Below are 72,089 nucleotides of genomic sequence, written 5' to 3'. Positions count from 1 at the left end.
TTGAATTGGTTTTGATTTGGCAGAAGTGCATCGCTGAGCTCACATCTGCTGGCAATGCTCCTGTATTTGCTGTGGAAGTCTGGCCCTGTATAACGTCCCTTCCCATCTGCCTCTACACTACCTCGGACGCCTGCCCCAGAATGACTGAAGCAGTGGAGAGCATGCTCACCTGCGGGTCCACCTGGCCCACCACGGGCCACCGACCCAGAAGGTGCGGACCTCACCGCTGCACCACCGGCCGGCCCCTTTCATGTTCCATTGGCAACCTGCAGTTGAGGGCAATGGGACTTGAATATGCTACTTGAGCCCAACTCTGGCACTGTATAGATGAGGCCAGGTTGTTGTTCGGGTCCACTGTAATGTCAGAGGATTTGTCATAATCGTGTCTCTGCTGTCCCGGCAAGCTTCATGGACACATGGTTTCATGGCCCGCTAGGAGCAGCCTCATAACTCACCCTTCCCACTTAGCCCAGGCTTGACCTTCGCTGCCGTCTTTTGGCTTGTGAATTTCTCTGCCTTTTAAACCTTCCAGCAGAGTCTGTCTAAAGACTGACATCATCTTTCATTGTGGATTATCCAGGTGTGATTTCTGTTTGCCTTCCATTTTCTGGGGCCTTTTTTTCTTTTCCATAGTATAATCGTCATGGTATTTCTCAGCTATCTCCCTTAGACATGCTTATCAGTCCCTTCTCCTACATTCCAGGTGATTAATTTTCCATTTCTTGAATCACCGTATGTTCTCTAGGCCGAGGTGTGAGTGCTTTCATGACTCTTGGTTGTTGTCTTTGAATTTGCACTGGTCACTTGAAGGAGTCTTTGATGTCCTAGCCTAGGTCAAACTAAGCACTGAGAACACATGGTCATCTGGGTTGGTTTTACATCCTAATCAGAAACTCCAAATTCTAGTTGGTCCTGGCAACCCCCTTCACGGACACAATGTTCCCGAGACAAATTAGAGAAATCTGATGAATTCCTCTCTCCAGGAAAGATATTTTTCTGTCTCTTTTCTGGATTTGGGAAGTTTCAAACTTGACCCCTTATCCTAGAACGTTCCCCTAGATTTCCTCTCGATACAGGCTTACTTTATTTCTATAGGCTGTGCCATTTGTTTGCCTTACATCCTCAGTCCTGGCCTGTTTATTTTTCTTGAAACAGAATTGTAATGTTCTACTTTTCAGCCAATTCCCTTACATATGGTGTCAAAACACACACTCTATAATTCTTCCACGGCACGAAGTAGGGGTAGAGAATTTCATTGGTGCAAAACTGAGCACTCTAGCCTGGGAGGGCAACCTTCACAAAGGAACGAAGCTCTCTGGAAAAGGGTGATTTTCAGCACACTTGTAGAGCCCTTCCACTCAAAGAGACATACCCCAAGCGTGACAGGCCTCCATTCCTTCAAGGCTTCCATGACATCTCTTCGGACACATTAGCATGTGCCCAGTGGGCCCCCATGTCACCTGAGCTATGGAAAGTGAGATTGATCTTTAAAGCATGGTAGGGGCCTAGGAAAGGAGGCATCGATATTTCTCTTCAACGTCCTCAAGAGGTCATTGTTGACTTTGCATTATGCTTAAGGCAGAAGCACACTGTAGTTCTGATGAGCCTCAAGTCCGGCCTCTTGCTTCCAATCAAGTTGCAAGCTTGAGTCAGCATGGCCTGCCCATAGACTTGAATAGATGACCATGTTCTCCTGTCAGTGCTTGTCCCTCTATTCTCGCTTCTGGCCAAGGATTCCTCTCTTATCCCTTGATTCAGACTCTGTTTTATCTCTTCCAGTTTCTCAGCCCGCTTTCTGTTTGTCAAAGCTGTTTCTGGGTATCTCTCCCTTTAATAGCCTAGCCTAGGCTAATCCTCAGACTGTAACCATGCAGACATCTTGGGGGACAGGTTCACCTTGATGTCATAAACAACCTCAAAATACTAAGTTGTCCTGACAACCTCCGTGCACACAGATCTTCAGAGCCATCTCAGACCAGTCTGACTCGTCACCCTTTCCAGGTAGGATAGTTGTCCTTTTTCTGGATTTCTTGTCGTTTTCTAACATTCTCCTCGAACTTCGAAAAGGCTGCTACATTCTCTCTAGACACTGTTTTCTTTCCTGTAAGATTATCCTGGATTGTATCTCTTATATCTTTTGTAGATGGCCAAGTGTGTGGACCTTCCCCAGAGAAAGTCCTGGACTCCCTCCCAAGTTGAAGTTGCCCAGGCTATCTGATGCGCAATGATCGTGTCATCTCCTAGCACTCTGCCAATTCCACCTTCTCAGGTCACATGTTTTCCTTCCCACTTCCTTTGGGGAATTGTACCAGATGCCTTCATCGATTGTAATATTCTCATCATTCTTTTTCTGGTGCATATTATTAACGTATCCTCACAATTGCTACTTATTTATCATCCCTGTCCGCACCGTACTATGAAATCTATATTTCCTAACACTGCTAATGTGATCTACACCCGTGATGTGAAACAGTGAGACTCGGGCCGCCCAAGCAGAACGTGGGCACCTACGCGCTCCACCAACAACCGGCCCTTAATTACACTTTTGGATCAACCGTTTGCCTGATCTTGGGAAGACGTGGGCCTGTTTGTATTATTCTTGAAGGTGATTAGTAGTAACATCATGGACGGTAACATTTTCCCTTGGTTCATGGGTTTAGCATGGATGATGGTTTCAGGGTAGTATTTGTCTTCATCTATTTTGAAAGGTCTACCTTTCCGTAGCATCATTAAGCATTTTGGGGTGATTTTCCATCCTTGGAAGTTCACCTTCTCTAATCTCTTTCAACCCCCAAAGCTTTATACTGTCATTCTGGACCCCTTTTTGGATTTTTGATTTTTGGTGAATTTATTGCCATACCCTGCATTAGAACATCCTATAACTTTCAGATTTGCATCCTCGTGGATTTAACCATCTGTGTAGGTTACATCATCTTCACCAGCGTAAGCTGAATCACAGGCCCTCATCACACACTTGTGCCTCATCATCTCTTTCACCCTTCCCCACCCCTGTGCTTTGCCTCTGGGAACCAATAATCAAATGACTCGTGCCAACTTTTGGTTAGTGCTCGTTTTTTCTTCTCCTTGTAAGTGAGATCCGACGGTATTTGACTTTCTCCCTGGGGCTTGTTTCACTTACCCTAAAACCCTCACAGCCATTCTGGTGGTCACAAATGGCTGGATTTCCTCCTTTGTTCCGGCTGAGTGGTATGACATTGAGTGAGTATAGCCCATCTTCCTTGTGCATTCGTCCCTTGATGGGCCCCAGGGCGGCTTCCAAGTCTTGGATAGCGGGAGTAAGGCTGTGTTGAACTCAGTGGTGCACATGTCTTTATGCAGTAGTGTTTCCGAGTTCTTTGGATCAACATGCTGCACAGGAATAGCTGGATCATATGGGACATGGATTCTTAAATTTCTGAGGCAGTTCCACACCGCTTGGAGTAGTGGCTGCACCGTTTCCACTCCCACCAGCACTGCAGGAGGCTTCCCTTCTCTTCACCTCCCCTGGCCACTTGATGTTTTTTTTCTGCTTCCATATAGCCATTCTGACCACAGTGAGCTGCTATGTCCTTGCAGTTTGGGTTTGCCATGGACTGAGATATAATGATGGTGAACAAGTTTTCATGCACCTGTTGGCCCTCTTTAGTTCTTCTTGGGAGAAATCTCTGTTTCCATCTTTTGCGCAAGTTTTCATTGGGTTCTTGTTTTTTTTCTTGTGGAGACGTGTATCTTTGGGCTTTTCACCCCGTGTCCGATGTGTGGTTTGCAAACATCCTTTCCCAGGTGTTTGGTGTCTTTGCATTGGGTCGATGCTTTCCTTCACTGGGCAGAAGCGTGTGCACTTGATGTGGTCCCGTTTGTTTCTTGTTTACTTTGTTGCCCTTTCACAGTCAGACATGCTTCTTCCAAATAGGCGGCTCAGATGGCAAAGAGCACTCTGCCTATGTCTTCTCCTACAAGGTTCACGGTTTCAAGTCTGCCATTCAAGGCTCTTATCCATTTCGGGGTGGTGTGAGTGCCAGGTGTAACATCATGGTCTTTTCTCGATGTGTCCCATGTGGCTGTGCAGGTTTCCCAGCACCGCTTATTGCAGACACTCTCCTTTCTCCACTGTCTCCTCTTGGCTCCTTGCTCGAAAAAGGGGCTGTCCATGTACTTTTGATTTGGGCTCTGGGCTCTCGAATCTTTTGCATGGGTTTGTGTGCCTGTTTCTGTGCCAAGACTGTGCCGTTGCGGTACCTAGCGCTACCTCCTCTATTTGAAATCAGAAAGTGTGACACGTGCTGCTTTGTTCGTTTCCCTGAGGATTCCCTTGCCTATTCAGGGTCTCTTGTTGCTGCCTAGAAACTTTAGGATTCTCTCTTCGATCTCTGTCGCAAATACTGCTGCAACTTTGACTGGGATTGCATGGAATCCAGAGATTCCTTTCTCTGGTATGGACGTTTCAAGTGTGTTAATTCTTCCATTCCTAGAACCTGGAATATCCTTCTTTCTCCTTGTGTCTTCTTGAATTTCTTTCCCGAAACGTTTGCTAGTTTTTGATTGACATAGCTAACACCTGTTTTGCTACGATTCTTCATAGAGATCTTATTCTTCTAACTGGCAAGCTGTTTTTTTTTTTTCAGAGTCAGTTTTTCTATTCTGTGCAACTTTTAATTGGTTTTATTTTGGCAGAAGTGCATCGCTGTGCACACATCCTCTGGCAATGCTCTTGTATTTGCTGTGGAAGTCTGGCCCTGTCTAACGTCCCTTCCCATGTGACTCTACACTACCTTGGACGCCTGCCCCCCACTGACTGAAGCAGTGGTGAGCAGGCTCACGCCCAGGATTCCACCTCGCCCACCCCAGGCAACCGTCGCAGTAGGTGCAAGCCTCACTTCTGCATCTCTGGCCATCCGCTTTCCTGTTCCATTGGCCACCTGCAGTTGACTGCAATGGGACTTGAATATGCTACTTGAGCCCAACTCCGGCACTGTGTAGATGAGGCCAGGTTGATTTTCACGTACATTGTGATGTCAGAGGATTTGTCATAATTGTGTGTCTTCTGTCCCACCAAGCTTCATGGACACAGGGTTTCAGAGCCCACTTATAGCAGTCTCATAACTCACCCTTCCCAGTTAGCACAGGTTTGACCTTCGCTGCTGTTTTTTGGCTAGTAAATTTCTCTGACTTTCAAAGGTTCAAGCCGAGTCTGTCTAAAGAGTGACATCTTTCATTGTGGATTATTCAGGTGTGATTTCTGTTCGCCTTCCATTTTATGGGAGCATTTTTTCTTTTCTATAGTATACTTGTCATGGTCATTCTCAGCTATCTCCCTTAGACATGCTTATCAGTCCGTTCTCCTTCAGTCCAAGTGATTAGTTTTGTATTTCTTTAATCACTGTATGTTCTCTAGGCCGAGGTATGACTGCTTTCATGATTCTTGGTGGTTCTCTTTGAATTTTCACCAGTCACTAGTAGTAATCTTTGCTACCCTAGCATAGGTCAAACAAAGCACTGAGAACATGTGGTCATCTGGTTTGGTTAGACATCCTGAGATCAGAAACTCCAAATTCGCGGGGGTCCTAGCAAACCCTTCATGGACACAATGTTTCCGAGACAAATTAGACAAATCTGATTAATTCCTCTCTCTAAGAAAGATATTTTTCTGTCTTTTTCCGGATTTGGAAAGTTTCGAACTTGACACCTGATCCTTGAATGTTCCCCTATATTTCCTCTAGATATGGGCTTACGTCATTCCTATAGGCTCTGCCATTTGTTTGCCTTACATCCTCAGCCCTGGCTTCTTTATTTTTCTTGAAACAGAATTGTAAGGTTCAAATTTTCAGCCAACTTCCTTACATATGGTGTCCAAACACATAATCAATAATCCTTCTACAGCAAGAAGTAGGGGGAGAGAATTTGATTGGAGCGAAACTGAGCACACTAGACTGGCAGGGCAGCTTTCACAAAGGAACGAAGCCCTCTGGAAAAGGGTGCTTCTCAGCACACTTGTAGAGCCCTTCCAAACAAAGAGTCATACCCCAAGCATGACAAGGCTCCATTCCTTCAAGGCTTCCAAGACATCTCTTGGGACACATTAGCATGTACCCAGTGGTCTGCCATGACGCCAGAGCTATGGAAAGTGAGACAGATCTTCAAAGAATGCTACAGGGCTGGGAAAGGAGGCATCGATACTTCTCTTCAATGTCCTCAAGACATTCAGTCATTGTGGGGCCGGCATCCAAGGTAGTGCAGAGGCAGAAGGGAAGGGACGTTAGACAGGTCGAGACATCTTGCCAGTGAGAAGAAGAAGATATCTATAAAGAACCTTAGCAAAACAGGTGAGAGCCATGTCAATCGAAAACTAGCAAACGTTTTGGGAAAGAAATTCAAGAGGACACAAGGAAACAGAAGGATATTCCGGGATCTAGGAATGGAAGAATGAACACACTTGAAAGGTCCATACTGCAGAAAAGAATCTCTGGATTCCATGCAATCCCAGTCAAAGTTGCAGCAATATTTCCAAAGAGACAGAAGAGAGAATCCTAAAGTTTCTAGGCAGCAACAAGAGACCCTGAATAGGAAACGGAATCCTCAGGAAAATGAGCAAAGCAGGACGTGTTACACTTTCTGATTTCAACATAGAGGACGAAGCGCTAGGTACCAAAAGGGCACAGTTTGCACCCAAAAACAGGCACACAGACCCATGCAACAGAATCGAGAGCCCAGAGAACAACTCAAACGTACATGGACAGCCCCTTTCCGATGAGGGAGGCAATAGGAGACAGTGGAGAAAGGAGAGTCTCTACAATAAATGGTGCTGGGAAGCCTGCACAGCCACATGGAACACAACGAGAGTACACCATGATGTTACACCTGGCACACACACCACCTCGAAATGGATTAAAGCCTTGAATGGCATACTTGAAACCGTGAACCTTGTAGGAGAAGACCTACACAGAGTTCTCTTTGCCGTCTGTCTGAGCTGTCTATTTTGAAGAAGCATGTCTGACTGGGCAAGGGCAACAAAGGAAACAAGAAACAAACGGGACCACATCAAATGCACAAGCTTCTGCACAGTGAAGGAAACCATTGACTCAATGCCAAGACAGCACAACTGGGAGATGATGTTTGCAAACCACACATCGGACAAGGGGTGAAAAACCCAAAGATACAATCAACTCGCACAGCTCCACGAGAAAAACAACAAGAAGCCAATGAAAACCTGGGCAAAAGATGGAAACAGAGATTTCTCCCAAGAAGATTGAAAGAGGGCCAAAAGGTGCCTGAAAACTTGTTCCCATCATTAAGTCTCAGGCCAATGCAAATCCAAACTGCAAGGACACAGCAGCTCACTGTGGTCAGAATGGCTAGAAGGAAGCAGACAGGAAACAACAAGTGTCAGAGAGGAGGTGGAGAGAAGGGAAATCTCCAGCACTGCAAGTGGGAGTGGAAACCGGTGCAGCCACTATGGCAAGCGGTGTGGGACTGCCTCAGAAATTCAAGAATCCATGTCCCATATGATCCAGCTGTTCCTCTGAGGCGTGTTTGTCCAAAGAGCTCAGAAACACTACCTCATAATGAGACGTGCACCACTGATTTCACTACAGCCTTACTCCCGTTATCCAAGACTTGAAATCCGCCCTGGTGCCCAGCTGGGAAGAATGCATAAGGAAGCTGGGCTATACCCACACAATGGCATACCACTCAGCTGGAACAAAGGTTGAATTCCAGCCATTTGTGACACCCAGAATGGCTGTGAGGGTTTTAGGGGAAGTGAAACAAGCCCCAGGGAGAACGTCAAATACTGTAGGATCTCTCTTACAAGGAGAAGAAAAAGCAAGCACTAACCAACAGGTGGCACGGGACATTTTATTGGGAGTTCCCAGATGCAGAGCGGGGTGGTGGGGGAGGGTAAAAGAGATGATGAGGCACCAGTGTGCGGTGAGGGGTTGAGATTCAGCTTTAGCTGGTGAAGATGATGTAACCTACACAGAAGTCTAAACCAATGAGGATGCAAATCTGAAAGATATAGGATGTTCTAATGCAGGGTTATGGCAATAAATTCACCTAAAATCAAAAATCCAAAATGGGGTCCAGAATGACGGCATAATGCTTTTGGGTCTGAAAGCGTTTAGAGAAGGTGAACTTCCAAGGATGGAAAATCACCTCAAAATTCTTACTGATTCTACAGAAAGGTAGACCATTCCAAATAGATGAAGAGGAATACTACCCACAGAACATGATGCGTGCTAAACCCATGAATCAAGGGAAAATGTTACCGTCCATGATGTTAATAGAAATCACCTTCACGAATAATCCAAACAGGCCCACGTCTTCCCAAGTTCAGACAAAAGATTGGTCCAAAATAAGAATTCAGAGCCGGCTTTGTGGTGGAGTGAGTAAGTGCCCACCTTCCACTTGGGCGGCCCGGGCCTCTCTGTTTCACATTACCAGGGCAGATCACTTTAGCAGTGTTAGGAAATACAGATTTCATGGTACGGTGCGGACAGAGATCATAAATAAGTAGCAATTCTGAGGATACATTATCAATTCGCACCAGAAAAAGCTCCATGAGAATATTACAATCAATGAACGCATCTGGTACACTTCCCCAAAGTAGGAAGGAAGGAAGACATGTGACCTGCCAAGGTGGAATTGGCAGAGTGCTAGGAAATGATATGATCATTGCGCATGAGAGGATTGCCTGGGCAACTTCAACTTGGGAGGGAGTCCAGGACTTTCTCTGGGGATGGTCCACCCACTTGGCCATGTACACAAGATATAAGAGATATAACCAAGGATGATCTTATACTGGAAAGAAACCAGTGTCTAGAGAGAATGTAGCAGCCCTTTCAAAGTTCAAGGAGAAAGTTAGAAACCGACAACAAATCCAGAAAGAAAGGACGACTATCTTACCTGGAAACGGTGAGCAGTCAGACTGGTTGAGATGGCTCTGAAACTCTGTGTGCATGGAGGTTGTCAGGACAACATAGAATTTTGAGGTCGTTTATGACATCACGGTGAACATGTCCCCCAAGATGGCTGCATGGTTACAGTCTGAGGATTGGCCTAGGCTAGGCTATTAAAGGCAGAGACACCCAGAAACAGCTTTGACAAACAGAAAGCTGGCACAGAAACTGGAAGAGGTCAAACAGACTCTGATTCAAGGGATAAGAATGGAATCCTTGGCCAGAAGCGAGAATAGTGGGACAAGCACTGAGTGGAGAACGTTGTTATCTATTCAAGTCTATGGGGAGGCCATGCTGATTCAAGCTTGCAACTTGATTGGAAAAAAGAGGCCGGACTTGGGGCTTATCAGACCTACGTTGTCCTTCTGGCTGAAGCATAAGCCAAAGTCAAGAATGATGTCTTGAGGAGATTGAAGAGAAGAATCCAGGCCTCCTTTCCCAGGCCCCTAACATTCTTTGAAGAACAGTCTTACTTTCCATAGCTCTGGCGTCATGGGGGCCTACTGGGTACATGCTAATGTGTTCCTAGAGGTGTCTTGGAAACCTTGAAGGAATGGACCCCTGTCATGCTTGGGGTATGTCTCTTTGTTTGGAAGGGCTCTACAAGTGCCCTGAAAAGCACTCTTTTCCGGAGGGCTTCGTTTCTTTGTGAAGGCTGCCCTCCCAGACTACAGTGCTCAGTTTGGCTCCAACGAAATTTTCTCCCCCTACCTCTTGCCGTAGAAGGATTATTGATTATGTGTTTTGACTTCATATGTCAGGAATTTGGCTGGAAAGTAGAACTTTACAATTCTGTTTCAAGAAAAATAAATATGCCGGGGCTGAGGATGTAAGGCAAACAAATGGCACAGCCTATAGAAATAAAGTAAGCCCGTATGTAGACGGAATCTAGGGGAATGTTCAACGATCAGGGGTCAAGTTCGAAACTTCTCAAATCCAGAAAAGAGACAGAAAAATATCTTTCCTGGAGAGAGGAATTCATCAGATTTGTCTAATTTGTCTCAGAAACATTGTGTCCGTGAAGGGGGTTGCCAGGGCCCCCGCGAACTTGGAGTGTCTGATCTCAGGATGTCCAACCAACCCAGATTACCACCTGTTCTTAGTTTTTAGTTTGACCTAGGCTAGGATAGCAAAGATTCCCACAACTGGCCGGTGAAAATTCAAAGACAACAACCAAGAATCACGAAAGCACTCACACCTCTGCCTAGAGAACATACGGTGATTAAAGAAAAACAAAATTAATCACTTGGACTGAAGGAGAACGGACTGGCAAGCATATCTAAGGGAGATAGTTGAGAAGGCCCATGACGATTATACTATGGAAAAGAAAAAAAGTTCCCAGAAAATGGAAGGTGAACAGAAATCACACCTGAAGAATCCACAATTAAAGATGATCTCCATCTTTAGACAGACTCTGCTTGAACGTTTGAAAGTCAGAGAAATTCACATGCCAAAAAACGGCAGCGAAGGTCAAGCCTGGACTAACTGGGAAGGGTGAGTTATGAGACTGCTCCAAGCGGGCTCTGAAACCCTGTGTCCCTGAAGCTTGCCGGGACAGCAGAGACACGATTATGACAAATCCTCTGACATCACAGGGGACCCGAGACTCAACCTGGCCTCATCTACACAGTGCCAGAGTGCCGGAGTCCTGCCCCGGCTGAGTCCAGCTTCCTGAGGGATAGACGGCGTCGGCGCAATGAGGGAAAACTAAAGGTGACGCGAGACTTGGGTTGGTGTTAGCATGTCCGACTTTACTGTGCAGAAGTGTCGTTTATATATCTTTCACGAATAGTACAGAAATGGTTCTACATATATTCTCACAGAGATAAGGAAGTAAAAAAAACGAGCACAAGAATATTTATTAGCATTTCATTCTATATAGCATAAGGTTAATGATCGTCTTCTTCACAACTAACTAGTGTTTGTTGTCTCTAAGCTAAAAGAGATAGGTACCTAGACACCCGTTGTAATTCATGGTAAAGTTAAATCAAAGAGAGAAGGTCCAGACCTCTGGACAGGACAGCTGTTTACATCCTGGGGGAACCATCCCTGCATCCCTCAATCATTTATGCCATTAGTGTAGATGGTTAATGGGAACAAAAGGCGACTCCAGGGTATCTTATCCTCAGGGCTGTCTGCATTCTCAGTGGGCAGTTAAACATCCTTACATTTACCCTCCCTTTATGGGGTGAAAGCATTCCTTTGTCTTTTAAATTGTGGAGCTAACAGTCCCTTAAACACAGTGCCAGAGAAAGTAACATTTTGTTAGTAAAGTAAAGGGCTGAAAAGCTAAGCTAAACTATATATCTTCAAGAATAAAAAACAAAAATCAGTATAGACATAACCTTGATAGAAAGCATGCATATAATTCAGAAAACATCAGGGGTGTCGGCCGGCCATTCTTCACCTAGGGGCATCCCTGCACCCCTCGGCCCTTCTACTCATCAATTATTTATTATTTATTGCTTTTAGGAGAAAACCTCTATAACATTTTAACAGAAAGCAGAAAGTCAAGAATAATATATAGCTACTTCTTGATCATCCAATTAACCAACAAACTTTGAAGGACGATGCATATATATTTAGACAAAGAACTGGAGGGAGAAGGAAACATTAACCAGACAGAGGCCATAAACCTAATTAGGCATCGTATCTGGGCAGGGTTCCTTTCTGATTGTCTCAAATGGGACTGTGTGCTACTCCAATAATTAACTGAAAATATCTTGATAGCTACCTGCAGGTGGTCACATTCTCTTACTATATCTAAATTTCCCAGGAGGTAGTGCCTCCCAAGCAGCCACCCAAAGGAGTGAAAACTAGAGGATAAGAAAGCAAAAGGAATGAAGGTCAATTAGAAGCAGCAAAAGTTTCAGAACTATGTGAGGGGCTGGACGGTTATTCTTCACCAAGGGGCGACCCTGAAAACCTAGGCACTAATTGGCTGGACAGTGTCAAACAGCTGATGAAATGATGTAGCCACGGCCCCCACCACCTGAGTTGGGCTCAAGTAGTATATTCAAGGTCCATTGCACTCAACAGCAGGTTGCCAATGGAACATGAAAAGGGCAGGCCGGTTGTGCAGCGGTGAGATCTGCACCTTCTGGGTCAGTGGGCCAGGGTGGTCCGGGTGGAATCCTGGGGGTGAGCCTCCCCACCACTGTTTCAGTCATTCTGGGGCAGGCGTCCGAGGTAGTGTAGAGTCAGATGGGAAGGGACGTTAGACAGGGCCAGACTTCCACAGCAAATACAGGAGCATTGCCAGGAAATGTCAGCACAGCATTGCATTTCTGCCAAAACAAAACCAATTAAAAGATGCAAAGAATAGAAAAACTGAAGCTGAAAAAAATAAAAGCAGCTTGCCAGTGAGAAGAATAAGATCTCTATGAAGAATCTTAGCAAAACAGGTGAAAGCTATGGCAATCAAAAACTAGCAAACGTTTGGGGAAAGAAATTCAAGAAGACACAAGGAGAAAGAAGGATATTCCAGGATCTAGGAATAGAAGGAGTAACACACTTGAAACGTCCATACCGGAGAAAGGAATCTCTGGATTCCATTCAATCCCAGTCAAAGTTGCAGCAATATTTGTCACAGAGATAGAAGAGAGAATTTTAAAGTTTCTAGGCAGCAAAAAGAGACCATGAATAGGCAAAGGAATCCTCAGGAAAATGAACAAAGCAGGACGTGCCACACTTTCTGATTTCAACATAGAGGACAAAGCGCTAGGTACCAAAACAGCACAGTCTGGGCCCGGAAACAGGCACACAGACCCATGCAACAGAATCGAGAGCCCAGAGCCCAACTCAAACGTACATGGACAGCCTACTTTTGACCAGGGAGCCAAAAGGAGACAGTGGAGACAGGAGAGTCTCTACCATAAGCAGTGCTGGCAAGCCTGCACAGCCACATGGAACACAACGAGAGTACACCATGATGTTACACCTGGCATACACACCACCTTGAAATGGATTAAAGCCTTCAATGCCAGACTTGAAACCGTGAAACTAGTAGGAGAAGACCTAGGCAGAGTGCTCTCTGCCATCTGTCTGAGCCTCCTATTTGGAAGAAGCATGTCTGACTGGGAAAGGGCAACAAAGGAAACAAGAAACAAATGAGACCACGTCAAATGCAGATGCTTCTGCCCACTCAAGGAATCCATCGACTGAATGCAAAGATAGCACAAGAACTGGGAGAGGATGTTTGCAAACCACACATCGGACAAGGGGTGCAAAGCCCAAAGATACAATCCGTTCACACGTCTCCACAAGAAACAAAACAACAAGCCAATGAAAACCTGGGCAAAAGATGGAAACAGAGATTTCTCCCAAGAAGATCGAAAGTGGGCCAACACGTGTATGAAAACTTGTTCACCATCATTAAGTCTCCGGCCAATGCAAATCCAAATGCAAGGACACAGCAGGTCGCTGTGGTCAGAATGGGTAATAGGAAGCAGACAGGAAATAAGTGTCAGAGAGGAGGTGGAGAGAAGGGAAGCCTCCTGCACTGCTGGTGGGATTGGAAACCGGTACAGCCACTACGGCAAGCTGTGTGTAACTGCCTCAGAAACTTAAGAATCCATGTCCCATATGATCCAGCTATTCCTCTGCGGCGTGTTGATCCAAAGAACTCGGAAACACTATTGCATAAAGACATGTGCACCGCTCAGTTCACCACAGCCTTACTCCCGCTATCCAAGACTTGGATTCCACCCTGGTGCCCAGCAAGGGACGAATGCAGAAGGAAGGTGGGCTATAGCCACACAATGGCATACCACTCAGCCGGAGCAAAGGACGCAATCCAGCCATTTGTGACCACCAGAATGGCTGTGAGGGTTTTAGGGAAGTGAAACAAGCCCCAGGGAGAAAGTCAAATACCGTAGGATCTCACTTAAGAGTAGAAGAAAAAACAAGCACGAACCAACAGGTGGCACGGGACATTTGATGTTGGGTTCCAAGAGGCAAAGCGGTGAGGTGGGGCAGGGTGAAAGAGATGATGAGGCACAAGCGTGTGGTGAGGGCTTTTGATTAGGCTTACGCTGGTGAAGATGATGTAAGCTACACAGAAGTTGGAATCGATGAGGATGCAAATCGGAAAGATATAGGATGTTGTAATGCAGAGTTATGGCAATAAATTCACCAAAAATCAAAAATCCAAAAAGGGGTCCAGAATGACTGCATAAAGCTTTGGGGGCAGAAAGAGATTAGAGAAGGTGAACTTCCAAGCATGGAAAATCACCTCCAAATGCTTACTGATGCTACAGAAAGGTAGACCATTCCAAATAGATGAAGAGGAATACTACCCACAGAACATGCTGCCTGCTAAACCCATGCACCAACGGAAAAGGTTACAGTCCATGATCTTACTACTAATCACCTTCACGAATAATCCAAACAGGCCCACGTCTTCCCAAGTTCAGGCAAAAGGTTGGTCCAAAAGTACAATTCAGGGCCGGCCCTGTGGTAGATCAGGTAAGTGCCCACGATCCGCTTGGGCGGCCGGGCCTCACTGCTTCACATCACGGGTGCAGATCACATTAGCTATGTTAGGAAATATAGATTTCATGGTACGGTGTGGACAGAGATCATAAATAAGTAGCAACTGTGAGGTTACTTTATCTATACGCACCAGAAAAAGAACCATGAGAATATTACAATCTGCAAACGCATCAGGTACACTTCCCCAAAGGAAGAAGGAAGGAAATCATGTGACCTGCTAAGGTGGAGTTGGCAGAGTGCTAGGAGATGACACGATCATTGTGCATCAGAGGATTTCCTGGGCAACATCAACTTGGGAGGGAGTCCAGGACTTTCTCTGTTGAAAGGCCACCCACTTGGCCATCTAATCAAAATATAAGAGATACAACCCAGGATAATCTTACAGGAAAGAAACCAGTGTCTAGACACAATGTAGCTGGCATTTCAATGTTCGAGGAGAAAGTTAGAAACTGACAAGAAATAAAAAAGTGAGAGATACCCAGATACAGGGCTGAGGTTGTAAGGCAAACAAATATCACAGCCTACAGAAATAAAGTAAGTCCGTATCTAGACGGAATCAAGGGAACGTTCAAGAATCGGGGGACAAGTTCCAATCTTCACAAATACAGAAAAGAGACAGAAAAAAATCTTTACTGGAGAGAGGAATTCATCAGATTTGTCTAATTTGTCTCGGAAACATTGTGTCCGTGAAGGGGGTGGCCAGGACCAACTAGAATTTGGAGTTTCTGATCTCAGGATGTCACAGCAACCCAGATGACCACGTGTTCTCAGTGCTTAGTTTGACCTAGGCTAGGATAGCAAAGATTCCTACAAGTGACCGGTGCAAATTTAAAGACAACAACCAAGAGTCACGATAGCACTGACCCCTCGAGCCATTTGTGACCACCAGAATGGCTGTGAGGGTTTTAGGGGAAGGGAATCATGCCCCAGGGAGAAAGTCAAATACCATAGGATGTCACTGACTAGGAGAAGAAAAAACAAGCACTAGCCAACTGGTGGCACGGGACATTCGATTGGGAGCTAGGAAGCCTGCACATCCACATGGAACACAACGAGAGTACTTTCTGATTTTAACATATAGGATGAAGCACTAGGTACTGAAATGGCACACTCTGGGACTCCTGTATTTGACGGGGAAGTCTGGCCCTGTGTAACGTCCCTTCCCATCTGCCTCTACACTACCCAGGAAGCCTGCCCCAGAAGGACTGAGCAGTGGTGAGGAGGCTCAACCCTAGGAATCCACGAGGCCCACCCCGGGCAACCACCAATTAAGCTGCGGACCTCACCGCTGCAACATCGGACGGCCCCTTTCATGTTCCATTGGCAACCTGCAATTGAGTGCAATGGGACTTGAATATGCTACTTGAGCCCAACACTGGCACTGTGTAGATGTGGCCAGGTTGTTTTTCGGGTCCACTGTGATGTCAGTGATTTTGTCATAATTGTGTCTCTGCTGTCCAGGCAAGCTTCATGGGCACACGGTTTCAGAGCCCGCTTGGAGCAGTCTCATAACTCACCGTTCCCACTTAGCCCAGGCTTGACCTACACCACCGTTTTTTGGCTTGTGAATTTCTCTGACTTTCAAACGTTCAAGCAGAGTCTGTCTAAAGACTGACATCATCTTTCATTGTGGATTCTTCAGGTGTGATTTCTGTTCGACTTCCATTTTCTGGGAACTGTTTTTCTTTTCCATAGTATAATCGTCATGGTCTTTCTAAGCTATCTCCCTTAAACATGCTTATCACTCCGTTCTCCTTCATTCCAAGTGATTAATCTTGCATTTCTATAATCACCGTATGTTCTCTAGGCCGAGGTGTGAGTGCTTTGGTGACTCTTGGTTGTTGTCTTTGAATTTTCACAGGTCAGTTGTAGGAATCTTTAGTACCCTAGCCTACGTCAAACTAAGCACTGAGAACACGGGGTCATCTGGGTTGGTTTGACATCCTGAGATCAGAAACTCCAAATTCGAGGTGGTCCTGGCAACCCCCTTCAAGGACACAATGTTTCCGAGACAAATTAGACAAATTGGATGAATTCCTCTCACCAGGAAAGATATTTTTCTGTCTCTTTTCTGGATTTGAGAAATTTCGAACTTGACCCCTGATCCTTGAACTTTCCCCTAGATTCCCTCTAGATACGGGCTTACTTTATTTCTATAGGCTGTGCCATTTGTTTGCCTTACATCCTCAGCCCTGGCCTGTTTATTTTTCTCGAAACAGAATTGTAATGTTCTAATTTTCAGCCCACATCCTTACATATGGTGTCAAAACACATAATCAATAATCCTTCTCCAGAAAGAGGTATGGGGAGAGAATGTCATTGGAGCTAAACTGAGCACTCTAGCCTGGGAGGGCACCCTTCACAAAGGAACGAAGCCCTCTGGAAAAGGGTGCTTTTCAGCACCCTTGTAGAGCCCTTCCACTCAAAGAGACATACCCCAAGCGTGACAGGGTTCCATTCCTTCAAGGCTTCCAAGACATCTCTTGGGACACATTAGCATGTACCCAGTGGGCCCACGTGACGCCAGAGCTATGGAAACAGAGACTGATCATCAAAGAATTTTAGGGGTCTAGGAAAGGAGGCCTCAATTCTTCTCTTCAATGTCCTCAAGACATCATTCTTGACTTTGCATTATGCTTAAGGCACAAGGACACTGTAGGTCTGATGAGCCCCAAGTCCAGCCTCTTGTTTCCAATGAAGTTTCAAGCTGGAATCAGCATGGCCTCCCAATTGACTTGAATAGATGACAACGTTCTCCTTTCAGTGCTTGTCCCTCTATTCTCGCTTCTTGCCAAGGATTCCTTTCTTATCCCTTGAATCAGAGTCCGTTTTATCTCTTCCAGTTTCCGTGCCCACTTCCGTTTGTCAAAGCTGTTTCTGGCTCTCTCTCCTTTTATAGCCTAGCATAGGCCAATCCTCACACTGTAACCATGCGGCCATCTTGGGGGACAGGTTCACTGTGATGTCACAAACAACCTCAAAATTCAAAGTTGTCCTGACAACCTCCATGCACACAGAGTTTCAGAGCCATCTCAGACCAGTCTGACTCCTCACCCTTTCCAGGTTGGATAGTTGTCCTTTTTCTGGATTTTTTCTCAGTTTCTAACTTTCTCCTCGAACTTTGAAAGGCCTGCTACATTCTCTCTAGACACTGGTTTCTTTCCTGTAAGATTATCCTGGGTTGTATCTCTATATTTCATGTAGATGCCCAAGTAGGTGGACGTTCCCCAGAGAAAGTCCTGGACTCCCTCCCAAGTTGAAGTTGCCCAGGCAATCCTCTGATGCCCAATGATCATGTCATCTCCTAGCACTCTGTCAATTCCACCTTGGCAGGTCACATGTTTTCCTTGCTACTTCCTTTGGGGAAGTGTAAAAGATGCGTTCATAGATTGTAATAGTCTCATGGTTCTTTTTGTGGTGCGTATTGATAACGTATCCTCGCAATTGCTACTTATTTATGATCTCTGTCCACACCGTACCATGTAATCTATATTTCCTAACACAGCTAATGTGATGTGCACCCGTGATGTGAAACAGTGAGGCACGGGCCCCGGAAGAGTAAGTGGGCACCTACCTGCTCCACCACAGGGACGGCCCTGAATTGTACTTTTGGACCAAGCTTCTGCCTGGACTTGCGAAGAGGTGGGCCTGTTTTGATTATTTGTGAAGGTGATTAGGAGTAACGTCATGGACAGTAACCTTTTCCCGTGGTTCATGGGTTTAGCATGGATCATGATCTCTGGGTAGTATTCCTCATCTATTTGGAATGGTCTACCTTTCTGTAGCATGAGTAAGCATTTTGAGGTGATTTTCCATGCTTGGAAGTGCACCTTCTCTAATCTCTTTCAGCCCCCAAAGCTTTAGGCCGTCATTCTGGACCCCTTTTTGGATTTTTGATTTTTGGTGAATTTATTGCAATAACCCTGCATTAGTGCATCCTATATCTTTCAGATTTGCATCCTCATCGATTTAGACTTCTGTGTATGTCACATCATCTTCACCAGCATAAACCTAATCACACGCCCTCACCAAACACTTTTGGCTAATCATCTCTTTCACCCTCACCCACCGCCCTGCTTTGACTCTAGGAACCCGCAATCAAATGTCCAGTGCCACCTGTTTTTTACTGCTTGCTTTTTCTTCACCAGGTCAGTGAGATCCTACGGTATTTGACTTTCTCCCTGGGGCTTGTTTCACTTCCTCTAAAGCCCTCACAGCCATTCTGGTGGTCACAAATGGCTGGATTACATCCTTTGTTCCGGCTGACTGGTATGCCATTGTGTGGCTATAGCCCATCTTCCTTCTGCATTCGTCCCTTGCTGGACACCAGGGCAGCTTCCAAGTCTTGGATAGCGGGAGTAAGGCTATGGTTAACTGAGCGGTGCACATGTCTTTATGCAATAGTGATTCCAGGTTCTTTGGATCAACACTCTGCAGAGGAATAGCTGGATCATATGAGACATGGATTCTTAAATTTCTGAGGCACTTCCACACCGCTTGGCGTAGTGGCTGCACCGGGCTACACTCCCACCAGCAGTGCAGGAGGCTTCCCTTCTCTCCACCTCCTCTCTGACACTTGTTGTTTCCTGTCTGCTTCCTTATAGCTATTCTGACCCCTTTGACCTGCTGTGTCCTTGCAGTTTAGATTTTCATTTTCCTGAGACTTAATGATGGTGAACAAGTTTTCATGCACCTGTTGTCTGTCTTTCGATCTTCTTGAGAGAGATCTCTGTTTCCATCTCTAGCCCAGGTTTTCATTGGCTTGTTGTTTTGTTTCTTGTGGAGACGTGTAAGTTAATTGTATCTTTGGGCTTTTCACCCCTTGTCTGATGATTGCTTTGCAAACATCCTCCTTCAGTTGTTGTGCTGTCTTTGCATTGAGTCGGTTTCCTTGACTGGGCAGGAGCGTGTGCATTTGATGTCATCCCATTAGTTTCTTGTTTCCTTTGTTCCCCTTGCCCTGTCAAACATGCTTCTTCGCAATAAGCGGCTCACATAGATGGCAAAGAGCACTCTGCCTAGGTCTTCTCCTACCAGTTTCTCGGCTTCCAAGTGTGCCATTCAAGGCTTTAATCCATTTTGAGGTGGTGTGAGTGCCAGGTGTAACATCATGGTGTACTCTCGTTGTGTTCCATGTGGCTGTGCAGGCTTCCCAGCACCGTTTATTGTAGAGACTCTCCTTTCTCCACTGTCTCCTCTTGGCTCCCTGGTTGAATATGGGCTATCCATGTACGTTTGAGTTGGGCTCTGGGCTCTCGATTCTGTTGCAGGGGTCTGTCTGCCTGTTTCAGGACCCAGACTGTGCCGTTTCGGTACCTAGCGCTTCATCCTGTATGTTGAAATCAGAAAGTTTGATATGTCATGCTTTGTTCATTTTCCTGAGGATTCCCTGGCCTATGCAGGGTCTCTTGTTGCTGGCTAGAAACTTACGGATTCTCTCTTCTATCTCTGTGGGAAATATTGCTGCAACGTTGACTGTCATTGCATGGAATCCACAGATTCCTTTCTCCGGTATGGACCTTTCAAGTGTGTTAATTCTTCCATTCCTACATGCCGGAATATCCTTCTTTTTCCTTGTGTCTTCTTGAATTTCTTTCCCCAAATGTTTTTGGGTTTTCAATGGCCATAGCTTTCACCAGTTATGCTATAGTTCTTCAGAGAGATCTTCTTCTTCGTACTGGCAAGCTCTTGTTTGTTTGTTTGTTTGTTTTTAGCTTCAGTTTTTCTATTCTTTGCAACATTTAATTGGTTTTGTTTTGGCAGAAATGCAATGCTGTGCTCACATCTGCTGGCAATTCTCCTGTACTTGCTGTGGAAGTCTGGCCCTGTCTAATGTCCCTTCCCATTTGCCTCTACACTACCTCGGACGCCTGCCCCAGAATGCCTGAAGCAGTGGTGAGGAGTCTCACCCCCAGACTTCCACCCGGCCCACACCGGGCCACTGATCCAGAAGGTGCGGACCTCACTGCAGCAACACGGGCTGGCCCCGTTCATGTTCCCTGGGCCACCTGCTGTTGAGTGCAATGGGACTTGAATATGTTACTTGAGCCCAACTCTGGCACTGTGTAGATGAGGCTAAGTTGTCTTTCGGGTCCAATGTGATTTCAGAGGATTTGTCATAATTGTGTCTCTGCTGTCCCGTCATGCTTCATGGACACAGGGTTTCAGAGCCCACTTGGTGCAGTCTCATAACTCACCCTTCCCAGTTAGCCCAGGTTTGACCTTCGTTGCCCTTTTTTGGCTTGTGAATTTCTCTGAATTTCAAACGTTCAAGCAGAGTCTGTCTAAAGATTGACATCATCATTCATTATGGATTATTCAGGTGTGATTTCTGTTCGCCTTCCATTTGCTGGGTTCTTTTTTTCTTTTACATAGTATGCTCGTCATGTTCTTCCTCAGCTATCTCCCTTAGATGTGCTTCGCAGTCCGTTCTCCTTCATTCCAAGTGATTAATTTTGTATTTCTTTAATCATGGTATGTTCTCTGGGCCGAGGTTGTGAGTGCTTTTGTGACTTTAGGTTGTTGTCTTTGAATTGCACTGGTCACTGTAGGAATCTTTGCTATCCTAGCCTAGATCAAACTTAGCACTGAGAACACATGATCATCTGGGTTGGTTTGACATCCTGAGATCAGAATCTCCAAATTCGAGGTGGACCTGCAACCCCCTTCACGGACAAAATGTTTCCGAGACAAATTAGACAAATCTGATGAATTCCTCTCTCCAGGAAAGATATTTTTCTGTCTCCTTTCTGGATTTGCGAAGTTTGGAACCTGACCACTGATCCTTGAACGTTCCCCTAGATTCTGCCTAGATACGGGATTACTTAATTTCTATAGGCTGAGCCATTTGTTTGCCTTACATCCTCAGCCCTGGCCTGTTTATTTTTCTGAAACAGAATTGTAAAGTTCTAACGTTCAGCCAACTTCCTTGCAGATGGTGTCAAAACACATAGTCAATAATCCTGCTAGAGCAAGAGGTAGGGGGAGAGAATTTCATTGGAGGGAAACTGAGCACTCTAGACTGGGAGGGCAGCCTTCACAAAGGAACGAAGGTCTCTGGAAAAGGGTGCTTTTCAGCACCCTTGTAGAGCCCTTCCACTCAAAGAGACATACCCCAAGCATGACAGGGGTCCATTCCCTCAAGGCTTCCAAGACATCTCTTGGGACACATTAGCACGTACCCAGTGGGGCCCGTGGTGCCAGAGATATGGAAAGTGAGACTGATCTTCAAAGAATGCTAGGGGCCTAAGAAAGTAGACATTGATTCTTGTCTTCAATGTCCTCAAGACATCATTCTTGACTTTGGATTATGCTTAAGGCAGAAGTACAACCTAGGTCTGAAAAGGCCCAAGTGCAGGCTCTTGTTTCCAATCAAGTTGCAAGCTTGAATCAGCACGGCCTCCCTTACACTTGAATAGATGTCAATGTTCTGCTCTCAGTGCTTGTCCCTCCATTCTCGCTTCTTGCCAAGGATTCCTTTCTTATCCCTTGAATCAGAGTCAGTTTGATCTCTTCTACTTTCTATGGCCTCTTTCCGTTTGTCAAAGCTATTTCTGGGTATCTCTCCCTTTAATAGCCTATCCTAGGCCAATCCTCAGACTGTAACCATGCGGCCAACTTGGGGGACATGTTCACCGTGATGTCATAAATGACCTCAAAATTCTAAGTTGTCCTGACAACCTCCATTCACATAGAGTTTCAGAGCCATCTGAGACCAGTGTGACTCCTCACCTTTACCAGGCATGATACTTTTTCTTTTTCTGGATTTCTTGTCGTTTTCTAACTTTCTCCTCGAACTTTGAAAGGCCTGCTACATTCTCTCTAGACACTGGTTTGTTTCCTGTAAGATTATCCTGGGTTTTATCTCTTATATCTTGGGTAGATGGCAAAGTGGGTGGACCTTCCCCAGAGAAAGTCATGGACTGCCTCCCAAGTTGAAGTTCCCAGGCAATCTTCTGATGTTCAATGATTGCATCTTCTCCTAGCACTCTGCCAATTCCACCTTGGCAGGTCACATGTTTTCCTTCCTTCTTCCTTGGCGAAGTGTACCAGATGCGCTCATATATTGTAATAGTCTCATAGTTCTTTTTCTGGGGATTCTTGATAAGGTATCCTCACAATTGACACTTATTTATGATCCCTGTCCGCACTGTACCATGAAATCTATATTTCCTAACACTGCTAATGTGATCTGCACCCGTGATGTGAAACAGAGAGGCCTGGGCCGCCCAAGCGAAACATGGACACTTACCCGCTCCACCACAGGGACGGCCCTGAATTGTACTTTTGGACCAACATTTTGCCTGAACTTGGGAAGACGTTGGCCTGTTTGGATTACTTGTGAAGGTGGTTAGTAGCAACATCATGGACTGTAAGATTTACCGTTGGTTCATGGTTTTGGGACTGATCATGTTCTCTTGGTAGTATTCCTCTTCATCTAATCCAATGGTCTACATTACTGTAGCATCCGTAAGCATTTTGAGGTGATTTTCCATCCTTGGCAGTTCACCTTCTCTAATCTCTTTCAGCCCCCAAAGCTTTATGCCGTCATTCTGTACCTCTTTTTGGATTTTTGATTTTTGGTGAATTTATTGCCATAACCCTGCATTAGAACATCTTATATCTTTCAGATTTGCATCCTCATCTATTTAGACTTCTGTGTACATTACATCATCTTCACCAGCAGAAGCCTAATCACAGGCCCTCACCACACACTTGTGCCTCCTCATCTCTTTCTCCCTCCCTCACTGCCTCGCTTTGCCTCTGGGAACCCCCAATCAAATGTCCCGTGCCACCTGTTGGTTAGTGCTTGTTTATTCTTCTCCTTGTAAGTGAGATCCTATGGTTTTTGACTCTCAACCTGGGGCTTGTTTCCCTTCCCCTAAAACCCTCACAGCCATTCTGGTGATCAAAATGGCTGTATTGCATCCTTTGTCCCGGCTGAGTGGTATACCATTGTGTGGCTATAGCCCATCCTTCTGCATTCGTCCCTTGCTAAGCACCAGGGCGGCTTCCAAGTCTTGGCTAGTGGGAGTAAGGCTGTGCTGAACTCGGCAGTGCACATATCTTTATGCAATAGTGTTTCCAGGATCTTTAGATCAACTCACCACAGGGGAATATCTGGATCATATGTGACAAGGATTCTTAAATTTCTGAGGCAGTTCCACACTGCTTGGCGTAGTGGCTGCACCGGTTTCCACTCTCACCAGCAGTGCAGTAGTCTTCCCTTCTCTCCACCTCCTCGCTGCCAATTGTTTCCTGTCTGCTTCCTTATAGCCATTCTGACCACAGTGAGCTGCTGTGCCCTTGCAGTTTGCATTTGCATTGGCCTGAGACTTAATGATGGTGAACAAATATTCATGCACCTGTTGGCCCTATTTCGATCTTCTTGGGAGAAATCTGTGTTTCCATCTTTTGCCCAGGTTTTAATTGGGTTTTTGTTTTGTTTCTTGTGGAGAGGTGCGAGTTGATTGTATGTTTGGGCTTTTCACCCGTTGTCCGATGTGTGGTTTGCAAACATCGTCTCCCAGTTGTTGTGCTGTCTTTGCATTGAGTCGTTGGTTTCCTTGATTGGGCAGAAGCTTGTACATTTGATGTGGTCCCATTTGTTTCTTTTTTCCTTTGTTGCCCTTGCCCAGTCGGACTTGCTTCTTCCAAATAGGTGGCTCAGACAGATTGCAAAGAGCACTCTGCCTAGGTCTTCTCCTACAAGGTTCATGGTTTCAAGTCTGCCATTCAAGGCTTTAATCGATTTCCAGAATGTATGTGAGACAGGTGTAACATCATGGTGTACTCTCGTTGTGCTCCATGTGGCTGTGCAGGCTTGCCAGCACCGTTGATTGTAGAGACTCTCCTTTCTCCACTGTCTCCTAGTGGATCCCTGGTCGAAAATTGGATGTCCATGTAAGTTTGAGTTGGGCTCGGAGCTCTCAATTCAGTTGCATGGGTCTGTGTGCCTGTTTTAGGGCCCAGACTGTGCCGTTTTGGAACCTAGCACTTCGTCCTTTATGTTGAAAGCATAAAGTGTGACACGTCCTGCTTAGTTCGTTTTCCTTAGGATTCCTTTGCCTATTCAGGGTCACTTGTTGCTGGCTAGAAACTTTCGGGTTCTGTGTTGTATCTCTGTGCCAAATATTGCTGCAACATTGAATGGGATTGCATGGAATCCAGAGATTCCTTTCTCTGGTATGGACGTTTCAAGTGTGTTAATGCTTCCATTCCTAGATCCAGGAATATCCTTCTTTCCCCTTGTTTCTTCTTGAATTTCTTTCCCAAACGTTTCCTAGTTGTTGATTGACATAGCTTTCACCTGTTTTGCTAAGGTTCTTCATAGAGATCTTAGTCTTCTCACTGGCAAGCTGGTTTTTATTTTTTTTTAGCTTCAGTTTTTTTATACTTCACAACTTTTAATTGGTTTTATTTTGGCAGAACTGCCTTGCAGAGCTCACATCTGCTGGCAATGCTCCTGTATTTGCTGTGGAAGTCTGGCCCTGTATAACGTCCATTCCCATCTGCCTCTACACTACCTCGGACGCCTGCCCCAGAATGACTGAAGCAGTGGAGAGCATGCTCACCTGCGGGTCCACCTGGCCCACCACGGGCCACCGACCCAGAAGGTGCGGACCTCACCGCTGCACCACCGGCCGGCCCCTTTCATGTTCCATTGGCAACCTGCAGTTGAGGGCAATGGGACTTGAATATGCTACTTGAGCCCAACTCTGGCACTGTATAGATGAGGCCAGGTTGTTGTTCGGGTCCACTGTAATGTCAGAGGATTTGTCATAATCGTGTCTCTGCTGTCCCGGCAAGCTTCATGGACACATGGTTTCATGGCCCGCTAGGAGCAGCCTCATAACTCACCCTTCCCACTTAGCCCAGGCTTGACCTTCGCTGCCGTCTTTTGGCTTGTGAATTTCTCTGCCTTTTAAACCTTCCAGCAGAGTCTGTCTAAAGACTGACATCATCTTTCATTGTGGATTATCCAGGTGTGATTTCTGTTTGCCTTCCATTTTCTGGGGCCTTTGTTTCTTTTCCATAGTATAATCGTCATGGTATTTCTCAGCTATCTCCCTTAGACATGCTTATCACTCCGTTCTCCTTCATTCCCGGTGATTAATTTTGCATTTCTTGAATCACCGTATGTTCTCTAGGCCGAGGTGTGAGTGCTTTCATGACTCTTGGTTGTTGTCTTTGAATTTGCACTGGTCACTTGAAGGAGTCTTTGCTATCCTAGCCTAGGTCAAACTCGCACTGAGAACACGTGGTCATCTGGGTTGATTTGACATCCTGAGATCAGAAACTCCAAATTCGAGGTGGTCCTGGCAACCCCCTTCATGGACACAATGTTTCCGAGACAAATTAGACAAATCTGATGAATTCCTCTCTCCAGGAAAGATATTTTTCTGTCTCTTTTTTGGATTGGGAAGTTTCAAACTTGACCGCTGATCATTGAACGTTCCCCTAGATTCTGCCAAGATACGGGCTTAACTTATTTCTATAGGCTGTGCCATTTGTTTGCCTTACATCCTCAGCCCTGGCCTGTTTATTTTTCTTGAAACAGAATTCTAATATCTAATTTTTAACCAATTTCCTTACATATGGTGTCAAAACAAATAAACAATAATCCTTGTACAGCAAGAGGTCGGGGGAGAGAATTTCATTGGGGGCAAACTGAGCACACTAGCCTGGGAGGGCAGCCTTCACAAAGGAACGAAGCCCTCTGGAAAAGGGTGCTTTTCAGCACACTTGTAGAGCACTTCCAAACAAAGAGACATACCCCAAGCGTGACAGGGGTCCATTCCTTCAAGGCTTCCAAGACATCTCTTGGGACACATTAGCATGTACGCTGTGGGCCCCCGTGACACCAGAGCTATGGAAAGTGAGACTGATCTTCAAAGAATGCTAGGGGTCTAGGAAAGGAGGCCTCGATTCTTCTCTTCAATGTCCTCAAGACATCATTCTTGACTTTGGCTTATGCTTAAGGAAGAAGGACAACATAGTTCTGATAGAGCCCAAGTGTGGCATCTTGTTTCCAATCAAGTTTCAAGCTTGAATCAGCATGCCGCCCCCATAGACTTGAACAGATGACAATGTTCTCTCAGTGCTTGTCCTTCTATTCTCACTTCTTGCCAAGGATTCTTTCCTCATCCCTTCAATCAGAGTCGGTTTGATCTCTTCTACTTTCTGTGCCCGCTTTCTGTTTGTCAAAGCTGTTTGTTGTTATCTATCCCTTTAATAGCCTATCCTAGGCCAATCCTCAGACTGTAACCATGCGGCCCTCTTGGGGGACATTTTCACGATGATGTCATAAAGAACGTCAAAATTCTAAGTTGTCCTGACAACCTCCATGCACACAGAATTTCAGAGCTATCTCAGACCAGTCTGACTCCTAACCCTTTCCAGAAAGGAGAGTTTTCCTTTTTGGATTTCTTGTCCGTTTCTAACTTTCTCCTCAAACTTTGAAAGGCCTAGCACAATCTCCCTAGACACTGGTTTCTTTCCTATAAGATTATCCTGTGTTGTATCTCTTATATCTTGTGTAGGCAGCCAAGTGGGTGGACATTCCCCAGAGAAAGTCCTGGACTCCCTCCCAAGTTGAAGTTGCCCAGGCAATCCTCTGATGCACAATGATCGTGTCATCTCCTAGCACTCTGCCAACTCCACCTTGGCAGGTCACATGTTTTCCTTCCTTCTTCCTTTGGGGAAGTGTACCAAATGCGTATATAGATTGTAATAGTCTCATGGTTCTTTTTCTCTTGCGTATTGATAAGCTATCCTCACAAGGGCTACTTATTTATGATCTCTGTCCACATCGTACCATGAAATCTATATTTACTAACACTGCTAATGAGATCTGCACCCCTGATGTGAATCAGTGAGGCCCGGACCGCCAAAGCAGAACGTGGGCACTTACCCCGTCTACCACAGGGCTGGCCCTGAATTGTACTTTTGGACCAACCTTTAGCCTGAGCTTGGGAAAACGTGCGCCTGTTTTGATTATTTGTGAAGGTGATTAGTAGTAACATCATGGACAGTAACCTTTTCCTGTTGTTCATGGGTTTAGCACGGATCATGTTCTTTGGGGAGTATTCCTCTTCATCTGTTTGGAATGGTTTACCTTTCTGTAGCATCAGTAAGAATTTTAAGGTGATTTTCCATCCTTGGAAGGTCACCTTAGCGATTCTTTTTCAGCCCATAAAGCTTTATGCCATCATTCTGGACCCCTTTTTGGATCTTTGATTTTTGCTGAATTTATTTCCATAAACCTGCATTAAAACATCCTATATCTTTCAGATAGCTTACATCATAGTCACCAGCATAAGCCTAATCACAGGCCCTCACCACACTCTTGTGCCTCACCATCTCTTTCCCCCACCCCCCCACCGACCTGCTTTGACTCTGGGAATCCCCAATCAAATGTTCCATGCCACCTGTTCATCATCTGGGTATGTTTGACATCCTGAGATCAGAAGCTCCAAATTCGAGGTGGACCTTGAAACCCCCTTCATGGACACAGTGTCCTTCTATCTTTAGTATAATCCAAAATAAAGAATGTTCTCATGAGGACATTGAAGAGAAGAATCGATGCCACCTTTCCTACGCCTCTAGCATTCTCTGAAGATCAGTCTCACTTTCCAAAGCTCTGGCGTCATGGGTTCCCACTGGGTACATGTTAATGTGTCTCTTTGTTTGGAAGGGCTTTACAAGTGTGCTGAAATACACCCTTTTATACAGGGCTTCATTTCTTTGTGAAGGCAGTATGTCCGTGAAAGGGGTTGCCATGACCACGCGAATTTGGAGTTTCTGACCTCAGGATGTCAAATCAACCCAGATATCCACATGTTCTCAGTGCTTAGTTTGACCCAGCTAGGATAGCAAGCAGTCCTACAAGTGACCGGTGCAAATTCAAAGACAACAACCAAGAGTCACGAAAGCAATCACACCTTGGAATGGAGAACATACAGTGATTAAAGAAATACAAAATTAATCATTACAAACTGAGGAGAACAGACTGATAAGCATATCTAAGGGAGATAATTGAGAAAGACCGTGATGAGTATAATATGGAAAAGAAAAAAGTCCCAGAAAATGGAAGGTGAACAAAAATCACACCTGAATAATCCACAATGAGAGATGTCAGTCTTTACACAGACTCTGCTTGAACGTTTGAAAGTCAGAGAAATTCACAAGCCAAAAGACGGCAGCAAAGGTCAAACCTGCGCTAACTGCTCCAAGCAGGCTCTGAAGCCCTGTTTCAATGAAGCTTGCCGGGACAGCAGAGACACAATTATGACAAATCCCCTGACATCACGGTGGACCCGAAAAACAACCTGCTCTCATCTACACAGTGCCAGACTTGGGCTCAAGTAGCATATTCAAATCCCATTGTACTCAACTGCAGGTGGCCAAAGGAACATGAAAGCGGCCTGCCAGTGATGTAGTGGTTAGGTCCACAACTTCCGGGTCAGTGATCCGGGATGGGCCGAGTGGAATCCTGAGTGTGAGCCTCCTAACCATTGCTTCAGTCATCCTGGATCTGGCGGCCGAGGTAGTGTAGAGGCAGAGGGGAAGGGACATTAGACAGGGACAAATTTCCACAGCAAATACAGGAGCATTGCCAGCAGATGTGAGCTCAGTGATGCACTTCTGCTAAAACAAAACCGATTACAAGTTGCAAAGAATACAAAAACTGAAGCTCAAAAAAAACAAAACAAAAGAAAACAAACACGTTGCCAGTAAGAAGAATAAGATCTCCATGAAGAAACTTAGCAAAACAGGTGAAAGCCATGTCAATTCGAAAGCAAGCAAATCTTTGGAGAAAGGAATTATAGAAGACACAAGGAAAAAGAAGGATATTACGGGATCTAATAATGGAAGAATTAACAGGAAGATGGGCTATAGCCACACAATGGCATACCAGTCAGCTGGATCAAAGGATGCAACCCAGCCATTTGTGACCACCAGAATGGCTGTGAGGGCTTTAGGGAAGTGAAACAAGCCCCAGGGAGAAAGTCAAATACCGTAGGACCTCACTTAAGAGGAGAAGAAAAAACAAGCGGTCAGGAACAGGTGGCACGGGACATTTGATTGGGGATTCCCAGAGACAAAGCGGGGAGGTGTGAGAGGGTGAAACAGATGATGAGACACAAGTGTGTGGTGAGGGCCTGCTATTACGCTTACGCAGGTGAAGATGATGTAAGCTACACGGAAGTCTACATCGATGAGGATGCAAATCGGAAAGATATGGGATGTTCTAATGCAGGGTTATGGCAATAAATTCACCTAAAAGCAAAAAATCCAAAATGGGGTCCAGAATGACGGCATAAAGCTTTGGGGCTGAAAGAGATTGGAGAAGGTGAACTTCCATGGCTGGAAAATCACCTCAAAATGCATACAGATGCTACAGAAAGGTAGACCATTCCAAATAGATGAAGAGGAATACTACCCACAGAACATGATGTGTGCTAAACCCATGCACCAACGGAAAAGGTTACCGTCCATGACGTTACTACTAATCACCTTCACGAATAATCCAAACAGGCCCACGTGTTCCCAAGCTCAGGCAAAAGGTTGGTCCAAAAGTCCAATTCAGGGCCGGCCCTGTGGCGGAGCGGGTAAGTGCCCACGTTCCGCTTGGCCGGCCCAGGCCTCACTGTTTCACATCACGGGTGCAGATCACATTAGCAGTGTTAGGAAATATAGATTTCATGGTACGCTGCGGAAAGGGATCATAAAATAAGTAGCAATGGTGAGGTCACCTTATCAATATGCACCAGAAAAAGAACCGTGAGGCTTTTACAATCCATGAACGCATCTGGTACACTTCCCCAAAGGAAGAAGGAAGGAAAACATGGGACCTGCCAAGTAGGAATCGGCAGAGTGCTAGGAGATGACACGATCATTGCGCATCAGAGGATTGCCCGGGCAACTTCAACTTGGGAGAGAGTCCAGGACTTTCTCTGGGGAACGTCCACCCACTTGGCCATCTACATAAAATGTAAGGGATAAAACCCAGGATAATCTTACAGGAAAGAAACCAGTGTCTAGAGAGAATGTAGCAGGCCTTTCAAAGTTCGAGGAGAAAGTCAGAAACTGACAAGAAATCGAGAAAAAGGAAAACTATCCTACCTGGAAAGGGTGAGGAGTCAGACTGGCCTGAGATGGCTCTGAAACTCTGTGTGCACGCAGGTTGTCAGGACAACTTCGAATTTTGAGGTTATTTATGACATCACGAGGATCATGTCCGCCAAGATGGCCGCACGGTTACAGACTGAGGATTGGCCTAGGCTAGGCTATTAAAGGGAGGGATACTCAGAAACAGCTTTGAAAAACAGAAAGCGGACACAGAAACTGGAAGACATAAAACAGACGCTGATTCATGGGGTAAGAAAGGAATCCTTGGCAAGAAGCGAGAATAGAGGGACAAGCACTGAGAGGAGAACATTGTCATCTATTCAAGTCTATGGGGAGGCCATGCTGATTCAAGCTTGCAACTCGATTGGAAGCAAGAGGCCGGACTTGGGCCTTATCAGACCTACGTGGTCCTTCTGCCTTAAGCATAAGCCAAAGTCAAGAATGACGTCTTGAGGACATTGAAGAGAAGAATCGATGCCTCCTTTCCTAGGCCCCTGGCATTCTCTGCAGATCAGTCTCACTTTCCATAGCTCTGGCGTCACATAACTAATGTGTCCCAAGAGATGTCTTGGAAGCCTTGAAGGAATGGACCCCTGTCACGCTTGGGGTATGTCTCTTTGTTTGGAAGTGCTCTACAAGGGTGCTGAAAAGCAGCCTTTTCCACAGGGCTTCGTTCCTTCATGAAGGCTGCCTTCCCAGGCTAGTGTGCTCAGTTTGCCCCCAATGAAATTCTCTCCCCCTACCTCTTGCCAAAGAAGGATAGTTGATTATGTGTTTTGAAACCATATCTAAGGAAGTGGGTTGAAAATTAGAACATTAGAATTCTGTTTCAAGAAAAATAAACAGGGCAGGGCTGAGGATGTAAGGCAAACAAATGGCACAGCCTATAGAAATAAAGTAAGCCCGTATCTAGACGGAATCTAGGGGAACGTTCCAGGATCAGGGGTGAAGTTCGAAACTTCCAAGATCCGGAAAGGAGACAGAAAAATATCTTTCCTGGAGAGAGGAATTCATCAGATTTGTCTAATTTGTCTTGGAAACATTGTGTCCGTGAAGGGGGTTGCCAGGACCACCTCGAATATGGAGTTTCTGATCTCAGGATGTCAAACCAACCCAGATGACCCTGTGTTCTCAGTGCTTAGTTTGACCTGGGCTAGGACAGCAAAGACTCCTTCAAGTGACTGGTGCAAGTTCAAAGACAACATCCAAGAGTCATGAAAGCACTCACACCTCGGCCTAGAGAACATACGGTGATTCAAGAAATGCAAAATTAATCACTTGGAATGAAGGGGAACGGACTGATAAGCATGTCTAAGGGGGATAGCTGAGAAATACCATGACGATTACACTATGGAAAAGAGAATAAGGTCCCAGAAAATGGAAGGTGAACAGAAATCACACCTGGATAATCCACAATGAAAGATGATGTCCGTCTTTAGACAGACTCTGCTGGAACGTTTGAAAGTCAGAGAAATTCACAAGCCAAAAGACGGAAGCGAACGTCAAGCCTGGGCTAAGTGGGAAGGGTGAGTTATGAGGCTGCTCCAAGCGGGCCATGAAACCGTGTGTCCATGAAGCTTGCCGGGACAGCAGAGACACGATTATGACAAATCCTCTGACATCACAGTGGACCCGAACAACAACCTGGCCTCATCTATAAAGTGCCAGAGTTGGGCTCAAGTAGCATATTCAAGTCCCATTGCCCTCAACTGCAGATTGCCAATGGAACATGAAAGGGGCTGGCCGGTGGTGCAGCGGTGAGGTCCACACCTTCTGGGTCGGTGGCCCGTGGTGGGCCGGGTGGACCCTCGGGTGAGCCTGCTCCCCACTGCTTCAGTCATTCTGGGGCAGGCATCCGAGGTAGTGCAGAGGCAGATGGGAAGGGACGTTAGACAGGTCCAGACTTCCACAGCAAATACAGGAGCATTGCCAGCAGATGTGAGCTCAGCGATGCACTTCTGCCAAAACAAAACCAATTCAAAGTTGCAAAGAATAGAAAAACAAGCTGAAAAAACAAAATGAAAAACTGCATGCCAGTGAGAAGGATAAGATCTCTAGGAAGAAACTTAGCAAAACAGGTGAAGGCCATGTCAATGGAAAACTAACAAACGTTGGGGGAAAGAAATTCAAGAAGACACAAGGAGAAAGAAGGAGATTCCAGGATCTAGGAATGGAAGCATCAACACACTTGAAACGTCCATACCAGAGAAAGGAATCTCTGACTTCCATGCAATCCCTGTCAGAGTTGCAGCAATGTTTCCCACAGAGACAGAAGAGGGAATCCTAAAGTTTCTAGCCAGCAACAAGAGACCCTGACTAGGCAAAGGAATCCTCAGGAAAACGAAAAAAGCAGGACTTGGCACACTTTCCGAGTTCAACATATAGGACGAAGCACTAGGTACCGAGACGGCACAGTCTGGGCCCCAAAACAGGCACACAGACCCATGCAACAGAATCGAGAACCCAGAGCCCAACTCAAACGTACATGGACAGCCCATTTTCGACCAGGGAGCCAAGAGGAGACAGCGGAGAAAGGAGAGCCTCTACCATAAATGGTGCTGGGAAGCCTGCACAGCCACATGGAACACAACGAGAGTACACCATGATGTTACACCTGGCACACACACCACCTGAAATGGATCAAAGCCTTGAATGGCAGACTTGAAACCGTGAACCTTGTAGCAGAAGACCTAGGCAGAGTGCTCTTTGCCATCTGTCTGAGCCGCCTGTTTGGAAGAAGCAAGTCCGACTGGGCCAGGGCAACCAAGTCAACAAGAAACCAACGGGACCACATCAAATGGGGACGCTTCTGCCCAGTGAAGGAAACCATCGACTGAATGCAAAGATAGCACAACAACTGGGAGAGGATGTTTGCAAACCACACATCGGACAAGGGGTGAAAAGCCCAAAGATGCAATCAACTCTCACATCTCCACAAGAAAAACAAGAAGACAATGAAAACCTGGGCAAAAGATGGAAACAGAGATTTCTGCCAAGAAGATCGAAAGAGGGCCAACGGGTGCATGAACACTTGTTCACCATCATTAAGTCTCAGGCCAATGCAAATGCAAACTGCAAGGGCACAGCAGCTCACTGTGGTCAGAATGGCTATAAGGAAGCAGACAGGAAGCAACAAGTGTCAGAGAGGAGGTGGAGAGGAGGGAAGCCTCCTGCACCGTTGGTGGGAGTGCAGACCGGTGCAGCCACTACGCCAAGCGGTGTGGAACTGCCTCAGAACTTGAAGAATCCATGTCCCATATGATCCAGCTATTCCTCTGCGGCGTGTTGATCCAAAGAACTCGGAAACACTACTGCATAGTGTTCAAGCAGAATATGTCTAAAGACTGACGTCTATCACTGTGGACTATTCACTTGTGATTTCTGTTGGCCTTCCATTCGACAGGACCTTATTTTCTTTTCCATAGTCCAATCGTCATGGTCTTTCTGAGGTATCTCCCTTTGGTATGCTTATCAGTGCGTTCTCCTTCATTCCAAGTTATGAATTTTGCATTTCTTTAATCACCTTAGGTTCTGTAGGCAGAAGTGTGAGTCCTTTCGTGATTGTTGGGTGTTGTCTTGGAATTTTTATAGGTCACTTGTAGGAATCTTTGCTATCCTCGTCTAGTTGACACTGCGCCCTGAGAACTCGTGGTCGTCTTGGCTGGTTTGACATTCTGAGATCAGACACTCCAGATTCGTGGGGGTCCTGGCAACCGCCTTCATGGACATTATGTTTCTGAGACAAGTTAGCAAAATCTGATGAACTCCTCTCTCCAGGTAACAGATTTTTCTGTCTCTTTTCTGGATTTGGAAAATTTCGAACTTAACCCCTGATCCTTGGGCTCTTCACCAGATTAGGTCTAGATACTGGCTTACTTTATTTCCACAGGGTTTTCTATTGGTTTGACTTACATCTTCAGCTCTGGCATGTGTAGTTTTCTTTAAATATAATGGTAGTGTTCTAATTTTCAGCCAACCCCCTTCCATATGGTGTCAAAACACAGAGTCAGTACTCTTTCTACGGCAAGAGATAATGGGAGAGAATTTCTACTAATTACCATTACGAATAACCAAAGCAGGCCAACATCATCCCTAATTCAGACAAAAGTTTGATCCAAAAGTCCATTTCAGTGCCAGCCCTGCGGTGTACTGGGTATGTGCGCACGTTCCGCCTGGGCGGCCAGGGCTTCATTGGTTAGCACCATGGGTGTGGATCAGATTAGTAGCATTAGCAAATATAGATTTCACGGTATGGTGCGGACAGACATCCTAAAGAAATCGAAATTTTGAAGAGACGTTATGAGTACACACCAGAAAAAGAACCATCGGAATATTACAAACTATGAATGCATCAGGAACACTTCCCCAAATAATGAAGGAAGGAAAACATGTGACCTGCCAAAATGGAATTGTCAGACTGCTAGGAGATGACATGATCATTGCGCATCAGAGGATTGCCTGGGAAAAGTCATCTTGGGAGGGCCTCCCTGACTTTCTCTTGGGAAAGTCCACCCATTTGGCCTCATCCACAAAAGATAAGAGAGAAAACCCAGATTAATCCAAAAGGAAAGAAACCAGTGTCTAGAGGGAAGGTAGCAGACCTTTTCAAGTTCGAGGAGAAAGTTAGAAACAGACAAGAAATACATAACGACGAAAACTATCCTACCTGGAAAGGGGGAGTAATCAGACTGGGATGAGATGGTTCTGAAGAACTGTGTGCATGGAGTTCATCAGGACAACTTCGAATTCTGAGGGTGTTTATGACATCACGGTGAACATGTCACCCAAGATGGCCACAGGTTTCCAGCCCGAGGATTGGCATAGGCTAGGATATTCAAGTGAGGGATACTCAGAAACAGCTTTTGCCCACAGAAACAGGGCACAGAAAGTTCAAGAGATCAAAGATACGCTAATTCAAGGGATAAGACAGGAATCATTGTTAAGAAGCCATAATAGAGGGACAAGCACTGAGAGGAGAACATTGCCATCTCCTCATGTCAAAGAGGAGGCTGTTCTGATTCAAGCTTGAAACTTGATTTGAAACAAGAGGTTGGAACTATGAGACCTATGTTGTCCCTCTGCCTCACTCAAAATCCAAAGTCAAGCATGATCTCTTGAGGTCATTGTAGAGAAGAATCAAGGCCGCCGTCCTAGGCCACTAGCATTTTTTAAAGAGAAGTCTCACTTTCAATAGCTCTGGCATCACGGGTGCCCACTGGCTACATGCTAATGTGTCACAAGACACCTCTTTGAAGCCTGGAAGGAATGGACTCCTGTCATGCTTGGGGTATGTCTCTTGGTTTGGAAGGACTCTAGAACTTGCTCAAAAGCACCCTTTTGCAGAGGGGTTCATTCCTTGGTGAATGCTGCACTCCAAGGCTAGAGTCCTAATTTGGGATCAATGAGATTCTCTCCCCCTTCTCTTGCCGTAGAAGGAGTATTGATTATGTGTTTCAACACCACATGTAACGATGTTGCCTGAAAATTAGAACATTATCATTATATTTAAAGAAAAATAAACATGCCACAGGTGAGGATATAAATCAAACAAATAACAAACCCTGTGGAAACAAAGTAAGCCAGTATCTAGACATAATCTAGGAGAGTGTTCAAGGATCAAGGGTGAAGTTCGAACTTTCCAAATCCAGAAATCGAAAGAAGGATCGCTCACCTGGAAAGAGAAATTCATCACATTCGTCTAATTTGTTGCGGAACCATTGTGTCCGTGAAGATGGTTGCCAGGACAACCTCAAATCTGGAGTTTCTGATCTCAGAATCTCTAACCAAGGAAGATGACCACATGTTCTCAGTGCTCAGTGTCACCTCGGCCAGGATAGCACAGATTCCTTCAAGTGACCAATGGAAATTCAAAGACAACACCCAACAATCACGAAAGCACTCTCACAACGGCCAACAGAACATATGGTGATCAAAGAAATGCAAAATTTATAACTTGGAATGAAAATTGAACAAACTGATAAGCATATCGAAGGGAGATAGCTTAGCAATACCATGATGATTAGCCTATGGAAAAGAAAAAAGGTCCCAGAAAATGTAAGGCAAACAGAAATCACAACTGAATAATCCACAGTGAAAGACGGCCGTGTTTAGACAGATTCTGCTTAAACGTTTGAAAGTCAGAAAAGTCACAACCCCAAAACCTGCAGTGAAGGTCAAACCTGGGCTAAATGGAATGGGAGAGTTCTGAGACTGCTCCAAGCGGGCTCTGAAACCTTGTGTCCATGAAGCTTGCTGGCACAGCACAGACACAATTCTCAGAAATCCTATGACATCACAGTGGACCAGGAAAACAACATGGCTTCATCTACACAGGGCCAGAGCTGGGCTCCAGGAGCATATTGAAGTCACATTCCAAAACAGCAGGTTGCCAATGGAACATGAAAGGGGCTGGCCAGTGGTGAAGCTGTGAAGTCCGTGCCTTCTGGGTCCGCAGCCCGTGGTCGTCCATTTGTGCTCTTGGGGTTGAGCCTCCTCACCGCTGGTACAGCCATCCTGGGAGAGTCCTGGGAGGTAGTGTAGAGGCAGATGGGAAGTGACGTTAGACAGTGCCACTCTTGCTCAGCAAATACAGCAGCACGACCAGCAGATGTGAGCACTGCCATAAACTTCTGCCAAAACAGAACCAATTAAAAGTTGCAAAGAATAGAAAAGCTGAGCCTCAAAAAAAGAAGCATGTCACTAAGAATACTAAGGTATCTAGGACTAACCTTCACTAAACAGGTGGAAACATTATAAACCTATACTAGCAAAGCTTTGGCTAAAGAAATTCCAGAAGACACAAGCAAATGGAAGACTATTCCTTGCTGTTGGAATGGAAGAACTAACACACTTGAAACGTCCATAGCGGATAGAGGAATCTGTGGATTCCAAGCAATCCCAGTCAAAGTTGCAGTGATCTTTCTCACAGAAATAGAAGAGAGAATAATAAAGTCTCTATCCAGAAGGAAAGGACCCTGAATACCCAAAGGAATCCTGAAGAAAATGAACAAAGCAGGACGTGGCACACTTTCCGATTTCAACATATAGGACGAAGCGCTAGGAACCGAAACGGCACAGTCTGGGCCCAAAAACAGGCACACAAATCCATGGAACAGAATCGAGAGCCCAGAGGTCAACTCACGCATATATGCACATGCATACATGCACAACACATTTTAAACCAGGGACCCAAGAGTACACAGCGGAGAAAGTAGAGTCTCGACAAGAAACGGTGCTGGGAAGACTGCACAGCCAAATGTAACACAATGAGAGTAGAGCATAATGTTACACTAGTCACACACACCACCTCGAAACGGATTAAAGACTTGAATGGAAGACTTGAAACCGTGAGACTTCTAGGAGAAAACCTAGGCAGCATGCTCATTGCCATCTGTCTTAGCAGCCTATTTGGAAGAAGCGTGTGTGACAGGAATGGGCAACAAAGGAAACAGGCAGATGGGAAGCGACGTTAGACTGGGCCAGTCTTCCTCAGCAAATACAGCAGCATTGCCAGCAGATGTGAGCACAGCAGTAAACATCTGCCTAAATAAAACCAATCAAAATTTGCAAAGGATAGAAAAACTGAACCTCAAAAAAGAAAAAAAAGCATGCTACTAGGAAGAACAAGGTATCTAGGAATAACCTGTGCCAAACAGGTGAAAGCTATGTAAACCGAGAAGTAGCAAAGCTTTGGGGAAAGAAATTCCACAAGATACAAGGAAATGGAAGGGCATCAGTGCGCATGGAATGGAAGAAAACGAAGGAAGAATGAAGTATCATCACAATGATACCTTTCTTATCCCTGGAATCAGCATCTCTTTGATCTCTTCAACTTTCTGTGCCTGGTTTCTGTTTGGAAAAGCTGTTTCTGGGTATCTCTCACTTGAGTATCCCAGCCTAAGCCAATCCTGGTACTGTAACCATGCAGCCATCTGGGGTGACACGTTCGCTGTAATGTCATAAACACTCTCAGAATTCAAAGTTGTCCTGACAACCTCCATGCACACAGTGTTTCAGAGCCGTCTCCTCCCAGCCTGACTACTCCCCCTTTCCAGGAAGGATAGTTTTCCTTGTTCTGGATGTGTTGTTGGTTTTCAGCTTTGTCCTCTAACTCGGAAAGGTCTACTACATTCCCTCTAGACACCGGTTTCTTTCCTTTAAGATTATCCTGGGTTTTATCGCATATCTTTTGTGGATATGGCCAAATGGGTGGACTTTCCCCAGAGAAAGTCCTGGACTCCCTCCCAAGTAGACGTTGCCCAGGAAATCCTGTGATGCACAATGATCGTGTGATCTCATGGCAGTCTGACAATTCCACCTTGGTGGGTCACATATTTTCCTTCCTTCATGATTTGGGAAAGCGTACAAGATGCGTTCATAGACTCTAATATTCTCATGGTTCTTTTTCTGGTGAGTATTGATAAGGTCTCCTCACAATTACTACTTCTTTATGATCTCTGTGCCAACCATACCTTGAAATCTGGATTTCCTAATGCTAGAAATCTGATCTGTACCCATGATGCTAGCCCCTGAAGCCTGGGCCACGCAAGAGGAAGTTGGGCACTTACCTGCTGCACCACAGAGCCGGCAATGAATTAGACTTCTGCACCAACCTTTGGCCTGAACTTGGGAAGATGTTGGCCTGCTTCAATCATTCGTGAAGGGAATCAGTAGGAACATCATGGAAGGTATTATTTTCCATTGGTTCATGAGTTTAGCACGGAACATGTTCTCTTGCTAGTATTCCGCTTCATCACTTTGCGAAGGTCTACCATTCTGTAGCATCATTAAGCACTTTGAGGTGATTACCAATCCTTGGAAGTTCATCCTCTCTGATCTCTTTCAGCCTATAAAGCTTTAGGCCATAAGTCTGCACCCCTTTTTGGAGTTTTGATTTTATGTGAATTGATTGCCGTAACCCTGCATTCTAACATGCTATAGCTTTCAGATCTACATCCTCATAGATTTAGACTTCTGAGTAGGTTACATCATCTTCACCACCGGAAGGCTAATTACAGGCTCTGATGATACTTGTGCCTAATCAACTGTTTCTCCCCCTGGCCCTCGCCTACTTTTCCGCTGGGAACTACCAATCCCATGTCACATGCTACCTGTTTGTTGGTCCGTTTTTCCTCTTCTCCTGTACGTGAGATCCTGTGGTATTTGACCTTACCCCTGGCGCTTGTTTCAGTTCCTCTAGAACCCTCAGGAGGCATTCTGGTGGTCACAAATGGCTGGACTGCATCTGTTCCTACAGCTGAGTGCTATGCCATTGTGTGGCTATAGCCCATCTTCCTTCTCCATTCGTCCCTTGATGGGCATCAGGGAGGCTTCCAAGTCTTGGATATCGGGAGTAAGGCTGTGGTGAATACAGCAGTGCACGGATCTCTGTGCATTACTGTTTCCATGATCTTTGGATATATACGTCACGTAGGAATAGCTGGATCATATGCTAGGTGGATTCTGAAACATTCAGAATTTTCACTCCTTTGTGTAGTGGCTGCATTGGCTCAAACTCCCACCTGCAGTGCAGGAGGCTTCCCTTCTCTCCACCTCCTCTCTGAAACTTGTTTCGTGTCTTCACCCTTATAGCCATTCTGACCACTGTGAGCTGCTATCTCATTGCACTTCGGATTTGCATTGGCCTCAGACTTAATGATGAGGAACATGTTTTCATACAGCCTGTTGGCCATCTTTCTATCTTCCTGGGAGAAATGTGTGTTTCCATCTTTTGCCCAGGTTTTGTTGGGCTCATTGATTTTTTTCCTGTGGAGATGTATGAGTTCACTGGATCTTATGGCTGTTCACCCCTTCTCCGATGTCTGTTCTGCAAACATCCTGTCGCAGTTGTTGTGCTGTCTTTGCGTTGAGTCGATGGAGTCGTTGGCCGGGTAGAAGCTTCTGCGTTGGATGGAGTCACGCTTGTTTCTTGTTTCTTTTGTTGCCCTTACCCAGTCACACATGCTTCTTCCAAGTAGGTGGCTATGCCAGATGGCAAAGAGCAAGCTGCCTGCATCTTCCGGCAGCAGTTTCATGGTTTCAAGTCTTCCATTCAAAGCTTTAATCCATTTCAATGTGGTATGTGTGCCTGGTGTAACATCATGGTCTAGTCTCATTGTGCCACTTGTGGCTCTGAAGTCTTCCCAGCACTGTTTCTTTTTGAGACTCTCCTTTCTCTGCTGTCTCCTCTTGGCTCCCGTGTCGAAAATGGGCTGCCCATATATGTGGCAGTTGACTGCTGGGCTCAATTCTGTTCCATGGGTCTGTGTGCCTATTTTGGGGGAAAGGCTGTGCTGTACTGGTACCTAGCGCTTTGTCCTATATTTGGCAATCAGAAAGTGTGATACATGCTGCTTTGTTCGTTTTCTTCAGGATTCCTTTTCCTATTCAGGGTCCTTTGTTGCCACATAGAAACTTTAGTATTCTCTCTTCTATTTCTGTGGGAAAGATTGCTGCAACTTTGACTGGGACGACAGGGAATGCAGACATTGCTTTTTGCGGTATGGATGCTTAAAGTGTGTTCGTTCTTCCATTCAAAGAACATGGAATAGACTTCCGTTTCCTTGTGTCTTGTGGAATTTCTTTGCCCAAAGCTTTGCTAGATTTCGGTAGACATAGCTTTCTCCTGTTTGGCCAATGTTATTCCTAGATGTTTTTTTCTTTTTACTGGCATGCTTTCTTTTTCGCTGTTCCTTTTTTCTATTCTTAGCAACATTTAATTGGTTTGTTTTGGCAGAAGTTTATGGCTGTGCTCACATCTGCTGGCCATGCTGCTGTATTTGCTGAGCAAGAGTAGCGCGGTATAACATTGCTTCCCATATGCCTCTACACCGGGTCGCACGCCTGGACCAGAACAGCTGGATGAGTGGTGAGGAGGCTCACCCCCAGGATTCCACATGGCCGACCCTGGGTTGCCGACTCAGAATGCAGGGACTTCACGGCTGCCCCACTGGCTGGCCCCTTTCGTGTTCCATTGGCAACCTGCAGTTGAGTGGAATGTACTTTAACATGTTACTTGAGCCCAACTCTGGCCCTGTGTAGATGAGGCCAGCTTCTTTTTCTGGACCACTGTGATGTCGGAGTATTTGTCAGAATCGTGTCTCTTTTCCAATCAGGCTTCGGGGACACAGGGTTTCAGAGCCCGCGTGGAGCAGTCTCAGAACTCACCCTTCCCAGTTAGCCCAGGTTTGACCTTCAATGCAAGTTTTGGGGTTGTGACTTTCTCGGACTTTCAAACGTTCAAGCAGACCCTAACTGAACACTGAAGTCATTCACTGTGGATTATTGAGGTGTGATTTCTGTTTGCCTTCCATTTTCTGGGAGCTTGCTTTCTTTTCCATAGTCTAATCATCATGGTTCTGAGCTATCTCCCTTCGATATGCTTATCAGTGTGTTCTCCTTCATTTCAAGTTAGGAGTTTGGTATTTCTTTAATCACCATAGGTTCTGTAGGCTGATGTGTGAGTGCTTTCGTTACTGTTGGGTGTTGTCTTTGAATTTCCATCGGTCATTTGAAGGAATCTTTGCCATCCTAGCCTAGATCCACCTGAGCACTGAGTAAACGTGGTCATCTTGGTTGGTTCGATATTGTGAGATCAGAAACGCCATGTTTGAGGTTGTCCTGGAAACCACCTTCCCAGACACAATGGTTCTGAGACAAATTAGATGAATCTGATGGATTCCTCTCTCCAGCTGAGAGATCCTTTGGACAGTTCAGAACTTCACACCTGATCCTTGAACGCTCCACTAGATTACGTCTAGATACTGGCTTACTTTATTTCCACAGGTTTTGCTATTTGTTTAATTTACCTCCTCAGCTGTGGCATGTTTATATTCCTCTAAATAGAATGGTAATGTTCTAAGTTTCAGCAAACATCGTTATGTGTGGTGTCAAACACCTAATCAATACTCCTTCTATGGCAATAGATGGGGGAGGGAATCTCATTGATCTCAACTGAGCACTCTAGCCTGGGAGGACAGCCTTCACACAGTAACGAAGCTTTCTGCAAAAGGGTGCTTTTGCACACTCTTCCTGAGTCCTTCCAAACCAAGAGACATACCCCAAGGATGACAGGGGTCCATTCCTTCCAGGCTTCAAAGAGATGCCTAGTGACACATTACCATGTACCCAGTGGGTGCCTATGACGCCAGAGCTATGGAAAGTGAGACTTCTCTTCACAGAATACTAGGGACCTAGGACCGAGGCCTCTATTCTTCTCTTCAATGACTTCAAGAGATCATTCTTGACTTTGGATTATGAGTAAGGCAGAAGGCCAACATAGGTCTGATAAGCTCAAGGTCTGGCCTCTTGTTTCAAGTCAAGTTTCAAGCTTGAATCAGCATGGCCTCCCCATCGACTTGAGGAGATGGCAATGTTCTCCTCTCAGTGCTTGTCCCTCTGTTATCACTTCTTCCCTATGATTCCTTTCTTATCCATTGAATTAGCGTCTCTTGCATCTCTTCACGTTTCTGCGCCCAGATTCTGTTTGCAAAAGCTGTATCTGGGTATCTGTCACTTGAGTATCCAAGCCTAGGCCAATCCTCGGGCTGGAGACCTGCGGCCATCTTGGGTGACATGTTTACCGTGATGTCATAAACACCCTCAGAATTCTAAGCTGTCCTGAAAACCTCCATGCACACAGTTCTTCACGACCATCTCATACCAGTCTGACTACTTCCCCGTTCCAGGTAGGATAGTTTTCCTTGTTCTGGATTCCGTGTCTGTTTATAACTTTATCCTCGAACTTTGAAAGGTCTACTACAATCCCGCTGGACGCCAGTTTCTTTCCTTTCAGATTATCCTGGGTTTTATCTCTTATCTTTTGTGGATGAGTCCAAATGGGTGGACTTTCCCCAGAGAAAGCCCTGGAGTCCCTCCCGAGATTGATTTTCCTGGTCAATCCTCTGATGCGTAATGATCGTGTCATCTCCATTTCCACCTTGGCAGGTCACATGTTTTCCTTCCTTCATCATTTGGGGAAGTGTTCCTGAAGCGTTCATAGATTGCAATATTCCCATGGTTCTTACTCTGATGAGTATTCATAACGTCTCTTCACAATTTCGACTTCTTTAGGATGTCTGTCTGCACCATACCGTGAAATCTATATTTGCTAATGCTACTAATCTGATCTGCACCCGTGATGCTCGCCAATGAAGCCTGTACCACCCAAGTGGAATGTGGGAACTTACCCAGTACACCACAGGGCCGGCACTGAATTGGATTCTTGGACCAACATTTTGCCTGAACTGGGGAAGATGTTGGCCTGCTTTGATTATTTTCAAGGTAATTAGTAGTAACATCATGGACGGTAACCTTTTCCTTTGGATCCTGAGTTTAGCACGGAACATGTTCTCTTGGTAGAGTTGTTCTTCATCTCTTTGCCACTGTCTACGTTTCTGTAGCATTATTAAGCACTTGGAGGTGATTAGCAATGCTTGGAAGTTCATCTTCTCTAATCTCTTTCAGCCTCCAAAGCTTTAGGCCATAAACCTGCTTGCCTTTTTGTAGTTTTGATTTTACATGAATTGATTGCCATAACCCTGCATTATAACACCCTATTGTTTTCAGATTTACAACCTCCTAGATTTAGACTTCTTTGTATGGTACATCCTCTTCACCACCGTAAGCCTAATGACATGCCCATACCACACACTGGTGCCTAATCAACTCTTTCTTCCACTGTCTTCTGCCACCGATTCTCTCTGGGAACCACCAATCCCTTGTCATGTGCTACCGGTTTGTTTCTCCTTATTTTACTCTTCTCCTTGTAAATGAGATCCTACGGTATTTGACTTTCTCCCTGGGGCTTCTTTCAGTTCCCCTCATACCCTCAGGAGCCATTCTGGTGTCACAAATGGCTGGACTGCACCCTTTCTTGCAGCTGAGTGCTATCCCATTGTGCGGCTATAGCCAATCTTCCTTCTCCATTCGTCCCTTGATGGGCCCCAGGGCGATATCCAAGACCTGGACATCAGGATTAAGGCTGTGGTGAACACAGCGGTGCAGGGATTCCTATGCGTTGGTGTTTCCAAGTTCTTCGGATAAATACGCTGCAGAGGAATAGCTGGGTCATATGGTAGATGGATTCTGAAATTTCTGCGGAAATTCCACACCGCTTTGTGTAGTTCCCGCACCGGCTTACACTCCCACCAACGGTGCAGGAGGCTTCCCTTCTCTCCACCTCCTCTCCGACACTTGTTGTTTCCTGTCTTGTTCCTTATGGGCATTCTGACCACAATGTGCTGTTATCTGATTGCCATTTGGATTTGCATTGGCCTTAGACGTAATGATTATGAACATGTGTTCATACAGCTGTTGGCCATCTTTCTATCTTATTTGGTAAAACTCTCTTTCCATCTTTTGCCCAGGTTTTAATGGGCTTGTTGTTTTTTCTCTTCTGTTGGCATGTGCGGTTGTTGGCTCTTTTGGCTATTCAGTCCTTCTCCGATGTGTGGTTTGAAACATCCACTCGCAGTTGTTGTGCTGTCTTTGCATTGAGTGGATGGTTTCCTCGGCTGGGCAGAAGCTTCTGCGTTGGATGGAGTCCTGCTTGTTTCTTGTTTCGTGTATTGCCCTTGCCCAGTCACACATGCTTCTTCCAAATAGGCGGCTATGCCACATGGCCATGAGCAAGGTGCCTGGTTTTCTACTAGAAGTTTCAAGGTTTCAAGTCTTCCGTTCAAGGCTTTAATCCATTTCGAGGTGGTGTGTGAGCCTGATGTAACATCATGGTCTACTCTCATTGGTCACATACGGCTGTGCAGTTTTCCAGCATCTTTTCTTCTTGAGACTTTCCTTTCTCCACTGATCCTCTTGCCTTCCTCGTTGCAAATGGGCTGTCCATATATGTGTGAGTTGACCTCTGGGCTCTCGATTCTTTTCCGTTGATCTCTGTGTCTGTTTTTGAGACCAGACTGTGCCGTTTTGGTACGTAGCACTTCGTCCTACATGTTGAAATCAGTAAATGTGATATGTCCTGCTTTGTTCGTTTTCCTCAGGATTCCTTTGGGTATTCAGGGTCCCTTGTTGCTGGATAGTGACTTAAGGATTCTCTCTTATATTTCTGTGGCAAAGATTCTGCAACTTTGACTGGGATTGCATGGAATCCAGAGATTGCTTTATCCGTTATGGAGGTTTCAAGTGTTTTAGTTCCTACATTCCTATATCACGGAATACCCTTCCATTTGCTTGTGTCTTCTGGAATTTCTTTCCCCAAAGTTTTGCTAGTTTTCGATCTCCATAGCTTGCACCAGTTTAGCTAAGCTTATTTCTAGAGATCTTATTCTTTTTTTCCTGAGGTTCAGTTTTTCTGTTCTTTTCAAGTTTTCATTAGTTTTGTTTCGGCTGATGTTTATGGCTGTGCTCAGATCTGCTGTTGATGTTGCTGTATTTGCTGAGGAATACTGACGCTGTCTGACGTTGCTTCCCAGCTGCCTCTACACTACCTTCCATGCCTCCCCGAGAATGGCTGGACCAGCGGTGATGCGGTTCACCCCAGGATTCCGCATGGCTAGCCCCGGGATGCTGACCCTGAACGTGCAGACTTCACCACTGCACCATGGGCCGGCACCTTTCATGTTCCATTGGCAACCTGCAGTTGAGTGGAATGGGACTTGAATATGCCACTTGAGCCCAATTCGGGCACTGTGTAGATGAGGCCAGTTTGTTTTTCTTCTCCACTGTGATGTCAGAGGATTTGTCAGAATTGTGTCTCTGCTGTCCCTGCAAACTTCATAGACACAGGCTTTCAGAGCCTGATTTTAGCAGTCTCATAACTCACCCTTACCAGTTAGCCTAGGTTTGACCTTCGCTTGGGTTTTTGGGATTGTGACTTACTCTGACTTTCGAATGTTCAGAGTATGTCTAAAACTGACATCTTTCTTTATGTATTATTCATGTGTGATTTCTGTGTGCTTTCCATTTTCTGGGAGCGTTTTTTATTTTCCGTGGTAGAATCGTTGATATGGGCTCAGCGAGCTGAAGACTCGAATGAAAGATTGCTTGGACTCTCAAGATACTGCATTGGTGTTCTTTTATTGAGAGAACAGTACAGGATAGCATGGGGACAGGACACATTAGCAGTGAAGAGCTACTGCTGCTGCTGCCTGGCGACAGGACCCATGGCTGGTCAGAGCTGTTGCTGCTGCCCTGACTAGAGGGTTAGGGCTAATTTCATAAGGCATGGGTATATGACTTATTTTTACTCGAAAAAGAAATAATGATGTAAAATGTCTTTAAATGATTTCAGTACAGATGGGGTCTGGACATTGTGTTGTCATATTTTTAGATACGAATCTGGCCCTATAGATCAGCTTGTAGGTGAGAATGCCCTGGGCTTCTCGCCCTGGGGCAGCCCTAATTCATACCATAAAAAAATCCACTGGGTCATATAGTTTGGCATGTAGTCCAGGTCACCTTCAGCTTCCCTAGCTGGGGCAGCCCTGATCCACATCATAAAACCTCCCTGAACCTATTTGGACTGGAAATCTTTGAGGATATGGATGATGGTCACTCTTCTGTGACTACTTCTGGCTGTACAGGGTCGTAGAGCTGTCCCTAATTGGGCCATAGGTACACTTAGGCAGTTTAGTGGACCAGAAGGCTTGCCCCATTGAGTTCAAGCATGACAAGTTATACAGATCCTCTGGAGATGAGAGAGTCATTGACAAGAGGTGGTCCAGGAAGTGAAATATTTTTGTCATGGATAAGAAAAACTATGAAACAGACAACAAAATATCATAAGAAATACAAGCAGTATGTTTAACCCAATGAGTAAGGTTTTGAAGTAGTGCAGAAACCTTGTCCTGACTAGGAGTTCAACCAATCATTTAGATTTAGGGTTGGTCAGACATGGATTTAATTTGGTGGCTGGGATACCAAGCCAGAAATATTTTGATGGTAGTCAGGAATATAGACACAACATTCAGTTTTTATAATGGCACAGGTGCCCCCTTGTGCTGCTGTCAAGACATCCAGAGCCATTTGGATTTGGAGGACTGCCTTACACACTTGGGATACTTCTAAATTGAGCAGTGAAATGCTACGTTGTGTATCATTTAATGTCTTCATAGTAAATTTGTCTTGGACTTCCATGTGCAAGACTTGAATATGCTACAAAAGTCGATTCCTAATTGGTGAAAGAAAATTGCAGAAATATGGTCATACCAGTGGAAGACAAGGCTGGTCAAGTGCTGTTGCAAGTTGGGTAGGTTAGCAGGAGGAGATATAGTAAATGTAGTTCCACCTTGCATCCAGACAAAGCCTAGAGTGCATCGTCCAATCCATGCAGGTGGTAGCCAAGGTCATAAATTGGAGCCACATATCCACTGAGCACCGTTAGGGGCTAACCAATGCGTGTTGAGCCATGTATCCCAGTCAGTCTGAAACCAATCAGTATTTTTTTTAAGGCTATGATATGAGAACACATCTAACAGGGATTTTTTCCCATAGGTCGAGTGCTATAAGGCCATGTATCACAGGGGTGATTTTTTTTCCCCAAAAGAAAGAGGCCTTTTACTGAGTTGCCCACTAGTAGGAGTGAACCAAATATATTCATCCCAAATTTTGTATTGTCCATCCTGTGTGTATTAATAAGTTGGGGACATTACCTTTGGAACTTGTTCTGTATGATCCAAGTGTGACAAGGCAAATCTAGTTAGTATTTGGACAGTAGTATTGAAGGAAAATGTTTGATTGTGGCCAGGGAACTTCCAGGTGTCAGAGGTACATGGCCACAAGGGGACATTACTATTAATAATACATGAATATTGTGGAAGAAAAGAACTAGAATCTAATATCCATGAATGCCTACTATAGCTTCTACAGAAACATAATTTTTTCTCTCTTAAATCACTCTCATTTTTACAAAAGATAGCCAAATCAGGATTAACAGGCTTGCAAATCAAGTGTAGTTTCAATACAACTTGCTCCAATTATTTACATAGGGGCAGCAAGAATAGTAATTGTTCATACAGGCTTTTTTAAATGTGCTTCACTAGATCTTTTCCTGCGGAATCTCAGATTGAACTGTGAAGGCCTCTCGAGGCCAGAAAAGCCAAGCCAAGGACTTGCCATCAGATTTGGCCTGAAGTACCTACAGATTTGAGTGGTGTTCTCTTTGTGGTCTCCCCAAGTATTCGGAGGTTCCTTGCACCTGCCAGATAAGCAAGCTTCCTTACTTACAGGGTAAGATTGCCAAAATCTCAGTAAACAAGGTACCAGGCCTGTGTTTCCGAGTGGCTGTATTCCAGAATGTCCAATCTTTGTTCCTGAAACGCTGTCTTGTCACATCTGAGACTGTGTGTTTCAAATATGACATTCCAGTCAAAGCCTTGGTCATATAACCAATGTGTCCTGTTATAAGGAGAACAGATTCTTATGGAACTTATGCAAATATTGCCACGAAATGACCATACTCAGTCACAAAGGGTTTCCCAATTCCAGAGGGATAAGGTAGGGAGAAAAAGATAAATGTTTCAGTTTTGCTCATAACGGTTTAATTTCACCAAATGGCTGTAAGTTATAGTTAGCATAAGAGAAAAGAGAAAAAGATTTCCTTCATTATGAGAAAACAAAACAACACATCAAAACTCAACAATATTTCAAACAGAAGTCCTAAAAATTTATAATCGTCCTAATCAGTGCACACAGTCTTGTATAATCAATTCTTGAGCTGAATCTTCTGTTAGCAAATCGATGAGCATAGTTTCTGTTAGAATTCTGTCATTTCTTACTCCGTTCAGTTTTACAATCTGAAGGTTTATCAGAAACCTGTCGTTTAGACTCTTTGTGTCAGAATCCTTTACAGGAATTTCTCGGAAGTTGAAACATATTTGCAAAAGGAAAAAGCATCAGAGTAAAACAACAACTATCTGCAAATGGACAAAGAACTCAAAAGGGCAATTGGCAAAGAAACTTGACTACTTCTGTGACATATAACACTGCCAGATAATAAGTGAACTTATCACTGACAACCAGGGCAGATCAGAATTTTAGGAATGCTATCTAATTTTGAGACGTCTATATTAATAACATTTACCCATCAAATACCAGCTAAGAAAGTCTATTGTCACTTATTTCAGAATGTTTCCCCTTTAATTTAATAGACCAAATAAGCCAAATTACTTTAGCATTTTCCTCCTTGTAGGAAGAGAGAGCAAATTTTTTGAGAAGTCTCAGGGACCCTCTGAAAATCCTCAGAGTAATCATTCTTCTGTCTAGCAGGTCTAAAGAACGCCTTCATTCAGGATTTGAATATTTTTGAGGGAGAAGCTTGTCACAACATATCAAAAGTTTTTAAAATGTTGTTCAAATAGCAAACAACACTCACTGTGAAACAATGCTCAGGTATCCATTCAAAGTGATAACAGAAAGAGTCAAAAATATTAAGAGTAACCTCAGCCATTATTTTCACAAAACAGATTTGTCTCTTAGGTAGACGTACTCAAAGGAACAGCACTTACATCCTCTTTACCAAGAGCAGATCAAAGGTTGAAGAAAATGTATCCTTTTAGAGAAAACTAAATTTGAATTTCTGCACCTACTTATGTTTCACATTCAAACTCATTCACTTAATTGAGCTTACTTTAGTCTACTTGAGCAGGCATAAAACTCATTTCAGAATTCCTCCTTCACAAACCTTCTACATCTTTCTTTTTCATTTTCAGTACTTGTCCCAAAGTCTTTCTGTTTTCCTTTCTAGTACATCAGGAGCAATTTATCTTTCTTAACCCATCAAACAAAAATATTTCCATTCTTTATACCTTTTTTACTGAAAACATACATTTTAACTTCCTTGAATACAGAGCTCTTTTGCTTAGTAATTTCCAGTAGCTTTAATTCCATAGGTTAGTTAGAGCCTTTTACGCTTAAGGGACCTAGTGAAAACTAAAAAGTTAAACAAATATGAAATGTCTTTTATATCAGCATTCTAAACACTTCACAACTTCAGAAACATGCCACTTCGCACTAAACACAAGGCATGCTTTTTGATACACCCAAACGCTTTTTTGCCTCTTCAATAAGAAGCCAAAAGTAGATAACTTAGATATGTTTAACAATAATGTGTGAGTGTTCCGTTCTATCCAAAAGTGACTCTCATATTCATCTTTTTATCATTTAACTTAACTTGGCAAAACTCAAGATTGTTACCAAAAAGGATTTCGAAGCTGTTTTTTTCCCCAAGTATACAGCCCATAAAAGTTATTGTACTCACTTTTATGAGTTTTATGTATTTAAACCATTTGTTTCCAACAATTATGTTCAGATTACAACGGAAGCCTCATGAGGATTAGACAAAACTGGTCATCATTTAAAGCTATTATTTTGCTGACAAATTTAACAGACAACGTGAACTTATATGACTAGTAAACCGAGTCTGAATGCCCTCATCCTATGCAAATACTGACAACTCTGACAAGAAGACAATTTTCAATGAAACCAACAAACTTAAACAAGCTTTCACTTACCAAAGTTTAATTCACATCACGTTAACCTTGAAAGTCACTCTGTTAATTTGGACTACATTTAGAATTTAAGAAAGCACTTACTTTAAGCCAACTAAACAGAGATCTTAATTTTGGCCAGACCATCCAGGGTTAAAATATCACTCATATAATGTACACATAGACACATATACACAGAGACTGTACAACTATTGTTTTAAAAACTACTGCCATGAATCAGGTACAATAATATAAAGCTCACCAGTTACAAATCAAAACTTTGTTTTGAGCCTTTTTACTAATACATATGGAGAAGACCCTCAAGATGCTAGACTTTTTGCAAGGGCACACTTATGGCCATTTATCCTTGCCCCTCCTTTTTTTTTTTCAGTCTTAAGAATGAGTGATATGCTAGATAGTAGTTCCTGGAGAGGGGGGAAGATAATCCTTTTCATGGTAAAGGAACAAGGTGGAATCTGAACTGCCTCTAGAACTGTATTTCCAGTCTTGCAAGGATTTTCTAAGGACGGTTGCTCTTGATTTCTCAGAAACTGGACTGTAACTTGAAGGACGTTCTAGGTTGATCTACCTGTCCAACTGCACCAGAAAGGCAGAGAGAAACATCACACATTTTCTACCAGCTGGAGTTTCTGGGGCATAACCCATACAATTGAAAGTGTTTCTAATTAGTTAGAATGACCCTGAGTGATGAGTCTTAAGGGATGCTTATCTCATTCCCCATGGCAGTAAAGCCAGTGTCCAACTGACAGTGAAGTGGAGAAGGGAGGAGTGCATACAAAGGGCTTGAACTGGCTGGAGGCCGGGGCTCCCAGTACCCGGATTGAGAATGAAGTTCCTTGCAAAAGGTTTTCAAGTTTTCCGATTTTACAGAAGTTCCAGGTTCTGGTCAAGTCGAGCCTGAACTTAACCAAGACTTGGTGACAACAGAGGACATGATGAGCAAAACAAAGAAAGGAAATGAAGACATCAGACCTCACCCTCATGGCCGCTCAAAGAGGGTTATCAAGAGAAGACTCACTCAACAGTTCCCATGCTGGGGCGCACTACTGTAGCATGACAGTTCACAGAATAAATCCCAGGTCTGCTACCCTCATAGCCAACTCAGTAGGTGACTAAAACACTCAATGAGTCAACCCCCAAGAGAGGGCACCCTACTGGGGCTTTCCGGGGTGATCAGGCCCAGAAATGCCAAGTTTGGGCTCCCAGGGGTGGAGGCTAGGACTGTTGACAGATTACTTTTCTTCCCTGTTGCAAAGCTCAAAAGGAGACGAAAATCGCCATTGCAACTCTAAGAAAGATGAAAGAGACAGGTCCATTACCTTGAAAATCCCCCCTGAACCTGGGGCAGCATCCTACCTGTCATTCCTACTGTGGGGTTCCTATAACAAGGGGTGATGGGGGTGTCCCCAAGCATTGCATCCATTGCATATCTTCCCTGGTATGCCTGAAAGTTACAGCTGCCTGGTGAACATCCTTCCTATTCTGCCTGGCAGTAATACGTGCCTGGTGAATGGTCCCCAAGACAAAGGGAGAAGTTCAAGAGAGAACAGGATGGAGAAAATTAGTGAGGCATTTTCCGCCGCTCTGGGGGACATTCTACCCAATTGCGTGTTGGAGGCATTCTCCGAGAAGGGCTCCCCATACGCAACCAAAGGTTAGACTTTGGTACTTTCCTTGAACTGGAGTCCCAATTGGGACATTCACACAGTTCAGAGCATGGTCAGGTGCCATGGGAGGTATCCCAATCCAACCTTAGGAAAAGAAACCTTACAGGGGAGTCTTGCAGATTGCCGACCATCCTAATGACTTAAGTGGCCGACCCGTGCCAACCTAAAATTTGTATATTAGAGATAGAGTCAGGAAGGAATGGAGTAATTCACTCTACATCGCCCTTAGGCTTAAGGTACTGATTCTCTTCAAGGTGAATGCCATGATTTGCCCCATAGAGTAGCCATGGGTAGCAAACGTGGATTCATACAGCTATCCAAGACAGTTCCTGATGGAGAAGTGAATTTAGATTCATCCTCGAAACAGAGAGAGGCACAAGGAAGAAAAGGGCACTTACCAGAAGTTGAGCTCAGAAACCGATGAAGCAAGTTCCCGGTAGGGGGGCCACAATATATGATGGTGGGTCAGCGAGCTGATGAGTCGGAAGAAAGATTTCTTGGTCTCTCAAGGCCTGGCAGAGATGCTCTTTTATTTAGAGAATGGTACAGGATAACATAGGGACAGGACCCATGGGCAGTAAAGAGTTGCTTCATGGGGACAGGAACTATGGGTAGTGAAGAGCTGCAGGCATGGGAACTGGATGCACGGGCAGTGAATAGCTGCTGCTGCTGCTGCATGGGGAAAGGAGCCATGGGCAGTCAGATGTCCTGCCGCTGCCCTGAGTTGAGGGTAAGGGCAAATTTTATAAGGCATGGGTACGTGACATTTGTACTGGAAAAAGAAAAGATGATGTAAAAAGCCATTAAATGACTTCAGTACAGATGGAGCCTGGTTATTGTGTGGTCGTATAACACTCGATACGAATTTGGCCATATAGATAGGCATGTAGGTGAGCATCGCCTGGGCTTCTCTCACTGGGGCACCTCTAATTCATACCAAAACAAAATTCACCGGGTCATAAGCTTTGACATGTAGGCCAGGTAACCTTGGGCTTTTCGAGCTGGGGCAGCCTTAATCCACAGCAATCGTCATTGTCTTTCTCAGCTATCTCCCATAGATACGCTTATCAGTCCATTCTCCTTCATTCCAAGTTATGAATTTTGTGTTTCTTTAATCACCATATGTTCTCTAGGCTGATGTGTGAGTGTTTTCATGATTGTTGGGCATTGCCTTTGAATTTCCATCTTTCACGTGAAGGAATCTTTGCTATCCTAGCCTAGGTCCAACTGAGCACTGAGAACACGAGGTGATCTTGGTTGGTTTGACATTCTGAGATCAGAAACTCCAAATTCTAGGTTGTCCAGGCAACCACCTTATGGACATAATGTTTCTGAGACAAATTAGAGAAATGTGATGAATTCCTGTCTCCAGGTAAGATATTTTTATGTCTCTTTTCTAAATTTGGGAAGGCTGGAACTTGACCCCGGATCCATGGTCCTTCTAGTAGATTACATCTAGATACTTCTTTACTTTATTTCTGTAGGGTTTGTAAGTTGTTTGATTTACACCCTAAGCTCTGGCATGTTTATTTTTCGTTAAATATAAGTGTAATGTTCTAATTTTCAGCCAACTTCCTCACATATGCTGTCAAAACACATAGTCAATAATCTTCTGTGGCCAGAGATGGGAGAGAATTTCACTGGTGCCAAACTGAGCATTCTAGCTTTGGATGTCAGTCTTCACTTTGGATTGGTGATTCCCAGAGGGAATGAAAAAATCCAAAAAGGCATGCTGATTTGGGGCATAAAGGATTTGAGGCTGAAAGAGATTAGAGAAGATGAACTTCCAAGGACCGTGAATCTCCTCCAAATGCTTAATGATGCTACAGAAAGTAGACCATTGCAAATAGATTATGGGGAATACTATGAAGAGAATGTGTTCCGTGCTAAACCGATGAACCAAGGGAAAATGTTACCGTCTATGATGTTACGAGTAATTACATTCATGAATAATCACAGCAGGCCATCTTCTTCCCAAGTTCAGGAAAAATATTGGTCCACAAGTAAAATTCAGGGCCAGCCATGTGTTCAGGAGTGTAAGTGCCCACATTCCTATTGGGTGGCCTGGGATTCATGGATTCGCATCACTAGTGCTGATCAGATTAGTAACGTTGGGAAAGATAGATTTCATGATACGGTGTGTACAGAGATCACAAAGAAGTCGAAATTGTGAGCATACGTTAGAGATAGGCAATAGGAAAGAAACATGAAAATATTGCAATCTATGACACATCTGGTACACTTCCCTAAATACAGACTGAAGGAAGTGATGTGACCTGCATAGGTAGAATTGGCGGACTGCATGAGATGACACGATCATTGCACATCAGAGGCTTGAGTGGGCAACTTCAACTTTGGATGGACTCCAGGACTTTCACTGGGGAAAGTCTACACATTCGGCCATATTCACAAAATGTAACAGATAAAACCCAGGATAAACTTAAAGTTAAGAAACCATGTCTAGAGAGAATGTAGTAGACATTTAAAAGTTCAAGGGTAAAGTTAGAAACCCACAAGAAATCCAGGAAATGGAAAACTATTCAAGCTGGAAAGGGAGAGTAGTCATGTGCATAGAAGATGCTGGGACAACTTAGATGTTTGAGGGAGTTTATGACATCACAGTGAACATGTCACCCAAGATGGCCTCATGGTTATAGTCTGAGGATTGTCCTAGGCTACGATACTCAAGTTAGAGATACCCAGAAGAGAATTTAAAAACAGAAACCACGCACTGAAACTTGAAGAGTGAGAATACACGCTGATTAAAGGGGTAAGAAAGAAGTCATTGTGAGGAAGCAATAATAGGGGACAAGCGCTGAGTGGAGAACATTGTAATCTACTCAAGTGTATGGGGAGGCCATGCTGATGCAAGCTTGAAACTTGATTTGAAACCAGAGGCTGGACTTGGGGCTTATCAGACCTACATTGTCCTTCTGCCTTAATCATAATCCAAAATTAAGAATGATCTCCTGAGGACACGGTAGACAATGATTGATGCTTCCTTTCCTATGCCCCTAGCATTCATTGAAGAGAAGTCTCACTTTCCATAGCTCTGGCATTACAGAGGACCATTGGGTACATGCTAATGTGTCACAAGATATCTCTTTGAAGCCTTGAAGGAATGGAGCCCCGTCATGCTTTGTGTATGTCCCATTGTTTGACAGGGCTCCAGAATTGTGCTGAGAAGCACCCTATTCCAGACGGCTTCGTTGCTTTGTGAGGGCTGCCCTACCAGGCTAGTATGCTTGGTTTGTCTTCAATGAAATTCTCTCCCCATATCTCTTGAAGTAGAATGATTATTAATATCGTGTATTGACAGCATATGTAAGGAGGTTGGCTCAAAATTAGAACATTACAATTATGTTCATAGAAAAATAAACATGCCAGAGCTGAGGATGTAAATCGAACAAGTAAAACACTCTATAGAAATATAGTAAGCCAGTATCTAGACGTAATCTAGTGGAACACTCAAGGATCGGGAGTAAAGTTCGAAACTTCCCAAATCCAGAAATGAGACAGAAAAGTATCTTACCTGGAGCGGAGTTCATCAGATTTCTCTACTATGTCTCAGAAACGTAATGTCCGTGAAGGCGGTTGCCCACACAACCTCGAATCTGGAGTTTCTGATCTCAGAATGTCAAAGCAACCAAGACGACCATGTGTTCTCAGGGCTCAGTGTCACCTCGGCCAGGATAGCAGTTTCCTACAGGTGACTGATGGAAATTCCAAGACAACATGCAACAATCACGAAAAGACTCAGACCTCGGCATACAGAACATATGGTTATTACAGAAATACAAAAGTCATAGCTTGCAATGAAGGAGAACGGACTGATAAGCATATCGAAGAGAGATAGGTCAGAATGACCGTAACGATTAGACTTTGGAAAAGAGAAAAAAATCCCTGAAAATGGAAGGCCAATGGAAATCACATCTGAATAATCCACAGTGAAAGACTTCAGTCATTAGACAGACTCTGACTGGACGTTTGAAAGTCCGAGAAAGTCACAACGCCAAAAACTGCAGTGAAGGTCAAACCTGGACTAACTGGGAAGGGTGAGTTATTGGACTGCTCCACGCGGGCTCTGAAAGCCTGCATCCATGAAACTAGACAGGACAGCAGACACACGATTCTGACAAATCCTCCGACATCACAGAGGGCCAGAAAACGAAGCTGGCCTCATCTACACAGGGCCAGAGGTGGGCTCAAGTAGCATATTCAAGTCATGTCCCACTCAAATGCAGGCTGCCAATGAAACACGAAAGGGGCCGGCCTGTGGGGAAGTGGTGAACTCCGCGCATTCTGGTTCGGCAGCCCGGCTTCGGCCACATTTAATCCTGCGGGTGAGCATCCTCACGGCTCGTCCAGCCATTCTGGGGCAGATGTGTGAGGTAGTGTAGAGGTAGATGGGAAGCGACATTAGACAGCTCCACTCTTCCACAGCAAATACAGCAGCGTGGCCCGCAGATGTGAGCGCAGCCATAAAATTCTGCCAAAACAAAGCCAATCGAAAGTTGCAAAGAATTGAAAAATGGAACCTCAAAAAAGAAAGCATGCCAGTAAGAAGTAAAAGATGTCTAGCAATAACCTTGGCCAAACAGGAGAAAGCTATGGAAACCGAAATCCAGCAAAGATTCTGGGGAAGAAACTCCGGAAGACACAAGGAAATGGAAGGCTATTCCGTGTTCTTCGAATGGAAGAACTAACACACTTGAAGCGTCCATACCGCATAAAGCCATCTCTGGATTCCATGCAGTCCCAGTCAAAGTCGCAGCACTATTTCCCACAGAAATGGAAGAGAGAATCCTAGAGTTTCTATGCAGCAACAAAGGACCCTGAATAGCAAAAGGAATACTGAGGAAAACGGACAAAGCAGCAGGCATCACACTTTCTGATTTCCAGATATAGGACTAAGTGCTAGGTACGGAAACAGCACAGCCTGGAGCCCAAAAGAGGCACACAGACCCATGGAACAGAATCGACAGCCCAGAGGTCAACTGACACACATATTTACAGCCCATTTTCGACCAGGGAGCCAAGAGGAGACAGCAGAGAAAGGAGAGTCTCGACAAGAAATGGTGCTGGGAAGACAGCACAGCCACATGGAACACAGTGAGAGTAGACCGTGATGTTACACCAGGGACACACACCACCTCGAAATGGATTAAAGCGTTGAACAGAAGACTTGAAAACGTGCAGCTTCTAGGAGAAAACGCAGGCAGCTAGCTCTTTGCCATCTGGCTTAGCCACCTGTTTGGAAGAAGCATGTGTGACCGGGCAAGGGAAACAAAGGAAACAAGAAACAAGCGGGACTCCATCCAATGCAGAAGCTTCTGTCCAGCCAACGACACCATCGACTGACTGCGATGACTGTGCAACAACTGACAGCAGATGTTTGCAAACCGCACATCGGAGAAGGGGTGAACAGCCATAAGATCCAATGAACACATACATCTTCACAGGAAAAGAAACAGCGAGCCCAATAAAACCAGGGCAAAAGATGGAAACAGACAGCTCTCCCAGGAAGATAGAAAGATGGCCAACAGGCTGTATGAAAACATGCTCATCAACATTAAGTCTCTGCTCAATGCAAATACGAACAGCACTGAGATAGCAGCTCACAGTGGTCAGAATGGCTATAAGGATGAAGACAGGAACCAACAATTTTCAGAGAGGAGGTGGAGAGAAGGCAAGCCTCCTGCACTGCTGGTGGGAGTGTAAACCGGTGCAGCCACTACGCACACTAGTGTGGAATTTCCTCAGAATTTTCAGAATCCATCTACAGTATTATCCAGGTATTCCTCTGTGGCGTATATATCCAAAGATCTTGGAAACACTAATGCTCAGAGATCCGTGCATCGCTGTATTCCCCACAGCCTTACTCGTGATATGCAACACTTGGAAGCCTCCCTGATGCCCATCAAGGGACGAATGGAGAAGGAAGATGGGCTATAGCCACACAATGGCATAGCACACAGCTGTAGGAACAGATGCAGTACAGCCATTTGTGACCACCTGAATGGCTCCTGAGGGTATCAGGGGAACTGAAACAAGCCCTGGGGTAAGGTCAAATACCACAGGATCTCACGTACAAGGAGAAGAGGAAAAATGGACCAATAAACAGGTAGCACGTGACATAGGATTGGCAGTTCCCAGAGGGAAAGTGGGGCGGGGGACGGAGGGACAAAGAGTTGATTAGGCACATGTGTGGTGAGGGCCTGTAATTAGGCTTACACTGGTGAAGATGATGTAGCCTACACAGAAGTCTAAATCTATGAGGATGTAGATTTGAAAGCTATAGGATGTTAGAATGCAGGGTTACGGAAATCAATTCACATAAAATCAAAACTCCAAAAAGGGGTGCAGATTTACGGCCTAAAGCTTTGGAGGCTGAAAGAGATTAGAGAAGATGAACATCCAAGGATTAGCAATCGCCTCCAAATGCTTAATGATGATACGGAAAGGTAGAACTTTGCAAAGAGATGAAGAGGAATACTACCAAGAGAACATGGTCCGAGCCAAATCATGAATCAACGGAAAATGCTACCGTCCCTGATGTTACTACTGCTTCCCTTCATGAATGATCGAAGCAGGCCAACATCTTCCCCAATTCATGCCAAAGGTTGGTCCAAAAGCCCAATTTTGGGCCGGGCTGTGGTGTAGCAGGTAAGTGCCCACATCCGCTTGGGCGGCCCGGGCTTCACCAGCTAGCATCATGTGTGCGGATCAGATTACTAGCATAGAAAATACAGATTTCAAGGTCTGGTGGTCACAGAGATCATAAAGAAGTAGAAATGGTGAGGAGACCTTATGAGTATGCACCAGAAAAGTATCCACGAGAATATTACAATCTATGAACGCATAAGGAACACTTCCCCAAATGATGAAGGAAGGAAAACATGTGACCTGCCAAGGTGGAATTATCAGACTGCTAAGAGATCACACGATCAGTGTCCATCAGGGGAATGCCTGGGCAACTTCAACATGAGAGGGCCTCCCGGACGTTTTCTGGCAAAGTCCACCCATTCGGCCATATCCACAAAAGATAAGAGAGAAAACCGGGGATGATCTTCATGGAAAGAAACCGTTGTCTAGAGGGAACGTAGTAGACCCTTCAAGTCCTTGGAGAAAGTTAGAAACCGACAAGAAATCCAGAGCAAGGAAAACTATCCTACCTGGAAAGGGGGACTAGTCAGATTGGGATGAGACGGCTCTGAAACACTGTGTGCATTGAGGTTGTCAGGACAACTTAGAATCTGAGGGTGTTTATGACATCACGGTGAACATGTCACCCAAGATGGCCGCATGTTTACAGTCCGAGGATTGGCCTAGTCTAGGACACTCAAGTGAGAGATACCCAGAAACATCTTTTCCAAACAAAAACTTGAAAGGATCAAACAGACTCTGATTCAAGGGAGAAGAAAGGAATCATTGGGAACAAGCGATAATAGATGGACAAGCACTGAGAGGAGAACATTGTCACCTACTCAAGTAGATGGTGAGGTCGTGCAGATTCAATCTTGGAACTTGATTTGAAACAAGAGGCCAGACTTGGGGCTTATCAGACCTACGTTGTCCTTCTGCCTTACTCATAATCCAAAGTACAGAATGATCTCTTGGGGACGTTGAAGAGAAGAATCGAGGACTCCTTTCGTAGGCCCCTAACATCCTTTGAAGAGAACTCTACCTTTGCATAGCTCTGGCCTCACTGGGCCCCACTGGCTACATGCTAAGGTTTCCCAACAGATCTCTTTGAAGCCTTGAAGGCATGGACGCCTGTCATGCTTGGGGTATGTGGCTTGGTTTGGAAGGGCTCTAGAAGTGTGCTGAAAAGCACCCTTTTCCAGAGGGCTTCATTCCTGTGTGAAGGCTGCCCTCCCAGGCTACAGTGCTCAGTTGGGCTCCAATGAAATTAACTCCCCCCTCTCTTGCCGTAGAAGGAGTACTGATTCTGTGTTTTGACACCATATGGAAGGAGGTTGACTGAAAACTAGAACATTACCATGATATTTAAAGAAAAATACACATGCCAGAGCTGAGGATGTCAATCAAACAGTAACAGACTCTGTAGAAATAAAGTAAGCCAGTATCTAGATGTAATCTAGGGGAGCGTTCAAGGTTCAGGGCTGAACGTCGAAACTTCCCAAATCCAGGGAAAGAGACGGAAGGATTTCTCACCTGGAGAGAGGAATTCATCAGACTCATCGAATTTGTCTCGGAACCATTGTGTCCGTGAAGGTGGTTGCCAGGACAACATCTAACCTGGAGTTTCTCATCTCACAATGTCAAATGAAGCAAGATGGACACGTGTCCTCAGTTCTCAGTTGGACGCAAGCTAAGATAGCAAAGATTCCTTCAACTGACAGATGGAAATTCAAAGACAACATCCAACAATCACCAAAGCACCCACACGTCGGCCTACAGAACATATGGTGATTAAAAAAATAAAGAATTCCTAACCTAGAATGAAGGAGAACCCACTGATAAGCATATCGAAGGGAGAGAGATCAGAAAGACCACTACGATTAGACTAAGGAAAGAAAACAAGCTCCCAGAAAATGGAAGGCAAACAGAAATCACACCTGAATACTCCACAGTGAATGAAGTCAGTGTTTACAAAGAGTCTGCTTGAACGTTTGAAAGTCCGAGAAAGTCACAACCCCAAAATTTGCAGTGAATGTCAAACCTGGGCTAACTGGGAAGGGTGAGTTCTCAGACTGCTCCAAGCTGGCTCTGAAACCCTGTGTCCATGATGCTTGCTGGGACAGCAGAGACCCAATTCTGACAAATCCCAGTGGACCGGAAAAACCACCTGGCCTCGTCTACACTGGACCAGATTTGGGCTCAAGTAGCATATTCAAGTCCCATTCCACTCAACTGCATGTTGCCAATGGAACACGAAAGTGGCCGGCCAGTGTTGCATAGGTGACGTCTGCGTGTTCTGTGTTGGCAGCGTGTGGTTGGCCGCGTGGAATTCTGGGGGTGAGCCTCCTCACCGCTCGTGCAGCCTTTCTGGGGCAGGCGTCCGAGGTAGTGTAGAGGCAGATGGGAAGCGACGTTAGTCTTCCTCAGCAAATACGGCAGCATTGCCAGCAGATATGAGCACAGCAGTAAACATCTGCCTTAACAAAACCAATTAAAAGTTGCAAATGATAGAAAAACCGAACCTCAAAAAAAAAAAGCATGCTAGAAAGAAAAACAAGTAATCTAGGGATAACCTGCACAAAACAGGTGAAAGATATGTAAACCGAGAAATAGCAAACCTTTGGGAAAGAAATTCCAGAGGACACAAGGAAACGGAAGGGAATTCAGTGCTCTTGGAATGGAAGAAAACGAAGAAAGCATGAGGTATCATCACAATGATTCCTTTCTCATGCCTTGGATCAGCGTCTCTTTGGTCTCTTCAAGTTTCTGTGCCCGGTTTCTGTTTGGAAAAGCTGTTTCTGGGTATCTCTCACTTGATTCTGCTAGCCTAGGCCAATCCTTGGACTGTAAACATGTGGCCATCTTGGGTGACATGTTCACCGTGATGTCATAAACACCCTCAGAATTCTAAGTTGTACTGACAACCTCCATGCACTCAGTGTTTCCGAGCCATCTCATACCAGTCTGACTACTCCTGTTTTCCAAGTAGGATAGTTTTCCCAGTTCTGGATTTCTTGTCGGTTTCTAACTTTCTACTTGAACTTTGAAAGGTCTACAACATTCCCTCTAGACACGGGTTTCTTTCCATGAAGATTATCCCCGGTTTTCTCTCTTATCTTTTGTGGATGTGGCCAAACGGGTGGACCTTCCCCAGAGAAATTCCTGGAGCTCCTCCCAAGTTGAATTTGCCCAGGCAATTCTCTGATGCACAATGAGTGTGTCATCTCCTAGGAGTCTGACAATTCCACCTGGGCAGGTCACATGTTTTCCTTCCTTCATCATTTGGGAAATTGTACCTTATGCATTCATAGGTTGTAATATTCTCAGTGTCCATTTTCTGGTGTGTATTGAAAATGCCTCCTCAGAATTTCTACTTCTTTATGATCTCTGTGCCCACCATACTGTGAAATCTGTTTTTCCTAATGCTAGTAATCTGATCTGCAACCCTGATGATAGCAGGTGAAGCCCGAGCCGCCCAATCAGAACTTGGGCACTTACCTGCTACACCACAGGGCCGACCCTGAATTGGGCTTTTGGACAAAACTTTGGCCTGATCTTGGGAAGATGTTGGCCTGCTTCGATCATTCGTGAAGGCAGTTAGTAACATCATGGACGGTAGCATTTTCCACTGGTTCATGAGTTTAGCATGGAACACGTTCTCTTGGTAGTGTTCCTCTTCTTCTCCTTGCAATGGTCTACCTTTCTGTAGTGTCCTTAAGCATTTTGCGGTGATTAACAATCCTTCGAAGTTCATCTTCTCTAATTTCTTACATACTCCAAAGCGTTAAGCCGTGAACCTTAACGTCTTTTGGGAGTTTTGATTTTACGTGCATTGTTTGCCATAACCCAGCATTATAACATCCTATACCTTTCAGATCTACATCCTCATAGATTTAGACTTCTGTGTCCGTTACATCATCTTCACCACCATAAGCCTAATTACAGGCCCTCACCACACACTTGTGTCAAATCAACTATTTCTCCCTCTGGGCCCCGCCACCTTTCCCTCTGGGAACCAGAAATCCCATGTCACGTGCTACCTGTTTCTTGGTCCTTTTTTTCCTCTTCTCCTTGTAAGTGAGACCCTATGGTATTTGACCTACCCTCTGGGGCTTGTTTCCATTCCCCTAAAACCCTCAGGAGCCATTCTGTTGGTCACAAATGGCTGGAAGGCATCTGTTCCTGCAGCTGAGTGCTATGCCGTTGTGTGGCTATAGCCCATCTTTCTTGTCCCTTGATGGGCACCAGGGAGGCTTCCCTCTCTTCGATATCGGGAGTAAGGTTGTGGTGAGCACAGCGGTGCATGGATCTCTGTGCATTAGCGTTTCCAAGTTCTTTGGATATATATGCCACAGAGGAATACCTGGATCATGTGGTAGATGGATTCTGAAAATTCTGAGGCAATTCCACACCACTGCGCGTAGTGGCTACACCGGTTTACACTCCCACCAGCAGTGCAGGAGGCTTGCCTTCTCTCCACCTCCTCTCTGAATCTTGTTGGTTCCTGTCTTCATCCTTATAGCCATTTTGACCACTGTGAGCTATCTCAGTGCCGTTTGTATTTGCATTGAGCAGAGACTTAATGATGATGAGCATGTTTTCATACAGCATGTTGGCCATCTTTCTATCTTCCTGGGAGAAATGTCTGTTTCCATCTTTTGCCCAGGATATATTTGGCTCGTTGTTTTTTCTCCTGTGGAGACATATGACTTCATTGGATCTTTTGGCTAATCACCCCTTCTCTGATGTGTGGTTTGCAAACCTGCTGTCGCAGTTGTTGTGACGTCTTTGCACTGAGTCCATGGTGTCGTTGACTGGGCAGAAGCTTCTGCGTTGGATGGAGTCCCGCTTGTTTCTTGTTTCCTTTTTTGCCCTTGCCCAGTCACACATGCTTCTTCCAAATAGGCGGCCAAGCCAGATGGCAAAGAGCAAGCTGCCTGCGTTTTCTCCTCGAAGTGTCACGGTTTCAAGTCTTCCATTCAAGGCTTTAATTCATTTCGAGGTGGTGTGTGTGCCTGGTGTAACATCACGGTCTACTCTCATTGTGTTACATCTGGCCGTGCAGTCTTTCCAGCACCATTTCCTGTCTAGAGTCTCTTTTCTCCGCTTTCTCCTCTTGGCTCCCTGGTCGAAAATGAGATGTCCATAGATGTGTGAGTTGATTTCTGGGCTCTCGATTCTGTTCCATGCATCTGTGTGCCTCCTTTGCAGGCCAGGCTGTGCTGTTTTGGTACCTAGCTCTTCGTCCTATATGTGGCAGTAAGAAAGTGTGATAATTGCTGCTGTGTTCATTTTCCCCAGGATTCCTTTTGCTATTCAGTGTCCTTAGTTGCTGGATAGAAACTTTAGTATTCTCTCTTCTATTTCTGTGGGAAAGATTGCTGCAACTTTGACTGGGACTGCATGGAATCCAGACATTGCTTTGTTGACAAAAGTAATCTGTAACCAATCTGTAAATGAAAATTTGGGGGAGTTTATTCTGAGCTTCAATCTGAGGATTATAACCCAGGGCCTTTCTACCCAAAGGAAGAAAGGGCATCAGAGAAGTGGGGTGCACAGACTGGTTGTATTCCCCTCATAGAGGATGTTTCACATAGGATTGAAATGTCCCATTTACAATAGTTGCGAGACTGCTCTGTTGGCACAGCGATTGATGGAAATAGCAGGTAGGTCTTCTGTCTCAGTGAACCCAGTAGGGTGGCAGTCTGTTGTCTCCAGCTGACTGGTCACAGGTGAGCTGGGTGGTCAAAGGTGAGTGCAGCAATCAGTTCCTAGCCTAGGGAGAAATGCTTATCCCTAAAGAAATGCTAATGTGGGGGGAAGTTGCACCTTTATCTCAAGGGCCATAGGAAATGTCTAAGCAGATATGCAATGCGTGCTAAATAGCCATAGTCAGGCCCTTTTGGAAAAAACAAAATCAGGCCGAATTAGGTTTACACCAAATGGCTTCCTCATATAGTCCAATATATCCAATTGCTTCCCATTTTTATTTGTCAGCTTTATGCCGTATGGACGTTTCAAGTGTGTCCATTGTTGCATTCGAAGGGCACGGAATAGCCTTGCGTTTCCCTGTGTCTTGTGGAATTTCTTTCCCCAAAACTTTGCTAGGTTTTGGTTTCCATTGCTTTCTCCTGTTTGTCCAAGGTTATTCGCAGATATCATTTTCTTCTCACTGGCATGGGTTTTTTTTGAGGTTCAGCATTTCTATTCTTTGCAACTTTTAATTGGTTTTGTTTGGCAGAAGTTTATGGCTGTGCTCAAATCTGCTGGCTGTGCTGCTCTCTTTGCTGAGGAAGAGTGGCACTGTCTAACATCGCTTCCCATCTGCCTCTACACTAGCTCGCACGCCTGGCCCAGAATGGCTGGACGAGCGTTGAGGAGGCTCACCCCCAGGCTTCCACGTGGCCGACCCAGGCCTGCCGACCCAGAACACGTGGACTTCACCGCTGGCCCACTGGCTGGACCCTTTCGTGCTCCATTGGCAACCTGCAGTTGAGTGGAATGTGACTTGAATATGCTACTTGAACCCAACTCTGGCCCTGTGTAAATGAGGCCAGGTTGTTTCTGTGGCCCACTGTGATGTCGGAGGATTTTTCAGAATCGTGTCTCCTCTGTCCAGTCTATCTTGGTGGACACAGGGTTTCAGAGCATGCGTGGAGCAGTCTCATAACTCACCCTTCCCAGTTAGGCCAGCTTAGACCTTCCCTGCAGTTTTTGGGGTTGTGACTTTCCCGGACTTTCAATCGTTCAAGCAGAGTCTGTCTAAAGACTGACATCTTTCACTGTGGATTATTGAGGTGTGATTTCTGTTGGCCTTCCATTTTATGGGACCCTGTTTGCTTTTCCATGTTCTAATCGTCATGTTCTTTATGAGCTTGTGCTTTGACATGCTTATCAGTGCGTTCTCCTTCACTCCATTTTAGGAATTTTGTATTTCTTTAATCACCATATATTCTGTAGGCCAAGGTGTGAGTCCTTTCATGATTGTTGGGTGTTGTCCTGGAATTTTCATCGTTCACTTGAGGGCATCTTTGCTATCCCAGCCTAGATCCAACTGAGCACTGACTACACGTGGTCATCTTGGTTCGTTTGACATTGTGAGATGATAAACTCCAGGTTCAAGGTTATCCTGGCAACCACCTTCCCGGGCCCAATGGTTTCGACACAAATTAGATGAATCTGATGAATTTCTCTCTGCAAGTGAGAGACTTTCTGTCCCTTTCTGGATTTGGGAAGTTTCGAGCTTGACCACTGATCCTTGAACTTTCCACTAGCTTACGTCTAGATACTGGCTTACTTTATTTCTACAGGGTTTGTTATTTGTTTGATTTACATCCTCAGCTGTGGCATGTTTATTTTTCTTTAAGTATAATGGCAATGTTCTAATTTTCTGTCATCCTCTCTACGTGTGCTTTCGAAACACATAATCAATACTCCTTCTACGGTAAGAGATATGGGGAGAGAATCTCACTGATCCCACTGAGCCCTGTAAACTGGGAGGCCAGCCTTCACAAAGGATGGAAGCCCTCTGCAAAAGGGTACTTTTCAGCACACTTCTAGAGCCCTTCCAAACCAAGAGACATACCCAAGCATGGCAGGGGTCCATTCCTTCAAGGCATCAATGAGCTCTCTTGTGACATATTGGCATATACCCAGTGGGCCCCTGTGACTTGAGAGCTGTGGAAAGTGAGAATTCTCTTCAAGAATGCTATGGGCCTAGGAAAGGAGGCCTCGATTCTTCTCTTCAATGTCCTCAACTGATCAGTCTTGACTTTGTATTATGGGTAAGGCAGAAGGACAACGTAGGTCTGATAAGCCCCGGGTCCGGCCTCGTTTTTCAGAACACATTTCCAGCTTGAATCAGCATGGCCTCCCCAGACTTCTGTAGATGACAATGTTGCCCTCTGAGTACTTGACCCTCTATTTTCTCTTCTTCCCAATGATTCCTTTCTCATCCCTTGAATTAGCATCTCTTTGATGTCTTCAAGTTTCTGTGCCCGGTTTGTGTTTGGAAAAGCTGTTTCTGTGTACCTCTCACTTGAATATCCTAGCCCAGGCCAATCCTAGAGCTGGAAACCCATGGCCAACTTTGGTGACATGGTCACCGTGATGTCATAAACACACTCAGAATTCTAAGTTGTCCTGACAACCTCAATGCACACAGTGTTACAGAGCCATCTCATACCAGTCTGACGACTCCCCCTTTCCAGGTGTGATAGTTTTCCTTTTTCTGGACTTCTTGTCGGTTTCCAACTTTCTCCTCAAACCTTGAAAGATCTACTACATTCCTTCTAGACAGTGGTGTCTTTCCTTTAAGATAGTCCTGGGATTTATCTCTTATCTTTTATGGATGTGGCCAAATGTGTCGACTTTCCCCACAGAAAGTCCTGGAGTCCCTGTGAAGCTGAAGTTATCCAAGCAATCCTCTGATGAGCAATGATCATGTCAACTCATAGCAGTCTGGTGTTTCCACCTTGGCAGGTCAGATGTTTTCCTTCCTTCATCATTTGGGGAAGTGTACCTGATGTCTTCATAGATTGTAATATTCTCATGGTTCATTTCCTGGTGTGTATTCATAAGGTATCCTCACAATTTCTACTTCTTCATGATCTCAGTCGGCACCATACCTTGAAATCTATATTTCCTAATGCTCCTAATCGGATCTGCACCTGCGATGCCAGCCTGCAAGTCCCAGGCCGCCCAAGTGGAATACGGACACTTACCCACTACACCAGAGGGCTGGCCCTGAATTGGACTTTTGGACCAACCTTTGGCTTGAACTTGGGAAGATGTTGGTCTGCATTGATTATTCGTAAAGGTAATTAGCAGTAACACCGTGGACAGCAGCATTTTCAGTTGGCTCAGGAGTTTAGCAGGGGTCATGTTCTGTTGGAAGTGTTCCTCTTCATCTCTTTGCAATGGTCTACCTTTATGTTGCATCATTAAGCATTTCGAGGTGATTATCAATCCTTTGAAGTTCATAATCTCTAAACTCTTTCAGCCTGCAAACTTTATCCCTTAAACCTGCTTGCCTTTATGGAGTTTTGATTTTAGGTGAATTGATTTCCATAACCTAGCATTAGAAAATCCTACAGCTTTCAGATTTACATCCTCATAGATTTAGACTTCTGTGTATGCTACATCTTCTTCCCCACAGTAAGCCTAATTACAGGCCCACACCCCATACTTGTGCCTACTCAACTCTTTCTCCCACCGTCCACTGCCACCCTTTCCCTCTGGGAACCACCAATCCCATAGCACGTTCTACCTGTTTGTTGGTCCTTATTTTAATCTTCTGCTTGTACGTGAGATGCGATGGTATTTGATTTCTCCCTTGGGCTTGTTTCAGTTCCCCTCCCACCCTCAGGAGTGATTCTGCTTTCACAAATCGCTGGACTGCACTGTTTCTTACAACTGAGTGTTTTGCCTTTGTGTGGATATAGCCCAACTTCCTTCTCCATTGGTCCTTTGATGGGCACCAGGGCGGCTTCCAATTCTTGGATATCTGGAGTAAGGCTGTGGTGAACACAGTGGGGCACGGATCTGTGTGCATTAGTGTTTCACAGTTCTTTGGATAAACACGCTGGAGAGGAATAGCTGGATCATATGGTAGATGGATTTGGAAATTTCTGAGGCAATTTCACATGGCTATGCCTAGTGCCCTCACCGGTTTGCACTCCCACCAGATGTGCAGGACCCTAACCTTCTCTCCACCTTCTCTCTGACACTTGTTTCCTGTTTTGTTCCTTATAGCCATTCTGAACACAGGGAGCTGTCATCTCATTGCCGTGAGGATTTGCGTTGGCCTTATACTTAATAGTGTTGAACATGTGTTCATACAGCTGTTGGCCACCTTTTGTCTTCTTGGGGTAAATCTCTGTTTCCATCTTCTGCCCAGGTTTTAATGGGCTTGTTGTTTTTTCTCTTGTGGAGACGTGTGTGGTCATTGGGTCTTTTGGCTATTCAGCCCTTCTCAGATGTGTGGTTTGAAACATCCTCTCCCTGTTGTTGTGCTGTCTTTGCATTGAGTGGACGGTTTCCCCGGCTGGACAGAAGCTTCTACGTTGGATGGAGTCCTGCTTCTTTCTTCTTTTCTTTGTTGCCCTTTCCCAGTCACACATGCTTCTTCCAAATAGGCGGCTACCCCAGATGGCAAAGAGCAAGCTGCCTGTGTTTTCTCCTAGAAGTTTCACTGTTTCAAGACTTCCGTTGAAGGCTTTAATCCATTTCGAGGTGGTGTGTGTGCCTGGTGTAACATCATGATCTACTCTTATTGTGTTACATGTGGCTGTGCAGTCTTCCCAGCACCATTTATTTTAGAGACTCTCCTTTCTCCACTGTCTCCTCTTGCCTTCCTCATTGCAAATGCGCTGTCCATATATGTGTGAGTTGACCCTTGTGTTCTCCATTCTGTTCCATTGGGGTTTCTGCCTCTTTTGGGGGCCAGGCTGTGCTGCTTCGGTACCACGTGCTTCGTCCTACATGTTGAAATCAAAGTGTGATACGTCCAACTTTGTTCGTTCTCCTCAGAAATCCTTTGGGTATTCCGGGTCCCTTGTTGCTGGATAGAGACTTTAGGATTTTCTCTTCTGTTTCTGTGGGAAAGATTGCTGAAAATTTGACTGGGATTGCACGCAACCCAGAGATTGCTTTATCCATTACGGACATATCAAGTGTTTCAGATCTTACATTCCTAGAGCACGGAATACCCTTCTGTTTCCTTGTGTTTTCTAGAATTTCTTTCCCTAAAGCGTTGCTAGTTTTCGGTTTCCATAGCTTGCACCTGTTTGTCTAAGCTTATTCCTAGAAATCTTATTCTTCTTACTTGCATTTTTTTCCCAGAGGTTCAGTTTTTCTATTCTTTGAAACTTTTCATTGGTTTTGTTTTGGCAGATGTTTATGGCTGTGCTCACATCTGGTGGTGATGCTGCTGTATTAGCTGGGCAAGAATGACGCTGTCTGACGTTGCTTCCCATCTGCCTCTACACTACCTTGGACGCCTGCCCCAGAATATCTGGACCATCGGTGAGGAGGTTCACCTCCAGCATTCTGCATGGTCTGCCCTGGGTGCCAACCTAGAATTTGCGGACTTCAGCACAGCACCACTGGCCAGCACCTTTCATGTTCCATTGGAAACCTGCATTTGATGTGGAATGTGAGTTGAATGTGCTATTTGGGACAAATCTTGCACTGTGTAGACGAGGCCATTTTGTTTTTCTTCTCCAAAGTGATGTCAGAGGATTTCTCAGAATTGTGTCTCTGCTATCATGGCAAACTTCATTGACACAGGTTTTCAGAGCCAGATTTTAACACTCTCATAACTCACCCTTACCAGTTAGCCTAGGTTTGACATTTGCTACAGTTTTTGTGTTTGTGACTTTCTCTGTCTTTCGAAAGTTCAGGGAATGTCCAAAACGGACACCTTTCATTGTGGATTATTCAGGTGTGATTTCTGTGTGCCTTCCATTTTCTGGGACGGTTTTTGTTTTCCATATTATAATTTTTGATATGGGCTCGGCGAGCTGAAGACTCGAATGAAAGATTTCTCGGACATTGAAGGTCTGGCACTGGTGCTCTTTTATTTAGAGAATAGTATGGGATAGCATGGGGACAGGACCCATGGGTAGTGAAGAGTTGCTGCTGCTCCCTGGGGATGGGACACATGAGCAGTCAAAGCTCCTGCTGCTGCCCTGAGTTGAGGGTTAGGGCTAGTTTTATAAGTCATGGGTACATGATTCATTTTTACTGGAAAAAGACATGATGTGGTAAAATGTCTTTAAATGATTTCAGTGCAGATGGGGTCTGGTTATTGTGCAGTCATATAACTTTAGATACGGATCTGGCAATATAGATAAGCATGTACGTGATGATGCCCTGGGCTTCTCTCCCTGAGTCAGCTCTAATTCCACCGGCTCATATAATTTAGCATGTAGGCCAGATCACCTTGGGCTTCCCTAGCTGGGGCAGCCTTAATCCACATCATAAACACCCCCTGAACCCATTTGGACTGGAGAGGTTTGGGGATATGGACGATGGTCAGTCTTCTGTAACTACTTATGGCTGTACAAGGTTGCAGAGCTGTCCCTAAATGGGGTCATAGGTACAGGTAGGATTTTCAGTGGACTGGAAGCCTTCACCTGTGGAGTTCAAGGCTGACAAGGTATACAGAGCCTCTGGAGATGAGAGAATCATTTGACGAGAGGTGGTCCAGGAGGTGAAACTTTTTTCACATGCAGAAGACAGACAATGAAACAGACAACAAACTATAATAAGAAATACAAGCAATATGTTTAACCCAATGTATAATGTATTGAAGTAGTGCAGAAACCTGGTCCTGACTTGGAGTTCAACCAATCGTTTAGAGTTAGGGTTGATAAGACACGGATTTAATTTGGTGGTTGGGATAGAAAGCCAGAAATATTTTGACGGTAGTCAGGAATATAGACACAACATTCAGTTTTTATAATGGCATAGGTGCCCCCTTGTGCTGCTGTCAAGACATCCAGTGTCATTTGGATTTGGAGGACTGCCTTACACATTTGGGATACTTCTAACTTGAGCAGCAAAATGCTATGTTGTGCATCATTTAATGCCTTCATAGTAAATTTGTTTAGGACTTCCATGTGCAAGACGACACTTTCAATTCCTAATTGGGGAACAAAAATTGCGGAAAGATGGTCATACCAGTGGAAGACAGACCTGGTTCAGCGCTGCTGCAGGTTGGGTAGGATAGC

The sequence above is a fragment of the Equus asinus genome, chromosome 4 (genome assembly GCF_041296235.1).
Source record: "Equus asinus isolate D_3611 breed Donkey chromosome 4, EquAss-T2T_v2, whole genome shotgun sequence".
In the NCBI taxonomy this organism is placed as follows: domain Eukaryota; kingdom Metazoa; phylum Chordata; class Mammalia; order Perissodactyla; family Equidae; genus Equus; species Equus asinus.
Note: the sequence above shows the minus strand (reverse complement) of the source record.